This window comes from Lactuca sativa, chromosome 5 (assembly GCF_002870075.4).
Source record: "Lactuca sativa cultivar Salinas chromosome 5, Lsat_Salinas_v11, whole genome shotgun sequence".
Classification (NCBI taxonomy): domain Eukaryota; kingdom Viridiplantae; phylum Streptophyta; class Magnoliopsida; order Asterales; family Asteraceae; genus Lactuca; species Lactuca sativa.
In genome coordinates this window covers 134,698,927-134,771,015 of record NC_056627.2, presented here as the reverse complement: position 1 = coordinate 134,771,015, position 72,089 = coordinate 134,698,927, and the positions used below count along the sequence as shown (strand labels likewise).

The following is a 72,089-nucleotide window of genomic DNA, read 5'->3' as shown; positions in this document are numbered from 1 at the left end:
GGGAGCCGTGGTCTTCGCTCTGAAAATTTGGAGGCACTACCTGTACGGTACGAAGTGCACCATCTTCACGGACCACAAGAGTCTCCAGCACATCTTGAACCAGAAGGAGCTGAACATGAGACAACGAAGATGGGTTGAATTGCTAAACGACTACGAGTGTGATATCAAGTACCACCCAGGCAAGGCCAACGTGGTAGCTGATGCATTAAGTCGGAAGGAGTACTCTAATCGCCGTGCGAAAACTCTCTCGATAACCATTCAATCTCATCTGGTCACCCAAATTGCAACAGTCCAGTCAGAGGCCCTGAGGACGGAAAATAGAGCAAGTGAGGCATTACGCGGGATGGAGAAGAACCTAGAGACAAGGGAGAATGGAGCGTACTACTTCATGAACCGAATTTGGGTCCCAAAAATCAGAGGATTTAGGGAGGTTGTTATGAAGGAAGCCCACAAGACACGATACTCCATTCATCCCGGTTCAGACAAGATGTATTTGGACATTAAACAACACTATTGGCGGCCTAACATGAAGGCGGAAATTGCGACCTACATTAGTAAGTGACTTACGTGCGCCAAGGTGAAGGTGGAGTACCAGAAACCCTCAGGATTGTTACAGCAACCGGTAATCCCTGAGTGGAAATGGGAAGGGATTTCTATGGATTTCGTGACCAAGCTACCCAAGATGTCGGACGGACTGGACACCATATGGGTAATAGTCGACCGACTGACAAAGTCTGCCCATTTCCTGCCTATAAAAGAATCCTACAAGATGGAAAGATTGACACGTATGTACATTCGAGAGATCGTGAGACTCCACGGAATACCAGTATCTATCATCTCGGATAGGGACAGTAGATTCACTTCGCGTTTTTGGCAATCTCTCCATAAGGCACTAGGAACTCACCTCGACATGAGCACCGCGTATCATCCGCAAACGGACGGTCAAAGCGAACGAACCATTTAAACGCTTGAAGACATGCTTCGCGCATTTGTGATAGACTTTGGGAAGTCATGGGATACCCATTTGCCTTTAGTCGAGTTCTCGTATAACAACAGTTATCATTCAAGCATTAAGGTCGCTCCTTTCGAAGCATTGTATGGGCGTAAGTGTAGATCACCGTTATGTTGGGCTGAAGTAGGTGACACCCAGCTAGCAAAAACACATACGTCGGACAAAGCACTAACGGGATCGGAGATCATTCGCGAAACCACAGAAAAGATCGTTCAAATCAGAGCTCGATTGCAAGCATCGCGTGACCGACAAAAGAGCTACGCTGATAAACAGCGAAAGCCCTTAGAATTTCAGGTCGGTGATCGAGTACTGTTGAAAGTCTCACCCTGGAAAGGGGTTATACATTTCGGAAAACGGGGAAAACTGAACCCACGATACATTGGACCTTTCGAAATCGTCGCCCGAATAGGTCCGGTAGCATACACACTTCAACTACCCACAGAGCTGAACAGTGTACACCCCGTGTTCCATGTCTCTAATCTAAAGAAGTGTCTATCAGATGAAACACTTGTCATTCCCCTTGACGAGATCGAAATTAACGAGAATCTCCTATTCGTTGAAGAACCAATTAAAATCATGGACAGGGAGGTGAAGCGTACTAAGCAAAGTCGCATCCCGACCGTGAAAGTACGGTGGAACGCAAAGCGTGGGCCAGAATTCACGTGGGAACGCGAAAACCAAATGAAGCAAAAGTACCCTCACCTATTCTAGCATTCTCGAATCTAGCTTTCAAACAGAATTTCGGGACGAAATTCCCTCTAACGGGGGGATGATGTCACAACTAGAAATTTTGTGTCTTGTAATCACTATACTTAAGTAAAAATGTTGAACCAAAAACTTAAGAGCATGTGTGATGCTTATTATATGACATCAAAAACTTCAATCAAATACATAATACAAGTACTACAAATAGTCAACAAACAATTGGAAACCCTAGAAGTTCTTGTTTAGGTCCATTTTGGACTAGGACTTCCTTATTGGACCCAAATGGACCAATAAGCTTCCAATTTGACTATCATGGGCTTAGAACCCTTAATTGGGCTCTAATTGGACCCACATTACTTTATTTCAACATTATGGGCCATATGGGGCCTAGAATGAAATAAATTAAAAGTTTTGAACCAGGATTAACCTAAACTAGCCCAACAAAGTGTGAAAATCATATTATATTTTTTTAGGTTAAAACTCATCCAACTTAACTTCTACATGGGCTTAAGGGAATTGAAGCCCAAATTTTCCTTTTCTTTTCACATTCTCGGCCCAAGGCCCAAATCCAAGAAGAAATGAAGAAGAGTTGACTTAATGCATGCCACCTCACTTATATCCAACATATCTCCATGCAACATCTCATACTTCTAGGAACACATCACCTCAAAGTTCATTTCTTCTCTCCCTCTCTCACTCTCGGCCGAAATACACACACACACACACACAAATCTCTCACAAACTCTCTTTAGATTACTCAAGAAACCATCCTCCCTCTCCATCTAAAATCTCGAAAGTTGGCTTGTGTTTCAAGAGGATTTTACAAGATAATCATCATCCTTTGGTAAGTTTTTCCATGTCTAAGCTACAAAACTACCCTCTCATATAAGATCATTTATTCTAAACAAGTTTCTTTGGTGATCATACTCCTAGAAAACTCCATAAACTCAAGATCTTCATCAAGGGGTGCTAGGGCCAAAAATCACCAAACTTTCTTCCATCTCTTCTTCAAAAACCGAAACCACACCCTAAGGTGAGCTTCATACTCCCTATTTTTCTGTTTTATAAGTTTTATGGGGGGGGGGAATACAAGTGAAAGTCTATATCTATATGTGTTTTGTATGCCTTGTATCATTTCTATGCTTATATGTGTGCTTTTGTGTGTTTATGATGTTGGATCTAGTCATAAGTCCCTAAAAATCGAGATATACCTTATGTTAAATGATACTAGTACAACATATATTTCTACATACAAAGTGTTCCAAGAAAAATAGCTAAGTGGCTTAATAACATTTTCTTTGGGCTAAAAACTCAATTTTTGGACATAAAATGTTAAAAATACAAAGTTAAAGGGCCCAAAAATGACATATTACGAATTCTGATGGATGAGAAGAGTCAAAACAGTTTCAATAAAGTATTTTCTGGAAATATACCCTTTTGGAAGGTTAAAAATATAAATTTAAAGCTTAATGGGCTAAAAATGACATTTTTGGCCCAATAGGGCCCAAAATGCGAAATTTTCTATTTTGAAGGACCAAAACTGCATTTTTCTGCAAAACAGTGGACTACTAGTTGCCCAAGTCCTTTACTAAGGTTTAAAATGCTTTTCAAATTTTAAAAGGACCAAAGTTGCAAAAAATTTTCAATTTGGGCCAAAATTGTAAAAATGTGAAAAATAGGGGTTATAACCGAGAAAATTGTATTTTCAGGGACTCAAACTGTTTTCAACTAAAAATATGCTGAAAAATATCAAATTCAATAAGTTTTGGTGTTAAAATGTCAAGAAAAATGGTTTAAGGACCAAACCGGAAATTTATTTAATTAAAGGGTTGAAAAAGTAAATTCACAACAAAAAGAGGGGCTGTAACAGGAAAGTTGAAATGTTAATTCAATACATCCGTTGTGATCAAACACTGGCACTACGACTATCAACGAATTATATTACACAACAACACCAAAAATCGTTATCAAACGAATTGATTCGGTCTCGAATCAATGACAAACCCGAAACTACTAACACGACTATAACTCGACTCATACACGCAAACATTTGGGAATTCAATACACACGTGAGAGTGCACAGACGTCTACGCACCACCTTTGGGCCTAGCTAGCCCAATGACCTGATCTTTAGGCCCGAAGACTCCAACCTTACGAGTTGTTAGGTCTTACATGATCCAACACAGCGTAAAAGGACTTTCAATGGCTTTTTACTATTGGTCCCCAAGGGTCCTTTGGTACTGCTAGTAAAGTCGGTTATTCACATGCGAGTGGGCCAAGGGCTCTTCGTACATTTTTTTTATCCCCAACCGGCTAATGGAGTTATCGAGGTCTTCGTGCCCTCTTTCTCTTCGGATGCGGGACTACAAGAAGTCAGGGTGGTTGGATTATGTGGATAGTACGGACGACGCCCATGGGATCGTTTGTATAATTGTAAACTGGTCGTTTGCGTAACGCGTGTTTATAATAATTCACAATGCGCAATAATCCGACGTCGCCTGGAATCAATGACTTCACATGCCACGATGGTACAATAACTACATGGAATTCAAAGTGTTAGGAAAACATCGGGTTTTCCTAGGGTTTTTCAATACATACAGTTTCGAAATGTATACAAGTTCAACGAATACTTTTTACAACTATAGAAATAAACAAGCATACTTATGGATCTTCACAAACTTTTCAGAAACTCTTTTCAGAAAATATCGGATTTTCTGGTGGTTTTCAAAATGATACAAAACGTTGCTTTTCAAATACCGCTTATGAACTCACCAACATTTCATATGTTGACGTTTTTCAAAATACTTGTATTCTCAGGTAACAAGTGAACCAAAGGAAAAATGTACTCAGTGATGGCTTGCAGTTTGTTTATCTATGAACCGAACAATTTGTTTTTGGGAATGTAATATTAACACAATGTACTCAGTGTAAACACTATCAGTTGTACTATATTAATGCATGGTGACGAATGATGTTATGTTTCATATATATTTAATGTTATGGTATTCAATTAAGTCACAATAGCCCTCAGACGTTTCCTTCATCTGGTTCGCGGGTGTGACAGGTTGGTATCAGAGCCTTGTTTATAGTGAACTAGCATGTCTAGCCACACATTGATATGCAACTATAAACCAAAAGGAGGGACTAACATAACTCTGAACAAAACGAGTTGACTTAATGCATGCCACCTCACTTATATCTAACATATCTCCATGCAACATCTCATACTTCTAGGAACACATCACCTCAAAGTTCATTTCTTCTCTCCCTCTCTCACTCTCGGCCGAAATACACACACACACACAAATCTCTCACAAACTCTCTTTAGATTACTCAAGAAACCATCCTCCCTCTCCATCTAAAATCTCGAAATTTGGCTTGTGTTTCAAGAGGATTTTACAAGATAATCATCATCCTTTGGTAAGTTTTTCCATGTCTAAGATACAAAACTACCCTCTCATATAAGATCATTTATTCTAAACAAGTTTCTTTGGTGATCATACTCCTAGAAAACTCCATAAACTCAAGATCTTCATCAAGGGGTGCTAGGGCCAAAAATCACCAAACTTTCTTCCATCTCTTCTTCAAAAACCGAAACCGCACCCTAAGGTGAGCTTCATACTCCCTATTTTTCTGTTTTATAAGTTTTATGGGGGGGGGGGGGGAATACAAGTGAAAGTGTAGATCTATATGTGTTTTGTATGCCTTGTATGATTTCTATGCTTATATGTGTGCTTTTGTGTGTTTATGATGTTGGATCTAGTCATAAGTCCCTAAAAATCGAGATATACCTTATGTTAAATGATACTAGTACAAAATATATTTCTAAATACAAAGTGTTCCAAGAAAAATAGCTAAGTGGCTTAATAACATTTTCTTTGGGCTAAAAACTCAATTTTTGGACATAAAATGTTAAAAATACAAAGTTAAAGGGACCAAAAATGACATATTACGAATTCTGATGGATGAGAAGAGTCAAAACATTTTCAATAAAGTATTTTCTGGAAATATACCCTTTTGGAAGGTTAAAAATATAAATTTCAAGCTTAATGGGCTAAAAATGACATTTTTGGCCCAATAGGGCCCAAAATGCGAAATTTTCTGTTTTGAAGGACCAAAACTGCATTTTTCTGCAAAACAGTGGACTACTAGTTGCCCAAGTCCTTTTCTAAGGTTTAAAATGCTTTTCAAATTTTAAAAGGACCAAAGTTGCAAAAAAATTTCAATTTGGGCCAAAATTGTAAAAATGCGAAAAATAGGGGTTATAACCGAGAAAATTGTATTTTCAGGGACTCAAACTGTTTTCAACTAAAAATATGCTGAAAAATATCAAATTCAATAAGTTTTGGTGTTAAAATGTCAAGAAAAATGGTTTAAGGACCAAACCGGAAATTTATTTAATTAAAGGGTTGAAAAAGTAAATTCACAACAAAAGAGGGGCTGTAACGGGAAAGTTGAAATGTTAATTCAATACATCCGTTGGGATTAAACACTGGCACTACGACTATCAACGAATTATATTACACAACAACACCAAAAATCGTTATCAAACGAATTGATTCGGTCTCGAATCAATGACAAACCCGAAACTACTAACACGACTGTAACTCGACTCATACACGCAAACATTTGGGAATTCAATACACACGTGAGAGTGCACAGACGTCTACGCACCACCTTTGGGCCCAAAAGTGTAAAATCTTGTTTGTTGGGCCTAGCTAGCCCAATGACCTGATCTTTAGGCCCGAAGACTCCAACCTTACGAGTTGTTGGGTCTTACATGATCCAACACAGCGTAAAAGGACTTTCAATGGCTTTTTACTATTGGTCCCCAAGGGTCCTTTGGTACTGCTAGTAAATTCGGTTATTCACATGCGAGTGGGCCAAGGGCTCTTCGTACATTTTTTTTTATCCCCAACCGGCTAATGGAGTTATCGAGGTCTTCGTGCCCTCTTTCTCTTCGGATGCGGGACTACAAGAAGTCAGGGTGGTTGGATTATGTGGATAGTACGGACGACGCCCATGGGATCGTTTGTATAATTGTAAACTGGTCGTTTGCGTAACGCGTGTTTATAATAATTCACAATGCGCAATAATCCGACGTCGCCTGGAATCAATGACTTCACATGCCACGATGGTACAATAACTACATGGAATTCAAAGTGTTAGGAAAACATCGGGTTTTCCTAGGGTTTTTCAATACATACAGTTTCGAAATGTATACAAGTTCAACGAATACTTTTTACAACTATAGAAATAAACAAGCATACTTATGGATCTTCACAAACTTTTCAGAAACTCTTTTCAGAAAATATCGGATTTTCTGGTGGTTTTCAAAATGATACAAAACGTTGCTTTTCAAATACCGCTTATGAACTCACCAACATTTCATATGTTGACGTTTTTCAAAATACTTGTATTCTCAGGTAACAAGTGAACCAAAGGAAAAATGTACTCAGTGATGGCTTGCAGTTTGTTTATCTATGAACCGAACAATTTGTTTTTGGGAATGTAATATTAACACAATGTACTCAGTGTAAACACTATCAGTTGTACTATATTAATGCATGGTGACGAATGATGTTATGTTTCATATATATTTAATGTTATGGTATTCAATTAAGTCACAATAGCCCTCAGACGTTTCCGTCATCTGGTTCGCGGGTGTGACAGGTTGGTATCAGAGCCTTGTTTATAGTGAACTAGCATGTCTAGCCACACATTGATATGCAACTATAAACCAAAAGGAGGGACTAACATAACTCTGAACAAAACGAGTTGACTTAATGCATGCCACCTCACTTATATCTAACATATCTCCATGCAACATCTCATACTTCTAGGAACACATCACCTCAAAGTTCATTTCTTCTCTCCCTCTCTCACTCTCGGCCGAAATACACACACACACACAAATCTCTCACAAACTCTCTTTAGATTACTCAAGAAACCATCCTCCCTCTCCATCTAAAATCTCGAAATTTGGCTTGTGTTTCAAGAGGATTTTACAAGATAATCATCATCCTTTGGTAAGTTTTTCCATGTCTAAGATACAAAACTACCCTCTCATATAAGATCATTTATTCTAAACAAGTTTCTTTGGTGATCATACTCCTAGAAAACTCCATAAACTCAAGATCTTCATCAAGGGGTGCTAGGGCCAAAAATCACCAAACTTTCTTCCATCTCTTCTTCAAAAACCGAAACCGCACCCTAAGGTGAGCTTCATACTCCCTATTTTTCTGTTTTATAAGTTTTATGGGGGGGGGGGGGGAATACAAGTGAAAGTGTAGATCTATATGTGTTTTGTATGCCTTGTATGATTTCTATGCTTATATGTGTGCTTTTGTGTGTTTATGATGTTGGATCTAGTCATAAGTCCCTAAAAATCGAGATATACCTTATGTTAAATGATACTAGTACAAAATATATTTCTAAATACAAAGTGTTCCAAGAAAAATAGCTAAGTGGCTTAATAACATTTTCTTTGGGCTAAAAACTCAATTTTTGGACATAAAATGTTAAAAATACAAAGTTAAAGGGCCCAAAAATGACATATTACGAATTCTGATGGATGAGAAGAGTCAAAACATTTTCAATAAAGTATTTTCTGGAAATATACCCTTTTGGAAGGTTAAAAATATAAATTTCAAGCTTAATGGGCTAAAAATGACATTTTTGGCCCAATAGGGCCCAAAATGCGAAATTTTCTGTTTTGAAGGACCAAAACTGCATTTTTCTGCAAAACAGTGGACTACTAGTTGCCCAAGTCCTTTTCTAAGGTTTAAAATGCTTTTCAAATTTTAAAAGGACCAAAGTTGCAAAAAAATTTCAATTTGGGCCAAAATTGTAAAAATGCGAAAAATAGGGGTTATAACCGAGAAAATTGTATTTTCAGGGACTCAAACTGTTTTCAACTAAAAATATGCTGAAAAATATCAAATTCAATAAGTTTTGGTGTTAAAATGTCAAGAAAAATGGTTTAAGGACCAAACCGGAAATTTATTTAATTAAAGGGTTGAAAAAGTAAATTCACAACAAAAGAGGGGCTGTAACGGGAAAGTTGAAATGTTAATTCAATACATCCGTTGTGATTAAACACTGGCACTACGACTATCAACGAATTATATTACACAACAACACCAAAAATCGTTATCAAACGAATTGATTCGGTCTCGAATCAATGACAAACCCGAAACTACTAACACGACTATAACTCGACTCATACACGCAAACATTTGGGAATTCAATACACACGTGAGAGTGCACAGACGTCTACGCACCACCTTTGGGCCCAAAAGTGTAAAATCTTGTTTGTTGGGCCTAGCTAGCCCAATGACCTGATCTTTAGGCCCGAAGACTCCAACCTTACGAGTTGTTGGGTCTTACATGATCCAACACAGCGTAAAAGGACTTTCAATGGCTTTTTACTATTGGTCCCCAAGGGTCCTTTGGTACTGCTAGTAAATTCGGTTATTCACATGCGAGTGGGCCAAGGGCTCTTCGTACATTTTTTTTATCCCCAACCGGCTAATGGAGTTATCGAGGTCTTCGTGCCCTCTTTCTCTTCGGATGCGGGACTACAAGAAGTCAGGGTGGTTGGATTATGTGGATAGTACGGACGACGCCCATGGGATCGTTTGTATAATTGTAAACTGGTCGTTTGCGTAACGTGTGTTTATAATAATTCACAATGCGCAATAATCCGACGTCGCCTGGAATCAATGACTTCACATGCCACGATGGTACAATAACTACATGGAATTCAAAGTGTTAGGAAAACATCGGGTTTTCCTAGGGTTTTTCAATACATACAGTTTCGAAATGTATACAAGTTCAACGAATACTTTTTACAACTATAGAAATAAACAAGCATACTTATGGATCTTCACAAACTTTTCAGAAACTCTTTTCAGAAAATATCGGATTTTCTGGTGGTTTTCAAAATGATACAAAACGTTGCTTTTCAAATACCGCTTATGAACTCACCAACATTTCATATGTTGACGTTTTTCAAAATACTTGTATTCTCAGGTAACAAGTGAACCAAAGGAAAAATGTACTCAGTGATGGCTTGCAGTTTGTTTATCTATGAACCGAACAATTTGTTTTTGGGAATGTAATATTAACACAATGTACTCAGTGTAAACACTATCAGTTGTACTATATTAATGCATGGTGACGAATGATGTTATGTTTCATATATATTCAATGTTATGGTATTCAATTAAGTCACAATAGCCCTCGGACGTTTCCGCCGTCTGGTTCGGGGGTATGACAGTCTGACCTGTTGTATCTGCTCTGTCGTCTGAAGCACGATCTCGGTACTACCCTTCACACGTTGCCCTACCTCTCCCCAGCAAATGGGGTCTGATACCTCCTCCCATACAACAGCTCAAAGGGTGGCATACCGATGCACTAATGATGGCTGTTGTTGTAGGAAAACTCTGCCAAGGGCAATTTCGTGACACAACTCCCTCCGAAATCTAATACACATGCCCGAAGCAGGTCCTCGAGCGCCTGAATCGTTCGCTCGCTCTGAAGTGTCCTCAGACATCACCATGGTAAACTCTAGCTCATTTCTCATATCCCTCATCGATACTGAGCATCAGGTCAGCTTTTGGCTCCACAACTGAACCTTCAAAGGTCACACATAACATGACCCAAAATATCTCACTAACTTCCTCCCTGTGACCACTATCCCGGCCTAGTGACGCGCAAGTCACGAAATTCTCTTCTCCTCATACGAAAAATACAATCCAATCGAAGATCGACTCAACTCTGACTTCTGGTGTCTGCTGCGCATATCTCCTGCGCATCTCGCTGGCTCTCCTGACAGAGACGGAGACCCTAGCCTCGCCCCGGTTTAACCACTAGGCTCCATAAACTCAATACCAGGCTACTCAAGCCTAAAACTCTTCTGCATCATACACTGATCGGAGAACACTCCATCATCACAATCTCTTGCCATCTAGTGAGTGTTATGGCTTCCTGCAACGTCACGACAGCCTCTAACTAGTGAGTACTACGACTCCCCGTAGCACCACAACACCAACTGACTAGTGAGTACTACGGCTCCCCGCAGTACCACGACTCCCTCTCTCTAACTTGTGAGTACTACAGCTCCCCATTGCATCACAACACCCTCTGACTGGTGAATACTACGGCTCCCCGTAGCATCACGACTCTCTCTCTCTCTGACTTGTGAGTACTACGGCTCTCCGTAGCATCACAACACCCTCTGACTAGTGAATACTATGGCTCCCTGTAGCATCACCCTATACTTTCATTCTCATTACAACACCACACTACACCGAAGACTATCATAGATAGTTACACACACTTGCCCCAATATGCATCACAGAATCTGGCGGCAACCGCTATAACACAGAACCTACCTCTGCGGAGATCCACTTCCTTAAATAATCCCTCGTGATGTCAATACGCGAAGAGCTCCCACTGGAACCGTAAATACATGATACATCACTAGTGTTCTCATACTCAAGACTCTAAATAACTCCGAAATCGGGGCGCTATACGCGGAAACCACGGAACACCATTACAGAGCATCACAATGTCCTGCCTCTACCACTGATTCTCCTACTCCCAGCATCATACATATATAACAATACATTTCCTCGAAACCCCATAAATAATTTCTCATTTCACTCAATGCACAACTTCAGTGCATCCAAACACTCAATTGGAATACAAGGAAGGCGTTAACGCTTCAGAACACACTGATGATCCTCCGAAACCCTTTCCTCTACTGCTCAAAATCCAAGCAAGAATACACATACCAGCCCGGGAGTTGGCTACTCGACAATCTTCTACCCATACTTCGACCCAGAAGTTCTCAACTGCCCATACCATCATTACGAGCCTACCACTTGAAACGACCCTGACCATCACCAGATTCATGACCATTGACCACCTGTCGTGGAGACACCCACTCCTCTCTCATACATACATCACTTGCCATAACTCGCCCTGCACCTATCCTTGCTCACCAATGACTCTGATCTCATGAACTCATGCCACAGGTTCCTGTATCCAACCCCTAACCGCTCTTGCACAAATCTCTGGTCCCCTCAATAAAATACCCGGTTCTCCCCCACTTAGAATTCGAACCGTCACCAACTAACGCATCAACAATCTACCCTACAGACGGTTTACACCAGAAACATCGCAATTACGCTTGGAAGGTGCCAGACAACGCCCAATGTCCTCCCCACGAAGAGATCAAGAACCCTTAATTTCCCTAAATCTCTGAAGAGATCCTCAGGAACTCCTCATTACGACTGCCATTAGCCATTTGGAGTCTCATACCATCCCAATACTGAACACCCCTACTGTCCAGTACTATCACTAACTCTTAGAGTGAAACAATAAATCATCCTACTCTCCATCCTCGACTTCTCAGCCTCCGTTCCAACACATGAATCATCACAAGAATAGGGACTCCACTACCATAGTCAATACTCATCATAGACAGAAGAGCCACCGCTCTAATATACTCGACTGGATTACCCACAGATACCTCCTCATATGGTACTCGAACCACAACATCACTCCTCAATCTGCTCCGATGTATGGTACATGAACCATAACATCACTCCTCAATCTGCTCCGATGCATGGTACACGAACCATAACATCACTCTTCAATCTGCTCCGATGTATGGTACACGAACCATAACATCACTCCTCAATCTGCTCCAATGTATGGTACACGAACCATAACATCACTCCTCAATCTGATCCGATGTATGGTACACGAACCATAACATTACTCCTTAATCTGCTACTTAGAACCTTCATAATACTCCCTGTATCGAGTATGGGTCCTCTGCTTTCAATAGTACGGGCCCATACTACCTGCCACATCTACGCATACTTTCCACACGGACCATCCTAGAGCTCCTAAGTAGCTGCTCAACCTTCTCGTTCACTAATTCCACCACGCATGCTCGCTCCTCAGTAAAATGCTCTACTCCGTCAGCGTACTCATCTGACTAAGGTTACTCTCTAAGCTTTTCCTTGGTCCTCCCACTTCTCTGTCATCAGCTGTTGAAGAGCTCCTAATGATGCCCGCCGTCTACCTCCTGAATATCGTCATATTCACTTGGTAACTGACTCCCATCATTGAGAGTTCCACAAAGCACAAAGCAAGTGATGGGTTTTAACCATAAGAACATCCTATGTGCTCATGCAAACCCTAATGCTTGGATGTAGGTTTCGCTATTGTACATGCAATTCATCCAAGACTTTAAACCCTAGATCTAGCATATGATAATCAATATTAACATAAGAATGGGTTTAAGATATTACCTTGATTGTTATGTAGCAATAAGAATCTCAAATCCTCTTTGTAATGACTTTAGAAAGCTTATAGCCACAAATGTCACTCCTCTAATGGTTCACAAACACAAAGAGCAAGAGGATGAAGAAGAGAAGAGAAGGAGACACCCAAAAAACGTGTAGAAACCCTAAGGATTTAGTTGCCCACATTTTAGGTGCCCAAGGGGTCCTTAAATAGTGAGGCTATTAGGGTTATCTAACAAGGAAACCCTAATTTGGATGCTTAAGCCCTAAGCAACCCATGGACTCCTTCCTTAACAAGCCTTGGACGATTTCTAATGGGTTTCCCCATAGAATTCTTCCACCCTTATATTATAAGGTAATCCATAGCCTAATTGCAATTATCTTATAATTACAATTCCAATCCCTTAAGTTTAATTAATCTCTTTTAGCCACAAAATTAATTATCAATTAATTCTTCACTCATATTAATTAAACAATATGATTTCTCCTTTAATATATTATTCTCATAATATTAATAAATCATAATTAATCCTTTCTCTCCATAATTCATCCTATTAAGTTGCTTTGGTGAAGGCAACCCAAAAGGACCATGCACCATCGGGTCAAGTACATACCAAAATAGTTATGGATTTAGACACTAATCCAACAGTCTCCCACTTGGATAAGTCTAACAACTATTCTGCGTATGACTTTAGATCCAGATCTGCAATCGTAGCTTTCTAAAGCCGCTGTCAACTCTGATCTTATCAGATACACATGTCCTTTAGATAAGGGATCATATATTCCTCTATTCTAGATATCCTATAGACTGAGACATGGATTTAACTCATTCTCTCTGTCTATGTGTTGTTTCCCGATTTCCGATTTATGATGACTGACAACAAACTACAATTGAACACATCAATTTAGTCCCGGCCTGGCCAAACGCTTAGGTGCCATCACTAAATCATCGAGGGGCCCACATATATCACTTTTACCCTACTTTGGATAAAAGGAACGGATAAACTTTAATTCAATGCTTGCTTGCACTCACTTACCGAATCACACACAACAATATGTTTTATAACACCAAGTTACTAGTGCGTTAACATATTATCAATGTGCAACCGATTCGCAAGATACAACTCACACATCTCGGTTTCAAGAATATAAGATGTTATCGTCTCACCAACCACTCGTGATGAAATCCACGAAGTGATCCAAGTGAGTGTGGGTTTAATCCAATGCTCAAATCATATTCATAAGCACTCATGAAGGTTGCAACAAACATTTTGTTATGTCTAATACCCTTTAGACAATCCATACATCAATTCATGACAGTCTTCGTTCATACCTACTTCCAACATATGAACGACTGTGGTCCGTTTGAATAATTTGACTGTTCTAAACCAATTAAATTATTCAGGAAGTCAAAACATGCAAAGTGAAACACAAGAATAATACTAATCCCATATGGCCTCAAACCTTTGAGTATAAATAAAAACACCTTTTACTTATCACCATATTGATTACTCATTATTTGTTGTTTCGGGTAATCAACTTCTTACTTGAATTATTACAACACTTGTCTCATGCTCTTAGCATGCACACAATGTTTACCTATGGTTCTTACTTTGTGAAATAGATCAAATGAACACATTTCCAGTCATACTCATTTCACAACTCCTAATCCTTTTCACAAGTGAAAGAATATCAAATTCTTGCCACTTATAGAATATGCTAGATTCTAACATTTTATGCAATGATCCTTTCGTAATGTTACTGCACTAAAGTCACAATGACTATTGCCAATGAAATTACAAAATCCTCTATCGGAGATTGTTACAATACAATTCCCTAGATGTGATGTCTCTCACTCAAAGTACATTCCTTTAAACATCCTTTTGCATAAAAGTTTCTAATCTAGACATTAATTCTCAATATCCAACTCCCAATATAGAAACATTTCCATATTTGCCATATGACAACTCATTCTTAATAGAATCTTATCTATTCATAATAATGTCGATATGCTCCATCCAATATCATACTTCCAACTACTCACAAGCGACCAATCCTTAGCAAGCTTTGGATCGTCCTTTGATAGTTATTTAATTATCTTAGTCAAACTGATTCTTGTCCTTTTTCCCTCTTAATGCGCTAGACATTTGGAAAATTTTAGAATGGTCAAATATTATAGAATTTTCAATCGATCCTATACCCGAAGCGTATGGGACACGATGCATAATGTCTTACATAAAGATTTGATACTTTATCAATCTTTTGCCATAATATTTTATGTGCCATGTTCTCACAATTCGAACTATAAAGAGGGATGCCATAATCATAATCAAAATTTGAGAACACGCTATGTATCCTTGACTAAATTTATTAACATTCCACAACCTAAGCCTTTAGATTTGAAATGAAGCATAATATTCTCTCCCTTAATTATAGCAAAAAAACCATTCAACCCTTACAACTTTGCAAAGTATGAGTCTTGTTTTCTATAATTAATATTGCTAACTTGCAATACTTGCCTTAATAATCATACAAGCACAACATTTTATGCTCCCACTATCACGATGATTATTATCATATAAGCATAACACTTATGCTCCCACTATCTTTGACATGTATTCAGAAAACAACTTAACTTTCAGAAAAACAATATGTATCGAATTTCTTAAGTTCATATTTCTAATACCTAATGCTTTGATAATCTTTTATCTAAGCTTCTTAGTCTTATACACCTTTTCCTTAGATAGCTCATATGTGTGTCTAAACAATTCAGACTAATTGCCAAATCTCACAATTCAAATTATTGAAAGGGATACCGTAACCATAATCGAATTTAAGAATGCAATTTTTACAATCACTATTTTCTTAAAATCTCTCAAGCATTTCCTCACAATCATTTTCATGAAGGAGGGAATCTTATGACACTTAGATTTTAATGGTTTATGTGTTCCTATCCATGCAAATTTGTCAAAACCAAAGTTTGTGACAAATCCAAACTCATATGGACCGAACTCTAAATCTTGATTTCTTGCCTTATGGTAACACAGCTGCCCACCATGTCTTCCAAGTAGTTAAACAGCTTACCCTTTCCTATCAATTTACCTTTCATTGATCAAGGTCCTTGCCTTTTATGCATTCAAATGAGAACTCATAGGGCTCACATGCATAATTAACTCAATTGGAACGGCACAGAAACAATATAGTGTCAACACGATAGGTAGTAAACCTCAACTCGTGTGCTAGTGATGATCGATAAGGTTTATTCTTGATTTGATCTTGAAACCTTTCAAGACCATTAAGACTCCCACTGACTCCTTGAGATATAAGATTCTTTTGTCAATAAACATTTCTTGATAAACAAATATTCAAGAGTTAGTGTAGCTTTTATCAAGACAAAACATTTCTTAAATTGGTCCATGTTGGTCTTTGTATAATCCAAGACATCACAACTTACCAATTTCAAATGTGCGAGAATAAGAAAACCTTTTTCCAAATTCTTCATTTGATGAATGTTATAAACCTTCTTAAGACTTGTCACTCAATGTCACAATCTTAACTCTAAGACTTGTTTTGGAACGAAGTATGATTGACTTCTTGATTTATCCATTTCTTCAATTCTTGATTCCTCTTCTCAGACATACAATTGCACTAAGACTCACTTAGAGGATCAATTCAGATATGGTTCTTAATCATTAAGACCTATCATAAAGCATAAAAGGTACTCTCCCTTCTTCTTAGAATAGAGAAACTTTTATCTTTCTACCTACTTGATTCTTCTTATTTGTTCTGCTATTGACTTAAACCTTTTCAATCAATTCAGAATTACACTTAATCTTGTAAGTATAATCACATTTACTAAATTTTTAGTAAATCATGACGAATATCTTTGTTACTCTTGTGGTGGACTTAATCAACACACAACTTTGTGTACTCGATCTCCTAGTCCTTCACTTGACACTTTGTCAACGAATTATCTAATTTCCAAATATGAAATTTCTCATTCATCGTGCAACCAAGTTGCATGATTCCAAGTTTCTATCCAATTGAAATTTGGGCGATGAGAAACTCTCCCTATTTGGTAAATTCTCGACATTTCCACAAACAACATAATTAAGAATCACATCCCCTCGTTGTAGAAATATACGAACATCAATTTTTCATAACGATTTCATTGCAAAGAAATAAATAAATAAATAAATAAGTCAAACAAAATTTATTTTATTCATAAAAGCAGCGGAAAACATTTGTCCTTACAATGCAAAATCAATTGAAAAACTATGTAATCAAATACTCCTAACAACTCTATCATAATTTTTCTAAGCTCAAAATCTAATCTTCGAATCCATGTGATCGAGATCCATTTCTTCGTGATTAGTCTCATCTTGCTCTTTCATCAAGCTTCCTCTCTTTTCACTGATCCTGCAAAACATTCAAATGCAATCTTATCACATTATGTATTAAGAATCAACGAATAGGAACTTAATGGAGTTAGATAGTGGATTTTACCTGAAGCACAGCCATACTCTTTGACTCTCCCATCTTCTGGACCCTTCAGGCTCTTAGGGCAGACATGTATCCAACGCCCTTTCACTTGGCAACAAACACAGGTCGGTTCTCCTAGAACGTCCTCTGAAGCATGGTTGGTTGACTTTCTCAACAAATATGCTTCATTGCCTTGCCAAATCATTTCTGATTCAGCAGCAATGAGCATGTAAGTTAAGTCAATGAGGCTTGCGTTATGATCCATCATATGATACTTTCTTTTAAACTCATTATATGATTCAGGGAGTGAATACAGAACCCAGTCCATAGCCAACTTATCAGGGAATGACGCACCCAGCATTATCAACCTATCGATGTGTGATTTCATTCCTAGAACGTGGGCACACACGGGTTTACCATCTTCATGTTTCATTTCCAATAGGGCTTTAGTGACATTGAACCTTTCAATTCTTCGATCTTGTGGGTTAGGGAGAATAATTGGAGGAGGTGGAGGAAGTGAAACATGATTTCTTGTTCCTCGATCGAATCGTGGAATATCATCTTCATGTGGAATGCTTGTTCCACGGGACTTGGGAAGACCATAGTTGTCGTACTTTGACATCTACAAAACGGGAGAAAATAAATTCAAGTTAGTTGATTGATTGAGTCCTTAGTAAATCACCCAAATGAGATACTAAGGCTAGGACCCAGCACAATATTCCACAACTCGGGAGAGGGATGTCGTAACCCAAATTGTAGAACATTTGAAGGTAAGTGAATGATGATTCACTAATTTTCCACCATGAAAAACGAAAAACCGATTAAGTTTTAAATGCTTTGAAAACTCCTAGATCCTTTGAGATTCATTGAACCTTTCAATGGCATGTTTAAATCTCGATATGCCCCTCTAGTTTGTGACTGGGATACCGAGGATCACAAGAATAACCATGCAAATCTACATGGTGCCCTCACATGTTACAGTCACCTATTCGATGTGCCGGTTAACCACACACGCTCCACCGAACTATGACAAACATTGAGTCACCCTTTTCTACCTTTGCTTAGAACCATTTAGTGTGCCGATTAACCACACACTCTCCACTAACGTCTTCGCAAGGGTACAAACTGTAATTTCATGGAACTGCATCAATTCACTTTTGCCTAAAGGAACTAAGATTTGGGAATTCGTAAAAGCATTTAGTTACTTTTGTACTTCATTATACTTATAATGAAAGGTTTATGTCTTATCCTACCCGTTCGGCTAATGACCCTCCACTAGTCAAGAGTGTGGTGGGTAAGAGTGGATACCCATTCAATCGCCATTTTATAGGCAATTTCCTTAAACACCCCTTATAGACCAGCTTCGTGAATGAGGCCTACTAACGGTAAGACTGACTTTTACTCATACATATATATAATGTTAGACTTTTAATGTTATATATAGTATAGGGTGTATTTTACACTTTTAAAATACTAGGTGGTCCAAATTAACAATTATACTTTTAATTCAATTAAATTCTGAACTAAAACTTTATGGATTTATTAAATCTCTTTTAATTATACACCTTAATTAATTAATAAAACCATAAGGGTGTGATATGAACTTTTCAAAACAATACTAGGGTTTTAGAATTTAACATTCCTAAATTAAACCTTTAATCAACTTCTAAATTCCAAAACATGAGGGCAAGTTTTGAAACATTTCAAAACATTAGGGTTTCAACTATTTAAATTCCAAAACAAAAACTTTTGAGTTCAAATTTAAACTATAAAACCTAAAGGGGAAAATAGAAACTTTTTCACAACACAAGGATCAAATAACAAATAATATAAATTAAACAATTAATTTTGTCATTATCCATATTTGACCTAATTTCAATTTCTTGCAAGATAAGTTACCCAATTAATACAAATAATCAAACTTTAATCAAATAAGGAAGTTATTACTAATCAATTGGTAATTATCTTTTGTTTAATCAAGGATACACTCAAAATATGATTAAGATTCGAATTTTAATGACCCATAATAGTTAAGGCAAGTATCTTTGAGTAAAACAACAAGAAATCCCGAAACTACCTCCTTCTGACGCTTGAACTCGCCGAGTAGGAGCCAACTCGTTGAGTCCACATTGGAACTCGCCGAGTTCAGGAAGCAGGGGGGTCAAAAATCGATTTTACATCTTGAACAAACATAAAAGGCATCAATACAATAGAATCCAATCAAGGCTCTGATATCACTGATGGGTTTTAACCATAAGAACATCCTATGTGCTCATGCAAACCCTAATGCTTGGATCTTGGTTTCTCTATTGTACATGCAATTCATCCAAGACTTTAAACCCTAGATCTAGCATATGATAATCAATATTAACATAAGAATGGGTTTAAGATATTACCTTGATTGTTATGTAGCAATATCAATCTCAAATCCTCTTTGTAATGACTTTAGAAAGCTTACAGTCACAAATGCCACTCCTCTAATGGTTCACAAACACCAAGAGCAAGAGGATGAAGAAGAGAAGAGAAGGAGACACCCAAAAAACGTGTAGAAACCCTAAGGATTCAGTTGCCCACGTTTTTGGTGACCAAGGGGTCCTTAAATAGTGAGGCTATTAGGGTTATCTAACAAGGAAACCCTAATTTGGATGCTTAAGCCCTAAGCAACCCATGGACTCCTTCCTTAACAAGCCTTGGACGATTTCTAATGGGTTTCTCCATAGAATTCGTCCACCCTTATATTATAAGGTAATCCATAGCCCAATTGCAATTATCTTATAATTACAATTCCAATCCCCTAAGTTTAATTAATCTCTTTTAGCCACAAAATTAATTATCAATTAATTCTTGACTAATATTAATTAAACAATATGATTTCTCCTTTAATATATTATTCTCATAATATATTAATAAATCATAATTAATCCTTTCTCTCCATAATTCATCCTATCAAGTTGCTTTGGTGAAGGCAACCTAAAAGGACCATGCACCATCGGGTCAAGTACATACCAAAATAGTTATGGACTTAGACACAAATCCAACAACAAGCAGCATTCGGGCATCGAAGAATACATAGGACTCACTCTGGGTGATAACTCTGCTTGCTCTGCTCATCCTCGAAAGTACCACCGAACTCTGCAACTCTACCCCTCGCGGGTTCTAACTATTCTTTCGCTAAGCACCACGGTACTCATCTAGGCATCTCCCTTAGATTACTCCTCTACTCAAATCCCCTAAAGGATTCCAACTAAATATTCTCACTCATCACATACTCAAAAGCACATCACATATAACAGCAACTCCTAGGCTAAGGCATCACAAATCAGGCCACTCTAATCCTAAGATATGAAGTACCTAGCCTGTCTCTAGCATGCATAATATCTCATAAAGTGCATCATAAATATCTCATAACACAAAAGTAAGGGTATTTTGGGAAATCACCGTTCGGGCTCTGGCTGATTGTACACACTGCTCTTTCTCGCTTTCTCTTTGAACTCTTATTCGCTTTAGAAAATCATTTATTTGAAAACTTTTCTTGCTTCCTCAGTTTGAGTCCAGATTTACCTGAAGGTGCATCCGAATCCCTCAAACCATGGCTCTGATACCAACTTGTAACACCGAAATTTTCAAAACAAATTTTTCATTTAAAATCGTTTATCTCATTAACACTTTTCACAAAAATCTCCATTTTGTTTAATTTACAATACATGAATATTTTGTTCAATCAATTAATAAACCAGGATCCTCAAAATAAACGCTTCCTCTAGTGTGTACAATCGAGCCGGTGCCGTCCCGTGATCGTGTGATAACGTGAAACACATAACACAAAACACTGTAAGCACGAAGCTTAGTGAGTTCCCCAAAATACCACTCTAACACATATTAGCCACTCGAGGCTATAATCTTTGTTGACCCTCCGGTCAGTGTGTCTCAGTGGGACCCTCCAATCCCAGCTCTCTGTGGGCCCTTTGGCCCTAACTCTATGGACACAAGGGTCCTAACTCTGAATCATGCATGTCACATATCACAATAAATTTCAACATATAATTAGCATACAAATATACTGGCACATAATACTAAAAACACCACACATAGCACATATTAGCCACTCGAGGCTATAACTATGTGGGCCCTTGGGCCCTAACTCTGCGGACCCTTTGGTCCTAGCTCTGTGGACCTTCTGGTCCTATCTCTGATATACACACAGCATAAATCACATAGAAATAATGTGGTGCTACGCATTACATAGATAGCATACAATAACTCTGTCACATAACTCTGTTACCACACTAGGTAAAGTATAGTGAGAAGACTCACCTGGCAAGCAGAAAGTAGATATCCTCACACTTGCATCTCGAACTCGCCACCGTCTATCACATAAGGAAAATACTCTCATGAACATAACTCTCGAGACTAGACTCAACCCTCTCTTGGCACCCTCATAAGGGTAAAAGACCATTTTACCCCCCTCTTGGCCCAAAGGCCACATTACTGACCAAACCCTAAAAGTCAACAAAAGTCAACGGTCAAACTTTAACCCGACTCGTCGAGTGCACTTGGGCGACTCGGCGAGTATACACGTGTCCACTAACTCTTTTAGTCCCGTTTGGTACGTCGAGTCCCTCCCCATGCTCGACGAGTCACACCTGACATGAATCGCGGGGCCACCCCGACTCAACTCGCCGAGTCTCAAGAACAACTCGGCGAGTACCGCCTCGAATCCCAGTCCTCTAATCCCCTTCTGACTCACAGAGTTATTCCCTAACTCGGCAAGTCTACTCCCTGAGTGATTTTCGTGAAACCCTGACCCTACTCGCCGAGTCTCAAGAACAACTCCGCGAGTTCATGCCATGCACAAACTCTATTGACCTCCTGAGGTCAGATCTGTGCCCCTAATCCATAGATCTGGCCTTCCCAAGCATGAAAGTCACGTAAAGCTCGAATCTTGATGCTCATATATCAATTAGATGGCATCAATTGGTGATTTAGCCCCAAAAATGACAACCTAAGTCCAATAACCCCAAAATGACTCATAAAGCTCCAAGGGTTAAGGTCTCTGGACCTCTTTGAGTCCAGATCCAAAGCACAAACTCAAGAAGGGACCAAATGCTCTACATAACCATCTTCCAAAGGGTTAGAAAACCCTAACTCTATGAATCAACATCCAATACTGGAGAAGGTCCGAAGGAATACCTCAATATGAAGCCTTTGAACTCTTAAGTCACTAGATTCGCACCTCCTTCAGTCACCTCTTGCCTTGGTCACCTTCTTCTTCAAATCACACAATGTCAATCCCGTATAGGCCTATACACACAATGTCCGCTCTCCCTACAGGAGACTCTGGTTACCAACTAGACGACGGAGAAGGCCGCGTCCCGAAGATGCATCCCAAATAGAGAATAGTGTGTTTCTTGAGAGGAGTGGGTTTCTAACACAAGTGATATTCTAGCGGTAGAGACTTCCAAGCAGTGGGTAGTGTGTTTCTAAAGTGAGTGTAGAATAGAAGAAGAGACTCTTAATTGACTTGACTAGAGGATTCCCTATATGTCCATACTCATATACATAGTATTTAACTAATGGACCAAACGACCTTCGGACGGCTACCCGATCCCACCAGACCACATCTCAACGAAGAAAAGGAAATAGGGCCGATGAGCCTTCCTAAGTCTTTCAGTCATTACTTATATATACCTATATAAGTACGGACATGCATCTAACTATGACTAAGTGGGTATCAAGTGAAAGTGATTCTCGTAAAGTAGGAGTGTCTAATAAGTGAAGCAAGAGCGGTCGCAAGTGAAGTATAAGTGTCGAATAAGTATAGGCGCATCGCGAAGTAGATATGACCACAAGTGAAGTAAGAGCGTATCAAGTATAAGTGAAGTAAAGTCGATCTCAAATACAAGCGAAGTAGAATCGTATCACTAAGTAAGAGGGTAAATAAGTATAAGAGTTATCAGGTATAAGTGACTTCAGGTACAAGCAAAAACATTACAGAGTAGGAGCATAAAATAAGTATAAGCGAAGCAGTGGTATCTAACAATTATAAGTATTCATGAAAACCCTTAAAGATCTTGTTACTCAAGAAAATCGCATTTGTATTCTTTGATAAAATAGGTGTGAAAATCTTTAGAAATCTTTGAGAATCTTTTATAAATCAGTTGAAATGAGTCTTTGATAAGCTATGAAAGTAAGAACTTGAACAATTTAAAAACCCTTTTTGAAAGCCATTTATAGTGTCCTACTCGGTAAAACAGTGTACAGTGGTAAAATCTTGTGCATGCGGGTTATCAATCATATGTGATTGATATGATAACTGGCATGTTTAACTTGTAATCCCCCCCTATGAAAACATTTAAAAGCATTATAAAGGTTCATTCAGGGGTATGAACTCACCTGGTGTAAGTAGGTCCGACGGAAGTGCCGTTTGGGCGTTCGGGGTCACGCAAGGACTTGAACACACACAAGGACCTATTTTAACATATGATAACATATGTTCACATACAATTAGCATATAATATACTAATTAAACAATGATACACACTCAAAGGAGTGGAAAACACTTTTGGTTGAGTGTTTGGGGTCCCGGGTAGCGTTTAAGGGTGCTAAGGGTCTCCTATCAGCTGTGGGACTTTGCTATGCTCAAGTATCAAGGGTGTAAAGGGGTTTAAAGCATCAATATGGACCAAACAAGGAGTTTACGGCCCAACCTAAGGGAGTTTACGGCCGTAAACTCCCAAGGTCAATTTCTTGGGGTTTTGATGCTTCTAGCTTGTTCCTTGATTTATTCTAAGCACTTTTCATCAAAGGCATGATTGGATTTGAGGCTTCTAAAGGTATTTTATAGGAGTTTACGGCCTAAGAACTCTCCCAAGGGAGTTTACGGCCGTAAACTCTCAATCTTTGAGTTTAGTGAAGTTTCAAGCCTTTAATGCCTTTCTAGTGATTTCAAATGAAGTGTGATGCTATTTTGGAGGATTAAAACTAACATTTGAGGGGGTTTTTGGGGAGTTTACGGCCTAGATAATGCTTGGGCCGTAAACTCCAAGAAATGTCTCATTTTTCTTGTGTTTAAGCCTTTAATTCCATTCTAGCATTTTATGGTAAATGTCTAAGGCCATTAGGGGGGCAGAAATCACACTTTTGGGCATGATTTAGGGAGTTTACGGCCTTGACTATTCATGGGCCGTAAAATCCTTTCTTTAATTCATTTTGGAGTGTTCTAGTGTCCTAAACTCAAAGGAATAAGTCCCTAAAATATGTAATAAGCCCTAGGATGAGTTTGGTGCACATTTGGGACCCTAACTTGTGGAGTTTACGGCCTAAGCATGTGCTTGGGCCGTAAACTCTTCTTTGAGTCCTAAATCCATGCATTTTAGTGTTTAAACACCCCTAGGCTATATCCCCTAATAGTTTCTAAGCTCATGGTCAAGTTTAAAGGCATTTTTAACACCTTTTTAGGGGTTTACGGCCCTAGAATGTTCCTGGGCCGTAAACTCCTTATCTTATGCCTTCTTGGATGATTTTTGGGCTATAAACATAAATCAATACGCTTAGAATAAGTTAGGGTAAGCGGACTTACAATTTGGAAGCGTTTGGTTGCGAATTCGGGGCGAAAACGGGTCTAGAGAGAGAGTATAGAGAGAGAGTGTAAAAAGTCTCCAATGGACTCCACTCACCCATATATAGGTTTCACAGTCGGGGCTCAGTGGAATTTTACCCGATACTGCCGCTAAACGGGGCTTTTGGTCGCACCCGATTTAGTGGTCGCAATAATAAAACTTGGCATTTTCTAAATGAATGAAAATGTGTGTCTTGTGTTTTTATTCCCTTTTATCACGACTTAACGGCATGTTAAAGGTAACCAAATGGAATGCTTATTAAATTGATGCCCTCTATTTAACGGAACTTTTATACAGTGGAATATTCCGTTAACGGTAACGGGGAAATGTAACGGGACAACTTGGGTTGTCACAGTGGACCTTCTGGTCCTATCTCTGATATACACACATCATAAATCACATAGAAATAATGTGGTGCTACGCATTACATAGATAGCATACAATAACTCTGTCACATAACTCTGTTACCACACTAGGTAAAGTGTAGTGAGAAGACTCACCTGGCGAGCAGAAAGTAAATATCCTCACACTTGCATCTCGAACTCGCCACCGTCTATCACATAAGGCAAATACTCTCATGAACATAACTCTCGAGACTAGACTCAACCCTCTCTTAGCACCCTCTTAAGGGTAAAAGACCATTTTACCCCCCTCTTGGCCCAAAGGCCACATTGCTGACCAAACCCTAAAAGTCAACAAAAGTCAACGGTCAAACTTTGACCCGACTCGTCGATTGCACTAGGGCGACTCGCCGAGTATACACGTGTCCACTAACTCTTTTATTCCCATTTGGTACGTCGAGTCCCTCCCCATGCTCGACGAGTCACACCTGGCATGAATCGCGGGGCCACCCCGACTCAACTCGCCGAGTCTCAAGAACAACTCGGCGAGTACCGCCTCGAATCCCAGTCCTCTAATCCCCTTCTGACTCACAGAGTTATTCCCTAACTCGGCAAGTCTACTCCCTGAGTGATTTTCGTGAAACCCTGACCCTACTCGCCGAGTCTCAAGAACAACTCCGCGAGTTCATGCCATGCACAAACTCTATTGACCTCCTGAGGCCAGATCTGTGCCCCTAATCCATAGATCTGGCCTTCCCAAGCATGAAAGTCACGTAAAGTTCGAATCTTGATGCTCATATATCAATTAGATGGCATCAATTGGTGATTTAGCCCCAAAAATGACAACCTAAGTCCAATAACCCCAAAATGACTCATAAAGCTCTTAGGGTTAAGGTCTCTGGACCTCTTTGAGTCCAGATCCAAAGCACAAACTCAAGAAGGGACCAAATGCTCTACATAACCATCTTCCAAAGGGTTAGAAAACCCTAACTCTGTGAATCAATATCCAACACTGGAGAAGATCCGAAGGAATACCTCAATATGAAGCCTCTGAACTCTAAAGTCACTAGATTCGCACCTCCTTCAGTCACCTCTTGCCTTGGTCACCTTCTTCTTCAAATCACACCAACAAAATGATCAAAAATGGCCTCTCTTTTCTCTCAATCAATCCAGATCTCTTAGGGTCTCGCTCTGGGGTGTGGTAGCCGCTAATGATGGACATAAGGGCTTTTAAATAGGTCCCAAACCCTGGAAATTAGGGTTTCATTAAACAGCATGGACTCGCCGAGTCCACTCATGGACTCGCCGAGTCCAGTCGTGACCTGGATGAGATCCGCGGCCCTACTCGGCGAGTCTAAGCTCCAACTCGCCGAGTTCTTCCACAAACTCCAAAAATAATATACCTGGGAATCCGGATGTTACATTTAGCTACCGCAGTCATCAGTGCACCCACAGTCAAGATCTCTTCCTAGCCACCGCAGCCGAAGTCTGGACGAACCGCAATCTCTCTCTATTATTCAATTTGTTTTGTCTTACTACAATCTTCTCTATTGTCCAGTATGCCTTGCATGGCTACTCTTAGAGAGTGAATCTGATGTAACTCATGAGTCTCTATAAATAGAGCTCATTCTCTTTGTAATTCATACACATCTACCATTTTCTAATACACATCTCTGGATTTATCATTTCTATCTCTCTCTTACTTACTCATATTACTTACTCTTTCATAGCTGATTACAATCTCTCTTTGGAGCAAGTCCTTTGTGACTTAATCACTAAGTTTGATCTCACTTATTAACTTGACTTGAATGCATTCCTCGTTATGAATCAACTTATGTGTATACTTGATATAACAATTGTTGTCATTTTTATTTCTTTATTTTCCGCAACTAACTCTCTAACCATCTAACTTAAATATTACTGTTGAGCTCTTAGATCCTTCGAGATTAACTATTCTGCAATATACTTGTTCTAACTTTTGTTCAAGTGTGTCTCAAAGTTTTTCTCTCATCATTTGGGTTTCATTAATTCTTAATACTGGGAAAGAATAGGAAGAGCAATAAACGTGAATGGTGAAGATTGCATATCATAATGGGTAGTACATGTAATTGGGTTCTTATTAAAAATCATTTTGATAACCATTCTAAAAACCGGATTAAGCCAAAATTGTTTGAAACTAGGGATGAACAAAGTATAAATTGAAACATGGGTTTGGAGGATGGAAACAGATCGATTTCTTTAATCTATTTTTTGAAAAAAGAGAAATGGGAAAGGGGATGTTGTTGACGGAGGTATTGGATTGAAGTTCATATGTGTCATCAACTTGTTTTGAATCAAAATTGTTTGAAGGTATATTTGTAGATAGAAAATTATTTGGGATTAAATACAAAAAGAGTAATGCTTATTATTGGAATTGCAAGTAGATGGTGATTGGAGGAGTTGCATTGGCCGCCTGACAAGAGAAAAGGAGGAGGGTTGTGGGAAAGATTATGGTGGAAGTGGGGAGGGGTTGGTTTCTATTATATTTCTTTTCTTAATAATAAAATGTTAAAAATGATTAAAAACCGGTGGGCGAGGGGGGTTTATTTTTTTAAAAATAATAATGACAAATGAAAAAAAAAAAAAAAAAAAAAAAAAAAAGGCTAAAATAGACATTTGAACTTCTATGACCAATTCTATAGAAAAACCTATTCAAAAGGATTATGCATCCAAAATTGTCAGGGTTTAGATTAAAACCCGAAAAAAATATAAACCACATGGATTATTTTTGCAGTTTTATCTACTAAATTTGACAATTACGAAGGAAAGCTTATTTAATATAACAATCAACAAAAAGAGATATGTATTAAGAGTCAAATACTAGAAAAATTAGAGGCTTGTAAAAAATAAGTTAAATGGTGCCTGTCGCTCAACATGTGAAGGATTTGCTTGACGTGCTTCACCATGCATGACCATCTAGTAAGAAAAGCTCCATGATCATGGAAAATCAGCATGGTTAGAAAGATAAAAGAAGCATGGTGCAAATTTTTTTATTAACTAAGAAGTCATGAACCAAATTTTAACAAACTATAAAAATGACGAACGCTTTTTATGTTACATATGTATCTCGAACTCATGCGAATAACAAAGGATCATATGGTAGTTAAAAGGAAACACCTAACAAAATCACTCAAATTACCCACGAGGTACTCTTGACGACAAACAAAGAAGTAAAAGCATATAAGCATAGACGACTCGACACAACTCAGTGAAGACGACAATAACAATGTTTTGAAAAAAGCATGGTCATGCTGATTCTCCAACAACCGGGACTAGTCTATATATTACAAGCACCATACAAACTTAGCGTGGTATGTTTTCTTGATCAACAATTCCTGTCGAACCCGAGTAAGATTCCCGCTCGTTAGTACTATGTGGGATTAACGGGACAGCATAAAGATCAGATTGCTCTACTTCTAGAATTAGGCTTTTGGTTTCATCACGTGTTTCTTGACGTTGAACCCATGGATGAGTTGAAAACTTTCTTAAACCCTCTAACTCCATTGCCACCTCTGTCATGGTAGGTCTATTTTCTCCTAATAAGTTAAGGCATTTCTTTGCGATCTCAGCTACTGCTTGTAACTGCTCAATAGTCCCTTCATGTAGCAACCGTGGTTCAACAATTTGGAATAAACGATTTTCGTTCATTGACTTGACAAAGTATGTTGCCAAATTCTTTTCCTCATTGGTTCTACCTGCACAAATGGGTTTTCTCCCGGTTAAGAGTTCTGCAACGACCACACCGAAGCTATAAACATCACTCTTATCGGTTAACTGACTTGTATGGTAGTATTCAGGATCCAAGTACCCAAGTGTGCCCTGAATAAGAGTAGTTACTTGATCGTGATCTAAAGGGACCAACCTCGAAGCACCAAAATCTGATACTTTTGTGGTGTAGTTTTCATCTAATAATATATTTGCAGACTTGACATCTCTGTGTATGATAGGCATAGCAGCTTGTGAGTGAAGGTATGCAAATGCAGTTGCAGCTTCAGTAGCAACTCTTAGCCGATTCTCCCATGATAACCAACTCATTCCGCCCAATCTATTATGAATGTGATAGAAAAGCGTGTTATTCGAGATGAATTCATAGACTAGTACTGGTACCTCCTCTTCCAAACAACAACCTAATAGCTTAACCACATTGCGGTGGATGATTTGTGTAAGGATCAAGACTTCATTGATGAATTGCTCTGCTTGGGTCCCATCAACTAGTTTAGACTTTTTTATTGCAACAACACGTTTATCCAACAAGATTCCTTTGTACACTATACCAGAACCACCTCGGCCAATAATTTGCTCCTCGGAATAGTTATCAGTAGCTTTTCGGAGCTGTTCACTACTAAACATAGTCACGGCATCACTAGCCCCTGGTGCCTTGAGCTTTTGTTTCAGAAACTCACCCCCGTTTTTCTCAAAAAACTTTTCTCGTAGCTTGTTCAGTTTCCTCTTCCTTATGCCAAAGCAAATGCCAGTTATGCCAGATAATATGGCTAGAAAGCCAAACACCAGAACTACATGCGAAAGGAAAACAAATAAAGCTCTACAATAAATATTTGTTTTTTGTATAAATTAAAATATAAAAGCATGTGTTAAAAAAGATCCATTAGGTAACAATGCACGGAATGTTTGTTTGTTTGAGAGTTTGTTTTTTGTATACATTAAAATATAAAAGCATTGTGACCAAGCTAGATTAAAAGACAGAAGCAATGCATAAACTAATTGAGCAAGATGCAGCGACGACTGTTGCAATGCACATCTTAACTGGTACTAGATCTTACGACTATTGTTGAACCTGTTGTCAATTGGCTAAAAATGAATATTGTTTGATGCCAGCAGTCGCTCTTGACTTGATGCATGGACTTAATGCTTAAAGTTCAAAACCCTGGCATGCTCATTGATCGTTGGGAATCTGAGTACGATTAATCTATTTTTGCCTTTGTCCAGGTAATAAGAGAACAAAAGATGTTATCTGACAACTATTGCGCAGGAGTAGTTGATGCAGATATCGTATGCGCAGGTGATTTTAAAAGAACCAAAGGGAAGAAATATGGAGGCTGAGAGAAGAGAAGAAGTTTGGTAAGGAATTGCAAAATTAATGAATACGGCCTCATAGAAGAAAAAATGAACTAAAAATATTAACATGGTCTTCTTAGCATATATCTTGTTAGCCTACATGTTTACGAGCATTTTAGCCTTTAGCTCATTAGGTTTGATCTTAACTAATATTTATTCTCTCTTTTCTTGTTTGTAGCTTTTATGTTTTTCATCAAGAACCTTGTAATTTCTCTCTTTCAATAATCAGATAGTAATATTATCATATGATATCAGAACGGATGTTTGATACGTTGTTAGAAGGTTTTGTAGCAGTCATCTGTGGTCTTAGCTAAGGTTGTTGTAGTCGTTTCGTTTCCAATCTGTTTGATGCTTCTTCATTGCTAGTGTTCGTTTGCTTGTTGGTATTTGATTGTTGTTGTTGTTAGTTTGTTGTTGTTGTTCGATCTCTTATTGTTCGATTAGTTGCTTCCGTTGGTTTGTTACTGTTCTCATTCTATGTACTTGTTTAGCAAAAGTCGTTGTTAGCTGGAAGCGAGTAGCGGGTGGCGGGTAGCTGGTAGCGGGAAGTTGTGGCTTTTACTTTGTTATATGAAAGTTAGGCAAAAATAGTTGGAAGCTTTTAAAATATATAAAATTACATAAAAGGACAATTAATATATATATATATATATATATATATATATATATATATATATATATATATATATATATATATATATATATAAGGGTAATTATGGAAATTGATTTCAAAAGCTCAATAGCATTTTGTTAAACACTACGTGAAGTAGCTTTTAGATTTGGAGTGTTTTGTTTAAACTAAAAATTAAATGCCCGTACCGCCAAATGAAGATTTTTATATAAACTAGAGCGTTTTATCAAAAGCTAAAAGCTAGAAGCTCCCAGACGCTTCCAAAAGCTTCGTGTCAAACACACACTATGATTGGTTATATGTTGTTGTGGTTATTAATATATTGCCAACATGACTGGAAATGATGATTCCCTTCAGGCAATTGGTATTTGATTAGATGGAAAGTATTATACTTATTGGAGTTATGTTATGAAGAACTTCCTTTGAGGGAAGAATATGTGGGGATATGTCACTAGGACTAAAGACAAACCTTCAATGCCTCAAGCTGAGAATTTCGATTTGTTGGTTGATGTTTGGGAGTAGACCTGACAATTCGTGTATTCATGTCATGAAAACATGTTAGCCACGAATTTGATACGATACAAATACACGAAGAGAAATAAGCGTTTTCTCAATTTTAAAGATGTATTCATGTCGTGTATTCATGTCGTGTCATGTCTCTCACAAAGTCGTGTATTTGTGTTTCAAATTGCTAAGTCTACTTGGGAGACTGATAACTCCAAGGTCATTACTTGGATTAACAATTCTCTTACATAATCTAGTGGTATGCATTTGACTAAATATGACAAAATAAAGGAAGTTTTGAATCATTTAGAGAAACTGTATACTTAGTCTAACTTTGCTAAATAATATCAATTAAGATATGATATCCGTGTTCTTCAATAAAATAATATGAGTATTCAAGATTTATATGTTACTATGTCTAATTTGTGGGATCAATTGGCTCTTACTGAATCTAAAGAGTTAAACGATTTTAAGTCTTATATTTCTAGGAGGGAAGAACAACGTTTGGACCAGTTTTTAATGTCGTTGTGTTCTGATTTTGAAGGCCTACGTGGAATGATTCTTCATCGATCCCCCCTTCCCTCGGTGGATTCTATTTTTCATGAGTTGATTGCTGAAGAGACTCGTATCAAGTCTTACGCGGATAAATTATTTAAAGCAACCTCCATTCCAACTTCCAGTCCTGCTTTGCTTGCTGTTTCCTCTAATCAATCTCGACAAACTCCAAGGGTTACTTATGATGAGTATGCATTCTGAAAACAGAAAAATCATTGGAAAGCTCAGTGTCCATTGTTAGTCAACAAGTGTAAATCTGGTCAGCCTCAGTCGGGACAACAGAATAGGTCTGGTCAGCAGATGTTTCAGCCACGTTCCTCTAGTACTCGTCCATGGACACCTCGTCCTCCATAGTTTGATGTTGCTGCTACACCACCAGTTGACACAGAATCTGTTGGAAACGTGTCACAATCTACATTGAATCAAAAGGTTTTTGAGAGTTTCAAACAGTATTTGGCCTCTAATCCCACTACCATGTCTGCATCTATGTCTCACTCTGGTCCTACTTCATCCGGTACCTCAGGTATTCCCTCATCTTTGTGGATTTTAAATTCGGGTGCAACCCATCACATGACTCCTCATTTGTCATCATTTACTTCTTTGTCATATGTGTCATCTATCTCTGTTATGTCTGCTAGTGATACATTTATGCCATTCGAGGGTATTAGGTATGTTTCTATTTCTCATATCACTATCCTTGATGTTTATTACATTCCAAAACTTACTTTGAATCTTGCTTCAGTCAGTCAGTTGTGTAAGTCTAGTAATTGGGTATTCTTTTATGATTCTGTTATATAGGATCAACACACCCAAAATGTGATTGGGATCAGCCGCAGGGTGGGGTAACTGTATGTCTTGGAGGTTCTCAAAGTGTCTGATGTTTCTGCCTCCAACATTGATTTGTCTTCTTTTCATTTGAGTCCTTTGGCGTCTAAGTTTTATCTTTGGATTTCTCGTTTGGGACATGTGTATGTATCGCATTTGAGTTTTCTAGCATCTAGTGGTGTTTTGGGTCATTTGAACACTGGTGAGATTTTTAATTGTAGTGGTTGTAAACTGGAAAAATTCTCTGCTTTACCTTTTATTAAAAGTATGTTTTATTCTACTGTTCCTTTTGATATTATTCATTCTGATGTATGGGGTCCTACACTAGTATCCACAAAAGGTGGGTCGACCTATTATACATCTTTTACAGATGATTATACTTGATATACTTAGGTTTATCTTATGAAATGTAGATCTGATTTCCTTGGCATTTACAGTAGTTTTAGAGCTCTTGTTAAAAATCAAAATCCGGCTATGATCAAGTGATTCAGGTGCGACTTAGGGGGTGAATATACCTCTAACAATTTTACTTGGTTTCTTGCTTCGGATGGTACCATACACCAGCCATCGTGTATTGACACTCCTCAGCAAAACAATGTGGCAGAACGAAAACACTGTCATATTGTTGAGACAGACCGCTCATTGCTCCTGTCTACACAGGTTCCTAGTGCGTTTTAGGGAGAAACAGTACTAACTATTTTTTATGTGATTAATTGTATCCCTACTTCATTGAATTCAAGAATGTCTCCTTTTAAGAAGCTATATGATCACCTACCAGACTACTTTGCCTTATAAGTTTTGGATGTACTTGTTTTTTTCTTCGGCCTCGTGTTGAGGGGAACAAGTTGGGGCTGGAATCTGCTATTTGTGTATTTTGGGGTATGTTGTTGGAAAGAAAGGATATTGTTGCTATGATCCTGGGAGTCTACAGTTATATGTTTCTCGACATGCCACTTTGTTGGAACATATTCTTTTCTACTCGATTATTGATACAACCCACAATATAACGAAGTTAAATCTTCTACATATTGATCCTTTCGGTGAGGAGATAGAGACTCGATATCCATCTATGTCGTCTAATCCTTCAGCTCATGACACTCCCACTTCTTCAGAGATTTCATCGACTTCTCCTCCTCCTGAGTATGCCCCTTCGACTGTTGAGATTGAAGATCCACTTCCACCACCACCCTTCAGGAGGTCTACTCGTCCTATCAAGTCCACCAAGCTTCTAAATTTTACTTATTCTTCGTACTCATGATCATTTGCTTCCTTTATAGATAGCATCCACCATTTTGTATAAACCTGAAGCGTATAAAGAGGTTGTATTAGATTCTCTTTGATAGAATGCTATAGCTAAGGAACTCACTTCTCTTCCTTGAATTCATACATGGGATTTGGTTTCCCTTCCTCCTAGTAAATATAGGATTGGTTGTCGCTGGAGTACAAGATAAAAACAAAATCTGAAGGGTCTGTTGAGCGGTACAAGGATAGAATTGTAGAAAACGGGTATTCCCAACAGTATGGTTTGGAATATGAGGAGACCTTTGCCCTAGTGGCAAAGATGACGACAATTCTTACTATGACTGCAGTTTCATTTGTTCGATAGTGGAAGATCTTTTAAATGGATGTCAAGAATGCCTTTTTGAATGGTGGCCTCCATGAGGAGGTTTATATGTCTCCTCCCCCAGGAATTCAGCATTATTCGGGTGAGGCTTGTCGGCTTCGCAAAAGCTTTGTATGGTCTCAAGCAAGCACCTCGTGTTTGGTTTGAGAAATTCTCCACAATGATTACCTCTCTTGGATTTTTTCAGAGTGATCATGATTCGACTTTGTTTATTATATGCTCGAGTACAGGACAGATTCTTTTGTCCTTATATCTGGATGACACAATCGTTACTTGTGATGACCATAGTGGTATTGACTCTTTGAAGGATTTGGGTTTGCTGCATGGCACTCAGTTTCTGAGATATCTTCATGGCACTCAGTTTCAAAACCTCTTGTTTCCCTCAACGTAGTCTCTTGCGTTACGTGCCTTTAGTGATGTTGATTGGGATGGTGATCGTCATGATCGTACATCCACCATCGGATTCTGCATGTTTCTTGGAGAGTCTCTCATTTCATGGAATAGCAAGAAAAAAGACATCGTCTCTAGATCGTCCATGGAGGCTGAGTATTGTGCTATGGATGTGACAACCCGTGAGATTATTTGGTTACGATGGCTTCTTGCAGATATGGGGATTCACATTTCTTCACCTACTCTCCTGAATTGTAATAACAAAAGTGTGATACAAATTGCGAAGAATTCTATTTTCCATTGGCGGACAAATCACATATAGATTGATTGCCACTTCACACGTCATCACTTACAACTCGGAAGAGAGAGGCTCTCGTTTGTTTCATCAACCTTGCAGCATGCGGATATTTTTACGAAGGCTCTATTAGTGTCTCGGTTTTGTTTTTTGTGTGACCAACTCTCAATGCTTATTGTTGCGGCATTATGAGTTTGAGGGGGTGTTAGCCTATATGTTGTTAGCCCATGTGTTTATGGGCCTTTTTGCCTTTAGCCCATTAGGGTTTGGTCTTAGCAAATATTTATTCACCTTATTCTTGTTTGTATCTTTTATGCTTTTCATCAAGAACCTTGTCATTTCTATCTTTCAATAATCATATGGCAATATTATCAAGTCTTAGTATTTTACTTAGATTCCATATTGATAAGATTTTTATAATTTAATAATTATCCTTATTTTAGGAAACTTTTTTGTTTTAACGTTTTTGCATTGGAGGACTCCATCAAGTCTAGTATAAATAAGGTGTTATGTATTATGATTAAATTTCCAGTTTTTACTTTTGATTCAATAAGATACATAGAGATCAAGTAATATTTCTAGAAAAGTTTTTCTCTCCTATTTTTTTTCTTCCGCCCTTGTTCCTACTAATGTCCCCTTTTAAGTTTTCTTCTTTGTTTTTCCTTTCATAAAAGAATCAAATGAATTGATTCTTATATAACCTTATTCTTAAAGAATAGAGTGAATTGATTTTCAATTTAGTATCAGACTGAATCTAGTATAGCAACTATGAAGTGTTGCAATGCCAAACAAAAAAGAGTAACCCTCGTTTCAGTATCCAATGTTGTCACGATCACATTATGTTGCATCGGCCATCAGGATGAGTATATATATATATATATATATATATATATATATATATATATATATATATATATATATATATATATATATATATATATATATATATATATATATATCAAGAACACCAAAAAGGTTGAGAATACTTGAATAAATCTGGACCTTTCAATTATTAAGACCGATGGCTATTATACATGGGCCATTAATGTAAATATAAAAAGTTATATGATGAAATTGAAAATTGATAATAGACGATAAGGGTATTTTGGGGATATCAATTTATTTGTTACCTTAACACCCATTTCCCGAGTTCAACCTAACGAAAGAAAAGAAAGGAAATGGGTGGAAATGAGAAGAAAGTAAAACAAATTGGTGTTCTCGAGTTTCATTAAAGGAATGAAGTGGAAGGAAGTAGAGAGAAATGGAAGTATCATTTTCGCTCCTAACTTTTCTTCCAATTTGGAAGTATTTGGAAAGATATAACAAAATGATTAATTTTTCTCCAACTCCGAAACACAAAAGAAAACTTTATTTACCTTTCCTTTCTCTTATTTTCTCTCCTGGATTTTTTTCTCTTCTTTTCTTTTATTTTCTTGAACTTAGGAACTAGGCGTAAAACTAGCCATCTTCTTTTCTCTACGTTACCTATCATATCTTAAGAAGCAACCCCCAAACAAATTTGTATAGTGTTCTACTAGTGTTATCAGTGCCTTACAACAACTGTTAATTCTCATCTGGATAATATCGTGGCCACCACCGCTCCTCTCTTTCTTTCTCGGGGACAATTGATGACCCCTTCCCACCTGTTCCTTCGTATCGACTAACATTGGACCACCGGTGAATCACCCTACTAATTGAATATAATCATCTCTCTCTCTCTCTCCCTCTCTCTCTCTCTCTTTAAAATAGGGTTCGACATGGATGGTTCTAGAAACACCATCATCGTCCACCTTAACCTACCGATTACGCCTCATATCAAGATAATCTTCTACACTTTTTTTCTGACTGGATGTAAACCCTCACGCACATTCATTGCCAACATCAGTTCAAACGACCATCTGAACGAGGCCTTCATCTTTTGTGATCCTTTACTGCACAATAACAACTGATTGATGGGATTTACGCACTCTCTCTCTCTCTCTCCCTCTCTCTTACTTTCTGTTCTAGAACTATAGGTGCTTTTGGCTATCCCCGCCGAACTGTTTCTTTCATCTCCTGCGGTGGTTCTTCCCTCCGCCTTCATCTCCCCTCCTCGAACGAACTTCACGTCTCTTTGGAAACAAGTTGTGTTGATTTTTAGGAACATTTTGACTGAATATCATATACTCCAGGACCATTATTTTTTATAACTTATGACTCTTGTGTTTCTTCATGTTATATACATTGTATGAGTGTAAGAAAGTAGACGGAACCTGAACGATTTATCATTTTCAATTCAATACAAGGCTTGTGAAGCCGACACTTATGCATTTTTAATTATACAACTTCCTTGTTGGCTTAAATTTACACCTATTTAATTGTCTATCTATTGTACTATCTTTGTTGAAATCAAACAAGTCGGTGGCTTTTTTCATCAATAACACCCCCACGTTAATATCATCTTACTACAACGATACCTATTTTGTTTAATTGTTGTGCATGGGATATGCGTGTCATAGTGGTAACATGCTTAATTTCAAGATTTTTTTTGGATTCCTCTTTTATTTTATGAGATAATGACAACTTGACAATTCTTTTCGTAATGAAATTAAAAGAGGATCTTCTTATGTTACTGAGTATTGTTGAAGTTCTTTTTAATGGTATTCCCATTGATCCCATGGTAAAATCTCATTCATACATATGTTAAACAAAAACATCAAAAGGTAAGTAGGTTTAGAGGTAAGTCAAGAATGGGAAGAGGCGATTAAATGCTTCAACAAACTCTCTTGTCGAGTTTTTCAAAAGAAACTTATTTTAGCATAGTATATAACTTGGTTTGTAACAGTTTGGTGGTGATTTGGGTGTGATGTTGGGATATTATGGTGGTTGTTGGCGGCATGAACAAATGAAAACGATGGACTGATTGTAGTTTGAATGTGGTCGGGACAATCTTGATAAGATTAGGGTAGTAGCAGGTGGTGTTGGGTGATTGTGGAGTTGTTGTTCACTTATGATTTAATCCAAGGAAAATCATGATAAAAACATATACGGATTTATTCATTTATGATTAAATGGGTATTATTTTTTTGATTATAGAAGTGTATTCAAATTATTAGAGGTGTTTTCATTTGTGATTGAAGTGCATTCATTAGTGATTTGAGATGTTTGCTCTTTTGCTCAACAAATGAGAATGAAACATATACTCTTGTTCATTTTTTTTTAGATACAACTTACATTACGTATATTCAATTATAATTAAAGTTATATTAATTTGTGAAAATAATGCAATAATATTGCATTCTATATTATTATTGCATAGTATTTATTTATGATCATAGGAAAATAGTTAATTACTACATTGTATTTTTTAATTCCTTTTTTTTCTTTTGTTCATTTATGAATGAAACCGTATGAAACAATCCTCCCTAATAAATAAAAAACTTTTTGTCACTTTTCAATTTCTTATGCATTTGGACACATGTAATTTTATGGTTAATTCTTAAAAATTAATTTTCACTTGTCATTTTGTGGTAATTTTTTATTTTCTTAATTAACTATCTAATTTTTAGGTTATAGAAAGTAATTAATGTTTCATTAATTTGTTTCCTTATATTTTCAAATTTTAATATATTTCCTTCAATATATATAATTCAAAATTGACATGTTTCTTTTAAAGTTCATTGTCATTTTAGGCAAAATGGTCTATATAAAAAAATAATCAAACTTTGTTGCTTTTTATTGACAAACTAAAATAAAATGTTATATGGTCAAAATATAATTATTTTTATGTAGTTTGTTTTATTAATATAAATTGAATTATTTATTTATTCATCATTTTGTTTGTATATATATTTTGAAATTTTATTTTAAGAAATACTTAATGTTTACACTTTTATATTTAATATTTTCTTTTAAAAAATATTTAAAGTTTATATCTCCATATATAACTTTTTTAAATCAACCCCTGTAGTATATGGGTTTCACATCTAGTTCATATAACAAAGAAAAGGTGTACGCTTTGTCATTATTAATTTTCTTATATTTCTTTGTAAAAAAACTAACATTAAGTTTTATCCATATATCATAATTTATTATGAATGAATACATATTAATATAAAATGAATATTCCAATAAAAATGAAAGGAAAAAAAAAATTTTCAAGACTTCTTTGAAAATAAACAACATAAAGTTTTATCCTGGTTTGATATTATGGTAGTTATGAAAATCCTTATTTTTTTAGTAACTATGAAATTAAAACTTCATGATATATATATATATATATATATATATATATATATATATATATATATATATATATATATAGAGAGAGAGAGAGAGAGAGATGGCTAGGTTTAAATATAGATTGATATCTATTGTGCAGATATATGGACAATGCCATTCTGTAAAAATAACAAAGAAAATATGTTAGTTGATAATAGGAATACGTTCAATCTTACATAACTATTATCATTATCACAAATTCTCACTAATTAAATCGTCTATAAGGTTATTATAGACTTTTTATTATTATTCTCATTCAGTCAGAATGTTTATTGAGTCGTATTATGTAAGAGTAAAAGTGAGTGAAAAACGATGTGTGAGAACAAAAATGAATAAGAATTAGTGAGAATGCATAAAAATGATGATAGTTATGTGAGGTTGAACGTATTCATATTATTAAACAACTTATTCTCTTAGTAAATCTGATAGAATAGCATTGTTCACACGTCTGCACAATAGTTGTCCATCCACATTATATCCTAGCCCTATATATATATATATATATATATATATATATATATATATATATATATATATATATATATATATATATATATATAGGGCTAGGATATAATGTGGATGGACAACTATTGTGCAGACGTGTATATATATATATATATATATATATATATATATATATATATATATATATATATATATATATATATAAAGTCAGGATCTTTTGCGAACCAATACTTTCCCGCGAACTTTTTTCGTGTGATTTTTTTGAAAGTGACTTAAGACACTAAGTCGATCAGATAGAATTTCATTCACAAAAAAAAAAAAAAAAAAAAAAAATCTCGAAAAAAATGTGCTTATGGAAAATGCATATATTACATCATGTTGTATCATATTTACATTTGTAATTGTCCAAAGCTCATAAACTTCAACACATTACTTGATTTACTTCAAAAGATTTATGATGTTCATCTACATCTTCCTCCTACGTTATGTCTTTTTGTTTTCGAACAACTACTGGGCTATGTAAACTACAGTTGAAAATGAAAAATGATGTAAGAGATACATAAATGAAATAATTCCAAATTTTTTAGAAAGAAATCAATCTATGGGTTGAAAATTAAAAACCTTGAATGATTACAAATGAAAATATGATGTAAAATGATGTAGTATACTAGGATTGAGTACCTAAGCTTATATCATGCTCTAAGGTATATATATATATATATATATATATATATATATATATATATATATATATATATATATATATACACGTCTGCACAATAGTTGTCCATCCACATTATATCCTAGCCCTACACTTGAGGCATCCACTTGAGGCATCAACCACAAAAGAAAGGTATGTTATTCTACTTAAAGTTTTATATTACAAGTACCCCATAACATGCTAGTTTGTAAACTTTGGAAATCAATTTTGCATGTATTTTAGAGAAAACATAGATCCAAGGTTTCTAGGGTTGCATGTACACCATAGGAGTGTTAGAATGCTCAAAACCTAACAGTGGTATCAGAGCCTAGGCTTGTTTTCTTGATACTTGATGCAAACTTGTTGAAAAAGCTCAAAAATCTGTTATATGTAGCATGAAATCGCCGAGTCCATGGGGGGACTCGACGAGTCCATGTGATAATTCATCCTACTCGTCGAGTAGGTTCTTGTACTCGACAAGTAGGAGCCCCTGAATGTAGTTTTTCGAGTTTTGCTGCTGGAAATGGACTAGAAACATTACCCTAAACTGTTTTAGTGTTTTAAAACTTGTTTTAGATGGTGTAATGGTTATGCTAATCCATTTACAATGGCTAATATCAAAATTCCATGTTTTATATGTGTTAATATAATTCTTGAAATTTTGATATGAATGTTCATGTTCTTATGAGTTATTGTTAGATCATATGAATTATTTGCTGAATTGTTTAATGATTAATTCTTGATCAATTATGAGTTTTAATGGAATCCATAATTTGTCCTCAACTTATCGATTACCAAAAGTCACTCTTTTAAAGTCCGTATTAAAACACATAGGTTACATAAAATGAAAAGTCACTCATTTTAATAAACCATTAAGTCATAAGTTATGAAGCTGAAAAGTCTTGAATAGTTTTAAAACTTGCCCTCAAGTTTGGAATTTGTAAAGTCTCACACATTAATACTTTAATTCCAAATTGAACCTTAGAATTTTAAAAGTTTAAAATCCGTCCCTTATACTTCTATAATATTAAAATTTTAATTATTATTATTATTATTATTATTATTATTATTATATATATATATATATATATATATATATATATATATATATATATATATATATATATATATATATATGTATAAGAATAAGTCAGTATTACCGTTAGTAGGCCTCATTCACAAAGTCGGTCTATAAGGGGGTATAAGGTTACTGCCTATAAAATGGCGATTTAATGGGTGTCCACTCTCACCCACCGCTTCCTTGACTGGTGGAGGGTCGTTAGCAGAACGGGTAGGATAGGACCTTAATCCTCATTAAAAGTATAATGAAATTATAAAGTAACTAAACCTTTATAAATTCCCAACCTTAGTTACTTTAGAAAAATGTGAAATAGGTGCTAACCCATGAAATTACATTTTGCACCTTACCAAGTCGTTAGTGGAGCGCGTGTGGTTAACCGGCACACTAACAAGGACTAGTAAGAGTGGCAAAGGATGACTTAAGTTATATCATAGATCGGTGGAGCGTGTGTGGTTAACCGGAACATCGATTAGGTGATAAAATAAATGGTACCAACTCAATTTGCATGGTTATTCACACCTTGTTTGTGATCCTCGGAATCCCAGTCACAAACTTGAGAGGGCACAATCGAGATTTAAACATGCCATTGAAATTTCAATGAATCTCAAAAGATCTAGGAGTTTCAAATCCAATTAAAACTTAATAATTTATTTTGTTTTTCATGGTGGAAATTGGTAAATCATCATTTACCTACCTTCAAATATTTTATAGCTTGGATTACGGCATCCCTCTTCCAAGTTATGAAATAGTTTGTAGGGTCCTAGCCTTCATATTTCATTTGGGTGACTTATTAAGGACTCTTTATCTAATTAAAACTTGTCCTTCTTTTCTTTCAGATGTCTTCCAACACTATTGCTGGCTCAAACCTTACAGGCTCCTTTTCCCTCATGAACTTCTGTGGGAAAATCACTTTTGATGGTTCTAATTTCAATGAATGGATTAGGAACATCAGAATGATTACCCACTATGAGGACATGGAATATGTCCTTGACAAGGAGCTTAAGGTTATCAATGAGTCCACTGCTACTTCTGAGGAGATTGTGGAGTTCGCTGCACATGAGAGGGATGCTACTAAAGTATCTTGCATTATGTTGGCTACTATGACTCCCGAACTCCAGAAATCCTATGAAGATTTCTACCCCTATTAGATGCACCTGGATCTGATGGAAAGGCACCATCAGAGTGCACGTCAAAAGAGGTATGAAATTATCTCCTCCATGATAACAGCCAGGATGAAGGATGGTGAACCCATCACCGGTCACTTGCAGAAAATGCAAAGGTTCGTGGACCGGTTGCTAAATCTTAATGTGGACTTTCCTGAGGACATGGCGATTGATATCATTCTCCATTCCTTACCTCCAAGTTATGATCAGTTGCGTATGACTTATCATATGAACAAGGAGGAAGTCACACTTAGAAAACTTCAAGGACTTTTAAGGACCGCTGAAAGTGGCCTTGAAGGTAAATCGGTTGTTACTTCTACTCCTACTCCTACAACAGCCCCTATTCTGGTAATTGGTCGGGGAAAGGGGAAGAAGAGGAAGACCCCTTCGAAGGGTACCAAGGGAAAGTCTATTGATGGCTCCTCTTCAAGTGGGACCAAGAAAGGTCCCATTCCTCCTTCTTCAAACCCAAAGGAAGCACAATGCTTCTACTACCAGGAAAAGGGGCACTAGAAGCAAAGTTGCCCTAAATACTTGCAGGATGTAAAGGATGGGAAAGTTAAAACCAACCATGCAGGTACTTATACCATATTGTCTAATAAATTATTGCATACTAACTCTTGGGTGCATGATACAGGTTGTAGTATTCACATTTGTACTGATTTGCAGGGCCTAAGAAGTAGTGAAGAAGTGGAGCATGGGAAGATAAACATTATCATGGGCAATAGGAAAGCATCACCTGTGACCAAGATTGGAGTTTATTCTTTATTGCTTAATAATGAGTTAACTTTAGATTTGAATAAATGTTGTTACTCGTCAGAAATGGCGAGAAATATTATTTCCCTTCATAGTTTGTACAAGCAAGGATTCACATTTTCATTTGATAATAAAATTATTGGTGCTATTGATGCTTTTTATAATGATGTGTTTTATTTAAAAGCATTACCTTATGATGGTGTATATGAAACCGTGTCGATTGTAGACAGCTTAGGAAATAATGTATTTCATATTGATTCTTCAATTACCTTGGATAAAGCATCCTTGTGGCATTGTCGTTTTGGACATGTCAACAAGAAGCGCATAAGCCGACTCCAAAAGGCTGGAGTTTTGGAATCATTTGACCTAAAATCAGATGATAGTTGCGAGTCTTGTTTACTTGGAAAAATGACAAAGTCACCCTTCACTGGTACTTGTAAGAGGGGTGAAAGTTTGTTGGACCTCATACACACAGATGTGTGTGGACCCTTCAAAATTGCCACAAAGAGATGTTAATCGATACTATGTGACTTTTACTAATGATTACAGTAGATATGGATATATCTACTTAATCAAGCATAAGTCAGAAACCTTTGAGAAGTTCAAAGAGGTTAAGCAGGAAGTGGAGAATCAATTGGGCAAGAACATCAAGATGCTCCAATCCGATCGGGGAGGATAGTATCTTAGTATTGAGTTCCTTGATTATCTTAAGGAATGTGGGATTGTCTCACAATTGACACCTCCTAGGACACCATAGCTGAATGGTGTGGCTGAGAGGCGCAATCAAACCTTGTTGGACATGGTTCGTTCCATGATGAGTCGAGCTTTGTTACCAATCTCATTCTGGGGGTATGCCTTAAAGACTGCCGCCCATATCCTTAATCTAGTCCCTACCAAAAAGGTTGCCAAAACACCTCACGAGATGTGGACTGTGAAAGTTCCTAATTTAGACCACATCAATATTTGGGGTTTCGAGGCTTTCTTGTGGCGTGAGTCTCACGACAAGCTCGTACCTCGAAGTGAGAGGTGTATTTTCATCAGCTAGCCATAGAAATCCTTTGGTTACCTCTTCTACAGACCCAGTGAAAATATGGTCTTTGTGGCAAGGAGAGGAGTCTTTCGTGAGAGAGAATTTATAAGCCAAGGATGCAAATTGACCTTGAAGAACTCCAAGAGTCAAGTGGTGAAAGAACCTCAAACACTAGCGACCAACCTGAGGAGGAAACTCCTGTTGAGCCGATAGATGAGTTCGTACCTCCAAGGCATTCCACTATAGTTAGGAACACACCTGATTTTTATTATGGTTAACACATCACTACTGAAGGTGATACATTTATTAGTGACAGTACACTGATAGATTTGGATGAACCTAATAATTACAGAGAAGCCATGGTAGGCCACGAGTCTGCTAAATGGAAGGAGGCTATAGATAGCGAGATTCAGTCCATGTATGACAATCAAGTTTGGAACTTGGTTGACAATGTACCAGGTCGTAAGACAGTTGGATGCAAATGGATCTTCACGAAGAAGACCGACATGGATGGGAAGGTACACACTTACAAAGCGCGACTGGTGGCGAAGGGCTTTACTCAAACTCCGGGAGTTGACTATGATGAGACCTTCTCACCAGTAGCGAAGATTAAGTCTATTAGGGTTTTGCTAGCCATAACTGCATTTCAAGATTATGAAATATGGCAAATAGATGTCAAAACTGCTTTCCTTAATGGAAAGTTGGCTGAGGATGTTTACATGAATCAGCCGGAGGGCTTTGTCGATGCAAAGTACCCTAATAGAGTGTGTAAGCTTGAGAAATCCATTTATGGATTGAAACAAGCATCTTGCAGATGGAATCTTTGATTTGATGAAAAGTCAAAGAGTTTGGATTTTCGAGGAGCAAGGATGAGTCATGTGTATATGTTAGGACTAGTGGGAGTATAGTTAGTTTTTTGGTACTGTATGTGGATGACATACTACTCATAGGAAATGACATCCCAACATTGAGGGAGGTTAAGTCTTGGCCTGGGAAGTGTTTCGCTATGAAGGATAAGGATACTGAGAGACAGGAGTAAAAGACTAATTAGACTTAGTCAGAGTACCTACTTGGATAAAGTGTTGTAGAGGTTCAACATGGAGAATTCCAAGAAAGGGGACTTACCAATCCAGCACAATGCCAGACTGAGTAAGAGTCAGAGTCCGAGTATAGAGGCTGAGATAGCAGAGAAGAGTCGATTACAATATGCTTCCGCTGTTGGCTCGATCATGTATGCTATGACTTGTACTCGCCCCGATGTGGCCTTTGCTTTGAGCATGGTCATAAGATATCAGGGAAACCCTGGCAAGGCTCACTGGACTACGGTAAAGAATCTTTTCAAGTACCTACGGAGGACTAAGGATTGGGTTCTTACCCTCGGTGGGAGTGATGACTTGAGAGTAGTATGGTATAACGATGCTAGTTTTCAGACTGATAGGGATAATTTCTGCTCTCAGTCAGGCTGGGTCTTTACCCTAAATGGAGGAGCAATTACTTGGAAAAGTTCCAAGCAGGAGGCAGTAGCTGATTCTACTTGTGAATCAGAGTACATAGCAACAAGTGAAGTGGCAAAGGAGGCGATATGGCTAAAGAACTTCATTGGAGACCTTGGAGTTGTACTAGCTATACAGGAGCCTATGGAGATTTTCTATGATAGCAATAGTGTGGTTGCCTTAGCCAAGGAACCAAGAGATCATGATAGATCCAGACACATTGACAGAAAATATCACTTCATAAGACACAATATAGAAGAAGGACTCCTCGTGGCAAAGAGGGTATCTTAAAAAGAGAACCACGCAGATCCCCTCACGAAGGGACTGACTAGGGTTAGGCACTTGCAGCATGCGAGGAGCATCGGCCTGAGAGACGATATTAGTTTTAATAATTAGATAGTTATTTCTGAAACTTGTAAAATGTAATTGACATTTAATGATTGAATAAAAGTTGTTTATTTATAAGTAAGGTGTTACTATCTTATGTTAATCGTTTACTATTGTTTCAATTTTGCATGTTTTGACTTCCAGAATAATTATTTTATTCAAAATTCTCCGCAGTCGGTCATACGTTGGAAGTAGGTATTGAATTAAGACTGTCATGAATTTGACTTGTAAGATTTGTCTAAGGTGCATTAGACATGGCAATGGTTGCTACAACATTCATGAGTGCTCATAAGGTCTGAGTATTGGATTAAACCCATGCTCACTTGTATCACTTCATGGGATTTATCTCGAGTGATCGTGAGACGGTAATATCATATATATCTTCAAACCTAGAGATATGAGTTGTTAACTATGAGTTAGTTATCCATTGATTGTACAAAAATGCATTAGTAACTTGATGTCATAAAACGAGCTTTTGTGAATAATTCAACAAGTAGTTAGTACAAGCATATGGGTTGAAGTTTATCTGTTCCTTCTAGCAATAGAAGCGATATCTGGGCCCCTCGATGATTTGGTTTTGACTTATGTGTCGGGCCCGGTGAGAACCTAATTGATGTGTTCAATTTAGTTCTATGTCAAACAAATCATAGATCAAGAAACAACTGCTGGACAATAAGTACGACATTGTTCCATGTATTTGTCCGGCTGATATCTTGAGAACAGAGGATTATATGATCACTTATCTAAAATGGCGCTTCATAGTTCAACAGAGTTTTAAAGAGCTACGATTGTTGGTTGGTTCCTGAAGTTATACTTGCAACTACAGTTATCAAACTTATCCAAGTGTGAGACTGTTGGATAAGGTGTCTAAGTCCATAACTATATTTGGTATGAACTTGACCCGACCTGGCATGGTCCCTTTGGGTTGCACTTCACCTAACAATTTGTATGGATATATTTTTTAGAATAAGATGTTTATGATCTATTAATATATTATAAGTTATAATATATTAATATGAAATCATATTATTTAATTAGTGTTGATCAAAATTGATTTTGGAATTAATTTAGTGATCAAAAGAGGCTAATTAAATATGGACTCTTATATATATGGATTGGGCTAAGATTTATTTGGGATGGGCTAAGAGTATATGGAAGTCCATGGAGCTTTTAACCCATGGATCCTAGGTAAATGAAGAGTAATGGGTATTAGGGTTTAACTCTAATCCTCCATACTATATAAAGAGGCCCTTGGTTCTAGAATTGGCACTAGTGTGTGTGAGAAACAAAGAGTGGGTCGATTCTAGTGAGCATCATATTCTCTCAAGTATTTCCATGTTGTTTTGGGTGATTTGTGACACCACTTGAGGCATCCAGACTATTGGTGCTAGGCTCTAAAACTCCAAGAAATCAACCACAAAAGAAAGGTATGTTATTCTACTTAAAGTTTTATATTACAAGTACCCCATAACATGCTAGTTAGGTTGTAAACCTTGGAAATCAAATTTGCATGTATTTTAGAGAAAACATAGATCCAAGGTTTCTAGGGTTGCATGTACACCATAGGAGTGTTAGAATGCTCAAAACCCAACAGTTCCAAGGACACATGTATAGATACACCAATGATTAACGGAAAAATGTTGTGAACCTAAGTATGTTGAAACATACAAAATCATAGACTCTGATTCTCTCAATACAAAGGATTCAGTTGGAAGAATCTGTTTGATGATTGAGGCAAAGCTCTCTCATAAACCATCCTTCTGTAGAATACGCAGACATTGATAAAAAAAATGTGTTGGAAAGAAAGTGTTAGTGTTGCAAATGCAATTTTTCTTACAGCCAAGAAAAGAAGAGTTATTGAAGGAATTGATTATGGAGCAACACGTGAAGTAAAGAAAAATTAATGTCAATCGCGTTTGTGAGAGGTTGGATAATGGTTTCATTGTCATATTAAGTAACATTGGATAGTCAAGCTCTATTTATTCATCAAATTGCAACACATATAAAGTTGCTACAGCTTGTGCTTTAGCACTTGGAGTATAGAAGCTTATATACATCATAGATGGTCTAGTTTTGGATGAATGGGGTCATTTGATTAGGTTGATGACTCTTATATACAAAGTAAGATTGGTTCTAATTATGTAAATCCATTGGCGGGTAAGACTTTAATTCCATATTCAGTTTAAATTTTATTGATTATAACACCACCAATGGAATGGCATCGAATGACAGGTATACCATAACATTCCAGAATGATTTTGGTTTTGATACTAGAAATGGTATGTGATCAATTGAACAAGGGTTTGTCACTGGAGTGCAAGAAATAAAGAGTAGATCAAATGGGTATTATCAGAGTTGGTTGTGGAGGTGTTTAGAGAATTCAATTGTTAGATGGAACTAATGAGCAACGGGGTGTCATTCTGACAAAATCAACGGGAGCAGTCATGTTTGAAGAGATGAAAAGGTCGTTAGGAGTGAAGATAGCGAAAATTATTAATTAAGGAGAATATGTTGGCATAATTCAGAAACGAGGACAATTTTAGTCTCATGGGTATTTTAAGAAAGTTTCTTGTTTTGATGCTTTTGTATTGGATAAGGGCATCAACAATGGGGGTTTAATAAGAGTTAAATAGATGATGACTAGGATTGAATAAAAGTTTAATGGAGTGTGAGTGATGACATGGATGACAGTTGAATGAAAGAGTTGCATGATCATTGAGTGGTTCAATGGATTTAATCTTTTCTTTTTCAATTAAATTTAAAACCAAATATAGAAATCCATTAAACTTTGTAGGGTTTAATGAAGTGTGGATGTTAAAAGGTATATTTGAATAAAAAGTGAAAGTTTGATGTGACAATGATGTGCCAATCCATTGAACTCCCTAGAGTTCAATGGACTGTGGATGCCCTAAAGACTATGTTACGTCTAATATAAATAGGATGTTATATCTTAAGACTAAATTTTCATTTTTTAGTCTTATTAAAATAAAATATAAGATACTTGCAGATCAAGTCAAATTCCTAGAAAAAAATTTATTCCCCTGCTTTTCGTTCTTCCCATGTTCCTATTTTATCCCATCTTAAGTCTTCTTTTTTGTTTTTCCATTCATAAAAGAATCAAGTGAATTTATTCTTACATAGCCTCATTCTTAGAGGATACAGCGATCAAATTATGAGCGGATATAGTGTTTTGTGTTAATTGCTTATAAATGAATCCTATCTTAACACTGTGAACGACTCTTCTAGGAAGTTGCCTTCGATTATATCTTAAAATGTAAGATGGATTACTATAATCAAGACAAATGGAGTAGTGGTTTCTCAACACTCAAACTTGATCGGTAAAAAAGAGTTGATGGCCACATAAAGGGCTGTTTGATAACTTCTGATTTATGAAACCGGTATGAGGCATATCAAAGGCTATAAGATCAAATTAACTTCTAATTATGGCATCAAATATTCAGAATCTAAACTAGTCACAAGGAAAAGACATATTAAACAACCCTAGTTATGGTTATTATATAAAGTTTATTTGACCCAACAATATTTATGTGAAAGTGTATATACCTAACGAGATTACCACTTCTGAAAATTTTGAATCTTTAGCAACATGTCTACATCCATCTGCACTTTTTCCATCAGTCCCCTCGTATCCATGCAAACAAGTACAATTGTAACTTCCTGGAGTATTAGTGCAAAAGCCATAACAAGGGAAGTTGGTTTTGTCCTCGCACTCATTGATATCTGGGAAATAAAGATATTCACATGATATTATAACAAAGATGTACATAAAGTGATATATTCTATATTATTACCAATACCAACAACCGAGAAAACATATTGATCAACGTGATTGCTAATTAAGTACATAATATGGAGGGATTATCTTTGGCTTTTAATTTTGAAACTGACCTTGACAGCCTTGATCGAGATAAGGATTGCCCTCGTAACCTTCCTTACAGCTGCAGCGATACCCACCAGTATCTACGTCGTTGCAGGAGCTATTTCCCTTGCATGCCGTAGCCTGTGAGCAACTCCCTTCGCCTCCAACCACCCAATCGACAACAATTGGGACAATGGGATTTTTCCTAGTATTAAAATTTCTATCTTTCAAATCGTTTACACCACCAAAATCAAAGCTACCTTCCTCAGCAAGAAATGCAAAAGTGCAAGGATTGAGTGACATAACACTTGTATGGTTACCAAAGGTTTTGAATGAAGAATTGATATATCGAAGACCCTTAGGTATTGATGCTTGACAACACCCGATTCCTGAGCAGTTCCCATCGGGCACAACACTTTCTATGCTACAGAGTCCCAAACAACCACTAACGTAGTCGATTTCATTCAGCTTCCCATTCATCAAAACAAAGTCATCGCATCCGATGACAGTAAACTTGTTCTTCTGTGAAAAAGTTCGATAGCTTTTCTTTAACTGAATCCACCCGTCAGATATATCCGGTACACCAGCTTCGTCATAACATGCGTAAGCAATCGTATTGAAAATTCTCATCTCCGAATCTGAAATATTATGTATAGCGATGCTACTTGACCCAATAAAGAGCTTTGGGGGGTCATAATGAGTGGAATTGCATGTCAACTCAAATCCGTCATCTAAGTAACAGCCTTTGCCTATGCCGAAAGGGTATTTAACGGTCAAGTTCCCGCATTTTGTTTGGCACCCTGGCTTTGCTATGTTGCTAATGCCTGTAAGGTTGGCACTTACGAAGTTTCCCTCAGGCAACAAAGGCATCGATATTGTGAAATCGAAAGTAAATAGAACTAGTGTGAAAAGAAGAAGCATTGTTTTCTTGTTTTTTGTGTGATCAATTTCTTTGTTGTGTTTACTAAGATTTATCAGAGCATCTTATATAGGGCATGCAAAACTGCAAAGGAACATTAGTTTTGTCGAGTAATACGCATCAACTTCAAACAGTAATAAGGTACCCCACATTTTACGAAAATTTTGCATGAAATGCACCTGTGAAAACAAAATCTTCTTTCATTAATATGATAACTGAGTTGAATTTTCAACATATAAACTCTAAAGTATAAAACGGAATATACGTCATAATAATAATAATAATAAATAAATAAATTATAATAATATACCCTAAAAAATAAAATATTTTTGCCACATGTCATTTTGTGGTTATTTTCATTAAATGTTTTTCACGTGTCATTCTATGGTTTTTTCTATTTTATTAAATTTCATATAATATTTAGAATATAATGATTACAATAAATATAATAATAAATGCATATCAATTTCAAAAATTGACTTTCCTTCTAATTTCAACATATGTAAATTAAAACTTCATTAGTTTTCTTTGTTTATTTTTCTAAATTATTTGTTTCAATTTAAAAGATAAAAAACACTTTAATTTTAATAATTCAATATTTTTTTAAATTTTTCTTATAAATTCAAACTTTTTTAAATGTTTAGAATTTTTATATAAAAAAAATTTTAAATGAACCCATGTAATACATGGATTTTACTCCTAGTATATAAATAAATAAATAATAAATATTTTGTAAGTTATATTCAAACATTTAAGTACGATGTATTTTTAAACATGAATACTAATATTTGTCCATTGTGGTGATTAACCAAAAATCATATTATAATATAGAACTTTTCCTATTTTAGCGACTCCATTGACCGTGGACTTTGATTGTATGGTCTAGCTTTTAAACCCCGTTCCGGTTTACGATTGATGTCGAAAGAAGATTCTCACTGTCATAGGAATTAGGAAGCTAACAAATGATCATCTACATCAAACTCATGGCTAGCCACTCATGAATAAATTCTGAAGATAATCTATAAAAAATATCATTGGTTAAGAGAGTGTCGTAAATAAGATGCAACCATTGATTCTTCTAATATGCCAAATGGCTGCAAACAGACATATTAACGACCGAGACCATATTTAAATTTTATGGAAATAGAACAAGCTTCAAAAGAAGAATGATGATTTTTTTGCTTGTGGATGTCATTAAACGCATTTCTATAAAGATACTTCTTGAATTGACTTTGAAAAGTAAACGATGCATCTCTTAAATTTAAAGGAGAAAAACAAAAGCTATGAGGAATCTGAAAGTGCACTAAACATAAAAGAACTCGTCATGCCACCTTAAAGATACATAAATCAATGCTTAAACTTCACATGGAAATTTTATAAAATAGAAAATAACTTGATTTTAACAAGATATCCCATTTCTAGGATTCTATAATGGACTATCACCATAGGGATGAACATGGGTCGGTTCTGACCCAAAATTGAACCCAATCTGTTATAATTGGTTATAATCGGTTTTTAAATAATACAAACTGAACCCACTACCCAAGCTGATCGGTTTCATCTGTCAGGAACCCACTACCCAAGTTGATCGGTTTCATCTGTTAGTTTCTAGTTTTGTATCTGTTATGTTTCGGGTTTAAACCCAAACCCCTTCCCAACCAAAGTTTCTAAACCTTGAGAAATCAATATATATAGAGGCTTCGTATGATGGATGCTTCTTTTACAAAACTGATGTGGGATGAGAGTTTAAGGCAATCAAGAGATATGGAATTTAAAGCAATGAAGAGAGTTGACGTTTCTATCCAGCAGCCAATGTGGGACAATTACTTTTGTTCCTACCAAATAAAATATGGAAATCTCCCAAAAGAAAGATCCCTCAAGTTTGGTTCTATTAACACAAAAGTTATTCCTGATTTTTTTTTTTGCAATAAAGCCCAAAAAACTTGTAAATACTTGAAAAAAAAACTCTTGTTCCCGGCTAGTGCTGGTTTTTCGGGCTTTTCTAGAAATTTTAAGGATTTTTCTAAAAATAGACGATCAAATATGGCTTTTTCGTTCTCAAAATAAAGATACCATATACATTTTTTTCACTAAAAAACTCATTTTTTTTTATTAAAAAACACAATAATGATAATTTATATATCATTTTTGGGTTTTTTTTGTGATTTCTTCAATAAATATCATAAATAAAATCATAACTATATATCATTTTTAGCATTTATTTTTATAACTATTATAGCTCTTATAACGTTCTTTGGAGCTATTTAACCACGTTGGCAGTTAAGTTATGTGTTGTAGAACAACTTAAAGTTAATTTGGTCATTTCTAAAAACATAAAAACTCCCACCATTGACATTATTACACTTACGTTTCTTTTTTTATACCCAAAACCTAAAAAATTCAACAATAAAGGTTGCGTGTGGTTTAGAAGCGCGCTCCATAAAATAAATCAACAAAGTCCTCTTACATTATATATATATATATATATATATATATATATATATATATATATATATAATCATAATAATTGTAGTAATCGTATATATTTATTAGGATTTTAATAGATAATACCTTTAATTGTTTGAAATTAAAGTTGACAGATTTGAGAGAAAAATGGTGATTAAATGAATGAAAAAAAAAACTTAAAATCATCTATTTTTGAAGAACTACATCGGTTTTAGATAATCTGAGAGGAAAAAGCAAACAAGACATAAGATACTTCATAGAAACAAAAAACATCTTCGGATACATGATATTAATCAAATAATATTAAAGATTATTTAATGGATATCAAAAGTGAAATGAAACATTGAAGATCTTAGAAGTCGTATTGAGAAAAGCATGGAGACATGAGATCATCTGATATTGAAGGTACAATCCTTATATGAACTGAGAATTAGAGGAGATCATACCAGGTTAGATTAGAATTTTGTAACGCCCGCAGATTCGGGCTAGTCAACTTAGAGACGATAAGCGTCAAAAATAACTTTTTGATAGAGGATTATTTAGAATAAATAATCTTAACTAAGTTGTATTATATGTCACAAGGTTTTTGTACATATAAAGAACGCCGAACTCCGAGTTATAACGAATAAGTTATGACCTGTCGAGGTTTCGCGACAAAACCGGCACGACAACGGAAATCGTAAAAAGTGAGTTTACGATAAAGTACTTTTTAGCCTTAGGGTTCTAAATGAAAGTTTTAGAGTACGTCTCCATCTTCGCGTGGATATAAAGAACATCAAAAACGGAGCTCGTATGCAAAAGTTATGCAAAGTTACATCCCAAAAATATAAGGTTTATTATAGCGACAAGATGCAACAATTTCACATGTTCCCGATGCCCACCTGCTTAACGATTTCCTGATAATACAAGTTATTTTGAAAACGTCAACATATATATTGTTGGTGAGTTCATAAGCATGTTTGAATGAAAAGTTTTGTATCATTTAGTAAACACCAGAAAAACCGATATCTTCTGTAAAATGATTGGAAAGTTTTGTATCAAATCTTGTGTAAAGCATGTGTGTTTTTGTTTTGAACTTGTATAAAAAGAGTATTCCAGAAAATACTATATTTTCTGTTGTAAGTAGAAGGTATGGTATAAGTGTATGTTTTCCCCGAAAATCCGATATTTTCTGTGTATAAAAGTGTTGTGGTCTTAAAACCCTAAGACCGGATACCAGTGTATGTATGTATGCTTTTGTATCATCAAATTAGTATATGTATTCTGTAAATTTATAATGGAGTTATTCTGTATATGAGTCGTTATAACCATACATAATGATGACTGATCCGCCTGTCATGACGTTTTTCAGATGCCGACTTGTTTAAGGTAAGGTTTGTCACCCTAGACTGGCCTAGTCTAGTTGTAGCGATCAGCTCAGGTGTGGGGAGTCAACCCCATATACATCTATACACGAACTCTCGCTCTCCCTCCAGGCTGGTTATAACTACAGGCTTACGGTTGTACATTAGATAGGTACGAATGAATGAATGTCTCACAAGAGCCTTAACTGAATTTACGCGAATATTGTATTACACTATGTAACGCAGTGAATAATGTTTCGTGTATGTTTTAAGTCTACTAGGCCCAACAAGCATGTAGATGGGCCACAAAGGCCCAAATAACACGTATTGTATACCCTAGGCCCAATAAGCATGTAATTGGACAACAAAGGCCCAATAGACATGTAGTGTGTATTCCAAGCCCACTTAAACATGCAAATGGGCTACTAAGGCCTAATGAGCATGTAAGGTATATTTCGGCCCAATTAGAAGTGTAATAGACATACTTAGTCTGTTTGTTATTTTGTTGATTATTTAAACTCAGGTGTTTATGGAAATGACTTAAAAGGCCTACTTTTTGTAATAATGACATTTTTGGTCCATAAAACCGAAAATTTACAATTAAGGCACATTTTTGATAAAAATGACATTTTAAGTCCCTTAAGACCAAAAGTTTATATTTAAGGGCTTGTTTCAAAATAAGATGACATTTCCGGCTCAATTTTATGAAAATTGACATTTTCGGCCCAAATGTGTATAAATTACCTTTTCGACCCAAGTTTAATAAAATTGGCATTTCCAGCCCTTTTAACCAAAAATTTACATTTTTTGGCTCAAATTTGTTTAGAATGACAATTAAATCCACAAAGGTCAAATTTACAAATTTAGCCCATGAAACCGTGAAGGCCCAATTTGAAGCCCATTTTGTGAATATTTACACTTTTGCCCCTTTTAAAACTATGAACTTCATAAAAATCCATTTTTATTTAAAAATGTCCCATTTGGTCTCTTAAAGCCGTGAGTTACATAAGAAATCCTCACTTTTTGTTTACTTTGTAAATTTTGGCCCTTTGCACGATTTTACTTAATTTTAAATATCCTTAACTTGTTTTTAATCCTTTCATCTTCATAATAAGTTGCATAGAGTGTTTTAGTTTACCAATATCACCATATTTTAGTAGATCTAGCAAAATCTATGAAGTTCCAACACATAAGCACAACATATAACATACTAAAAACCGAAAATAGCGGGTATGAACTCACTTTGGGGTTGATGGATCGGTTTTGATGAAGAGATATGAGGAGATGATGTTGTTTTTGGCGTAGCTTACTTCCTTGATGAGATCTTCGAATCCTAGGAGATTTTAGGAGCATGAATCACGATTTAGAATGTCAATGAGTGAAACATTTTTCATATGATGAAGTTAAACACTATAATAGAAACTATCTTACCAAAATGATGAACCTTGATGTTGTATTCTTGAGTACACACACACAAGCATACACGAACTTTTTGGTAGAATGGATGGATTTTGCTTGGAGTTCTTGGAGGAGTGTAGTGACTTAGTAGTGAAAAATAAAGGTGGTGATGGGATGCACCTTGGCCGAGGGTTAATAAGAAGAGAGATGGAGGCTTAGTTAGGTTAATACATGGAGGGTTAAACATAGATGTATTGGAGATATTAATGAGGTGCCATCCTCAAATTATCCACATAATATCCCTTTTCTTTTTTCCTTTTTTTACAATGTATATATATATATATATATATATATATATATATATATATATATATATATATATAACCGAGAATGAGAGGAAGGAAAAAGGAAAAGAAAAGAAATGTTTGGGCTAGTTTTGGTTATACTCAAAATTATAAGGCCCAGTATGGAAGCCTTCGGCCCATGGGGCCCTCTTATAATTTCACGGCCCAAAAAGGGTAAATACAATGGGTTTTCGGCCCAATGAAATTCAAGAAGATTTTTATGGCCCATTAAGTCCCATGTAGACAAGGTGGGACATTTTAGGCCCAATAAGGCCCATAAAAGTCTTATGGCCCAAAATGCTATAGTTTAATGAATGTGGGTCCATTTAGGCCCCAAATGAGGATTATTAGCCCAAAATAATTCCATCGAGAGTTTATTGGGCCATTAGGCCCAACAAATGATTCATGGCCCAATAAATGTTTTGTGTAACATCCGGAATTTCAAGTATGTTATTGTTTAGTTGAATTCTTGGGGTTTATGGAGTGACTCGACGAGTCGGGAGGTAGACTCGCCGAGTTGGTGCTGGGCAGAGAAACCCTAATTTCCCAGGGCTAGGGCCTATTTAAGGGAACTTATGCCCCCATTTACGCCTCACTCGTCACCCTAAACCTATGAGATCATACCCTAACACCCATTTGAGCTAGAAAGTGAGAGAGAGAGAGAGAGAGAGAGGCTATCTTGGGATTCTTGGTGCATCATTTGAGAAGAAGAGAAGGAGATCAAGAAAGGAACGAGAAAAGGGGGTTATTGGATCCAGTGATAGATCGTCCAGAACTTCTGAGGAAGGTAAAAAGTTTGCACCTTTCCCATTATATTGGTTATATCTAATGTGTTTGGAGTTCTGGGGCTTTTACCACCTTTGATTTGGGACTTTGAGCAAAATGGATTAACTAGAAGCCTATGCAACATCCCCTTCTTGAACGTATCATAATATTGTCTGCTTTGGGCCACTCGGCATGAGAACTTCCCAGGGGGTCACCCATCCCGGTACTACTCCCGCCCGAGCATGCTTAACTACAGAGTTCTTATAAGATCACGGCTTTAAAACGCGTTGTGACAAGGAAGGTATCCACACCCCTTTATAAGAAAGTGTTTCGTTCTCCTTCCAAGCCGATGTAGGATCAGGTACAACCTACCTCCACCCCCCCCATTATTGGGTTCGACGTCCTTGTCGAACACATCAACCCGTGCCCTAGCTCTGATACCATTTGTAACATCCCCTTCTAGCACATATCATAATATTGTCCGCTTTGGGCCACTCGGCACGAGAACTTCCCAGGGGGTCACCCATCCCGGTACTACTCCCGCTCGAGCACGCTTAACTGCAGAGTTCTTATGGGATCTGCTGCCCTCACGACTTTAAAACGCGTTGTGACAAGGAAGGTATCCACACCCCTTATAAGGAGTGCTTAGTTCTCCTTCCAAGCCGATGTAGGATCAGGTACAACCTACCTTCACCCCCCCCCCCCTTTATAGGGTTTGATGTCCCCATCGAACACATCGACCCGTGTCCTAGCTCTGATACCATTTGTAACATCCCCCTCTGGCACGTATCACAATATTGTCCGTTTTGGGCCACTCGACATGAGGACTTCCCAGGGGATCACCCATCCCGTCACTACTCCCGCCCGAGCACGCTTAACTGTAGATTTCTTATGGGATATGCTTCCCTTACGGCTTTAAAACGCGTTGTGACAAGGAAGGTATCCACACCCCTTTATAAGAAAGTGTTTTGTTCTCCTTCCAAGCCGATGTAGGATCAGGTACATATCACAATACTTTCCGCTTTGGGCCACTCGGCAGGTACGTTAAACCGACAACATACAAAGAAAGAACGCACAAATCTGACTTCGTATAAGGAAGTTATGAATTTTCTAAGATTTGGCATAGCAGTGCACAACCCCAAACTCGAATTTTAGATCGAGCGGTTTTTGGCCTATGCGACCTAAATGAGAATTAAAGATCTCATTAATAGGAAGTCAACGATAAAAAGAAAGACGAAAACGGAGGCCGTATGTAGAAGTTTTGAATTTTACACAGACATTTAACAGTATAATCTTCTTGTACTGTTAAATTTAAGATCGGTAGAGAATTAGCCGAAGGAGTCAAAATGAAAGTTCTAGATCTTATTTTTACCTACGCGTGGATATAAAGAACGTCAAAAACAGAGCTCGTATGTGAAAGTTATGGATTTTAGAAGTCGGAAGTGTGTTGTGCGAAAATGGATGATGTGGCACAATCTTGGCCATTGCTTTCTCCCCAAGTCTTGCAACCAGATGGTGACATGTAACATCCAAAAATACGACCCAAAAATTTTAATTTAATAATACTAAAAATCATATACTGAAAGCCATTTTATAAAAACCATACGTCCATATCTGAAAATCATAACAATATCTCATGACACAACTGTATCAAACTGAATCAAAACAAGACATGATATCTAATCAAAACTCCCAGGACAAACTGAAGCTGTGGTGTGTGCAATGCCATCATCCCGAGCTCTTCCCTTTATTAGCGGAAGTGCCTGAAACCAAAACTGAAACTGTAAGCACGAAGCTTAGTGAGCTCCCCCAAACTACCACATACCATACAAACATATAACAACTACTAGGCCTTGCCCACTGCATCGGACCGAAGTCTGGAAACTGCATCGGACCGAAGTCCGGAACTAACCAGGGCCTTGCCCTCGGCATCGGACCGAAGTTCTGAACTAACCGAGGCCTTGCCTCCTGCATCGAACCGAAGTCTGGAAGCTGCATCGGACCGGAGTCCGGAACTAACTAGGACATTGTCCCCTGCATCGGACCAAAGTCCGGAAACTGACTAACTAAACATAGCATAACTTAACATAGCAAATAGCATAAACATTGATACTACATACTCATCGAACCGAAGTCCGGAACACCTAGCACAAAACCCTGCCTGAATCACAAAGACCTCAGGCAGACTACTACTGCATCGGACCGAAGTCCGGAATCTACTGCTAACTAAACGGGCCGGCATTGTGGCCTTAGACCCGTTCCTACTGGAAGGAAACTCACCTCGTAAACTGGCTGCTGAATGAACTGCTCTAGAAACTGTCTGTTGTTGCTCCAGTATCTCCCCGGCTACAATTTCCATAAATACACTCAATCAAATACTGATAATTGTACCGAGGGTAAAATGACTGTTTTACCCCTGGTCAAAGTCAACCTCCTAATCATAGTCAACTTCCAGTTGACCGGACTCGCCGAGTCAGGGCGCAGACTCGCCGATTCCCTCCTTTACTAACTCTGACCTTAACTCACCGAGTCCCTTTCCCACTCACTGATTCACCCTAAACTCTTAACTCGAAGGAATACGGGGACTCGCGACTCGACTCGCCGAGTCCGAAGAACTACTCGCCGAGTTCGAAGAACTACTCGCCGAGTTTTGTCATGCAGACTCCATACAACTGCATTCTAATCCATTCCAAGGTACCTAACTCGTAGATCTGAAACCTTGGAACCATCTGAACACGTAAAGTTGCTAACTTTACATGTAACTACGAAGGAATGGAGCTATTCCACTCAAACACTACTTTCCTCGGGAAAACTCATCCGACTCGCCGAGTTACTCATACAACTCGTCGAGTTCTAAGGAAAACCTCATCGGACTCGCCGAGTTGCTCATCCAACTCGTTGAGTCGACGGCCATCTACATATTGGCTCGCCGAGTCGCTCTCGGGACTCGCCGAGTTCATTCAGTCCTTTTTCCATACAGGCCTGATCTGAGCCACGCAGTGGTTCCAAATCATGGATCTAAGCTTCTAGGGCATGCTTTTCACGTAAAGTTGCTAACTTTACGTGCATGCATGGCTTAAAGGCTTCATATGTCCAAACTAAGCTCTTAATGGGGTTCTAAGCTCAATAGGGACTTCAATCACGACCACAACCAAAACTTTATACTTCTAGCATACCATGAGGGTCTAGATCTGAGGTATAACCCGACCATAAGGCCTAATCACAAAGGATTTGGGGTTTTTGGGCTTAGAAGCCACAAATTAGGGACAAACTAGATCTACATGATCAATAAGCAAGATGGAGAATTTAATACCAGAAAAGATGGCCACAAGAGAGTGTATTCTGGATCTACTTCCTCTTCCTTGAACTCTTCAACCTTCTCCTTCTCCTTCTTACTCCAAAGGTGCCTTCAAAAGCAATAAACACACACACTCTATCTAAGAAAATGGCTAGGGTTTAGTAAAAGATGCTCTAGGGGTGAAGGAGACGAGTTTGGGTGCATAAAAGGGTTTAAATAGGGTGCAAACCCTAAAATTAGGGTTTCCTCCCGACAGGCAAACTCGTCGAGTCCAGCGTATGGACTCGCCGAGTTTTCGGCTAAATACACGTGATCAACCCTTCTCTACTCAACGAGTCGGGCAACGGACTCGTCGAGTTCCTCTCAAAAATGGAATAAAAACTCATTTAAATAACATACCAGATGTAACAACCTAGATTCCCAGGTATTATTCATTCTTTTACTTTTAGCGATTTGTGAGGAGACTCGGCGAGTTGGAGCCCAAACTCGCCGAGTATGAACGCGGTTATGGGCGCAGGTTCACGTCTGGACTCGGCGAGTCCACGCTGTTTAATGAAGCCCTAATTTCCGGGGTTTGAGACCTATTTAAAGGGGCTTATTGCCGTCATTTGCGGCCACCAACCCCTAGAGAGAAACCCTAAAGAGATTTGAGCGTTTTAGGAAAGAGAAGAGGCCATTGTTGACATTTGAAGCTTTGTTTGGCAAGGCAAAGGAGATTCCAGCTAAGAGAAGGCAAGGGAGGTGGACATCCTGCAATTTCGGAGCCCAGAGCATCATCTAGGAGGTATATCTTGGCACCCTTTTCTGTTCTTATCAGGAACATGGGGGTTTAGGGTTTCTTGACCCCCTTTGTTGGTAGATTTGATGTCCATTTCGTCCCTATTTGTGATGAGGCTTGAAATGAGATCCATAGAGGTCCAGAGGAGCTTCATTCCTTAAGCTTTATAAGGTTTCATGAGAGTATTGGCCTAGAGTTATGAGATATGGGGCTAAAACATCATTTATAAGCAAATAGTTGTTGTTTGAGACCCAAGGTTTGGACTTTACGTGATTATCATGTTAGGGGAGTCCAGATCTATGATTGTATGGAACGGATCTAACCTCAGAAGCGAGTTTGAGTTTATGCATGGCATGGACTCGCCGAGTCTGAAGAACAGACTCGGCGAGTAGCATGAAGGTTGTCCGTAGCCATTCAGCGAGTGGTCTTGCCGAGTTGAGGGGTCGACTTAGCGAGTCAGGAAGAGTCAGGGAGAGTCAAGGGGTGGACTGAGTCAAACTGGAACTCATCGATTTGTTCTTGAGACTCGGCGAGTTGAGTCATGGTGGCCCCGCAACTCATGCCAGGTGGAACTCGTCGAGTTAGGAAAATACTCGACGTGTCAAGAGAGGATCCCGGGGATTCAGAGGAATCGAGTCCCCGTAGAGACTCGGCGAGTCCACGCCAGACTCGACGAGTCGAGTTGACCATTGACCGTTGACTGTTGACCAGAGTTGACCAGTGCTGACTTAATAGGGTTAGTCAACCTTAGTTGGGAAAGTGTTAATTAGAGATGTATCGTGTTGTAGGAGGACTATAGCTCGGGAGATCGAGCACTAGTGATTTCTGAGATTTACGAGTTACTGCGATACACGAGGTGAGTCTTCTCACTATACGTTACCTTGAGTGGTATTATGAGTTGACCAGAGGGTCTTATGAGCTGTGTATGAGATTATGTGCTATGAGATTATGTGCTATGTATGAGATTACGTGCTATGTGTTATATGTATGTTGTATGACTGTGTAGACCGGACCGGAGGGTCCAACGATATAAACTGAACTGGAGGGTCCAACGATATAGACCGGACCGGAGGGTCCAACGATTCAGACCGGGCCTGAGGGCCCAATGAGCTATGACTAGACCGGAGGGTCCGACGAGCTGCGGGACTGGAGGGTCCCGCTGAGACATCTTGACCGCAGGGTCGGGTTTAGCCTTGAGTGGCGTATTTGTGGCATGTGGTATTTTGGGGAACTCACTAAGCATTTATGCTTACAGTTGTTGTGTTTGATGTCTTAGGTACCAGCGAGGACCGTGGGAAGGAGACGGCTTGACTCGTACACACACACCGATGGAGTCTACTTTGGGAGATCTTGGGATTTTTTTTGAAAACATAGTTGTTATGGATTTGAGACTATGTAATGATATACATTTTGTGGTTTAAAAATGAAAAATTAAATTGAAAGTTTTACGTTGTTACAAGTTGGTATCAGAGCCTTGGTTTGAGGGATTCGGATGCACCTTCGGGCGTATTTGAACTCAAACCGAGGATTTGAGAAATTTTACAAACAAAACTAAAATTTTCTAAAAAGAAAAAGGAGTTTTGGGAACAAGCAGAGTGGAAGGTGTGTACGGTCAGCCAGCGCCCGAACGGTGAATCCCCAAAATACCCTTACATTATATGTTATGAGTTATGAGATATTATGTTATGCATGTTAGAGAGGCTAGGTACTCCTATTAGGACTAGAGTGGCCTGATTTGTGATGCCTTAGCCTAGGATATTACTGCTACTATGAGATACTTTGAGAGTGAGTGGGTAGCAGTGAGGAGCTCATGAGAGGTCTACTGAGAGTAGCCAATGCATAGCGAGAGTAGAGTATTTACGACTTGGGATCCTAGGAGGAGGACTTGGGTTGTTTATTGATTTGGTGTGGACGATAGTATTGGGCCCGTACTATTGGAGACACCGGATTGGTGCGCAGTCCAAGTAAGAATCCTTGGGGTATCAGAAGTGAAGAGGATTGAGTTATCGAGTGTGAGTATACTCGAGAGTGTCCCTAATATTTCTTATGTTGTATTTCAGAAGAGATCCGTCGGATCATCCATGAGGAGGTGGTTGCTGCCATCAGAGCCAAGATTCCGGGGATGTTTGGGTCTATCAAGACCACACTGATTGAGACGTTCGACGAGCGTTACACTGCTTTGACTGATGCTACTGTTGCTGTAGCCACTGCAGCTGTTGCTGCTGCGAGACCCCTGGGTGGCGATTCGTTGCTGTACCGAGAGTTCAGCAATACGAAACCACCAGAGTTCGATGGTACACAGGATCCGATCGCCGCTATGAGGTGGATCTCAGACATAGAAGGGTGTTTCTATACGTGCTCGTGTCCGAAGCACTTGAGGGTGCGGTTCGCACTCAACCAGCTTCGCTTGGGGGCGAAGGACTGGTGGAAGTTCGTGACCGTGGATTATTTGACAGCTGAGCTGACTGCAGTGACCTGGGAGAGGTTTACTGCGATGTTTTGTGCCGAGTATGTTCCCCAGGTGGAGAGGGAATGTTTAGCCCAGGAGTTTCTGACCCTCAAGCAGGAGACTGAGTCGGTGACAGTGATTACGAGAATGTTTCATGAGCGGGCGCTGTTTTGCCCGGAACAGGTGTCCACTGAGCAGGCTCGCATGAGCCATTATCTGAGTATACTAAGGAGAGACATCCGAGAGTTCGTGGCGAACTTGACTTACCGGACATTTGCCGAGCTCCAGGCAAATGCCCGGAAGAGGGAGATTGAGCTTGAGATACAGGCGAGGGAGGAGACTGAGTCCCAGAGGGGTGATAGGCGACCAGCGCAGTCGCAGCCGGCCGCCAAGCGGGCAAGGCCCGCTGATTCGAGATCGGGTAGTTCGAGGAGCCGCACTTGTGGGAAGTGCGGCAAGATCCATGATGGGTCATGCAGGACTGGGGATGCTAAAAGTGTGGGAAGGAAGGACATTTTGCGAGGGATTGTCCTAAGGGGTTCTCGGTTTGCTTTCATTGCAACCAGACCGTCCATCGGAAGGCCGAGTGCCCCCAGCTTCAGAGGTCAGCGCAGGGATCTACACCTGCGGTTTGAGCTACTGAGACCCAGCCAGCGAAGGCCGAAGCACCGAAGGCTAAGGGGAGAGCCTTCCAGTTGACTGCGGAGGAGGTCCACGCAGCGCCTGACGTCGTGGCGGGTATGTATTCTTTATCTATTTATGATGGGTTTATGCTATTATGTTGATATATGTTATGCGTAGGTACTTTTCTTGTGAGTTCTGTACCTACATTGGTGTTGTTTGACTCGGGTGCGAGTCGGTCTTTTGTATCTGTGGGTTTTAGTCGGCACATTAGTATTCCGAGAGAGGCGTTGAGTCGACCTCTGCGAGTTTCCATAGCAGATGAGCGAGAGGTGTGTGCTACCGAGGTGATACGTGGATGTGTGCTACCGAGGTGATACGTGGATGTGTGCTAGAGATCTTCGGGGTGGAGTTTCCGATTGATTTGATTCCGATTGCTATGGGGGATGTTTGTGTTATAGTGGGCATGGATTGGTTGAGCCGTTTCGGGGCTGTCATAGATTGTGAGCGTCAATTGGTGACGATCTGAGATCCTAGTGGGGGAGTGCTGACAGTTTATGGCGAGGGGACTCGTAGTGGTTCAGTATTCTGTTCGGTTGCCAGAGCGAGGCGTATGGCCGTCATTTGCGGCAAGCCGTCATTTGAGACCTATTTAAAGGGGCGTATGGCCGTCATTTGCGGCCACCAACCCCTAGAGAGAAACCCTAAAGAGATTTGAGCGTTTTGGGAAAGAGAAGAGGCCATTGTTGACATTTGAAGCTTTGTTTGGCAAGGCAAAGGAGATTCCAGCTAAGAGAAGGCAAGGGAGGTGGACATCCTGCAATTTCGGAGCCCAGAGCATCATCTAGGAGGTATATCTTGGCTCCCTTTTCTGTTCTTATGAGGAATATGGGGGTTGAGGGTTTCTTGACCCCCTTTGTTGGTAGATTTGATGTCCATTTCGACCCTATTTGTGATGAGGCTTGAAATGAGATCCATAGAGGTCCAGAGGAGCTTCATTCCTTAAGCTTTATAAGGGTTCATGAGAGTATTGGCCTAGAGTTATGAGATATGGGGCTAAAACATCATTTATGAGCAAATAGTCATTGTTTGAACCCCAAGGTTTGGACTTTACGTGACTATCATGTTGGGGGAGGCCAGATATATGATTGTATGGAACGGATCTAACCTCATAAGCGAGTTTGAGTTTATGCATGGCATGGACTCGCCGAGTCTGAAGAACAGACTCGGCGAGTAGCATGAAGGTTGTCCGTAGACACTCAGCGAGTGGTTTTGCCGAGTTGCAGGGTCGACTCAGCGAGTCAGGGAGAGTCAAGGGGTGGACTGAGTCAAACTGGAACTCGCGGAGTTGTTCTTGAGACTCGGCGAGTTGAGTCGTGGTGGCCCCGCAACTCCTTCCAGGTGGAAGTCGTCGAGTTAGGAAAATACTCGACGTGTCAAGAGAGGATCCCGGGGATTCAGAGGAATCGAGTCCCCGTAGAGACTCGGTGAGTCCACGTCGGACTCGGCGAGTCTAGTTGACCGTTGACCAGAGTTAACCAGTGTTGACTTAATAGGGTTAGTCAACCTTAGTTGGGAAAGTGTTAATTAGAGATGTATCGTGTTGTAGGAGGACTATAGCTCGGGAGATCGAGCACTAGTGATTTCTGAGATTTACAAGTTACTACGATACACGAGGTGAGTCTTCTCACTATACGTTACCTTGAGTGGTATTATGAGTTGACCAGAGGGTCTTATGAGCTGTGTATGAGATTATATGCTATGTATAAGATTACGTGCTATGTGTTATATGTATGTTGTATGACTGTGTAGACCGGACCGGAGGGTCCAACGATTTAGACCGAGCCTGAGGGCCTAATGAGCTATGACTGGACCGGAGGGTCCGACGAGCTGCGGGACTGGAGGGTCCCACCGAGACATCTTGACCGGAGGGTCGGGTTTAGCCTTGAGTGGCACATTTGTGGCATGTGGTATTTTGGGGAACTCACTAAGCATTTATGCTTACAGTTGTTGTGTTTGATGTCTCAGGTACCAGCAAGGACCGTGGGAAGGCGACGGCTTGACTCGTACACACACACACCGATGGAGTCTACTTTGGAAGATCTTGGGATTTGTTTTGAAAACACAGTTGTTATGGATTTGAGACTATGTAATGATATACATTTTGTGGTTTAAAAATGAAAAATTAAATTGAAAATTTTACGTTGTTACACCATAATTGGGGCGTTACATGACATGTGGCACCAAGTTCAACCATATTTCACCCTATAAATAGAACCTCTCCTACCCTCATTTTCTTCACATCTTTCCCATTCTTTCTTCTATTTACTCCCTCTCTCTAGAACCTCTCTCTAGCCCCGAAAGCCCCCGAAAAGCCTAGGGAACCTCCCTAGCACGAGAAGGAAGCCCCGGAGCGCCCGAAGGCTCTAAGGAGAAAAGCTTTCGGCTCAGAAACATTGCTCCAGCAAAGCCCGGTTTTTAATAAAAACTCTTTGTAAGTGAGTTACGCCTACACTATTTTTAATATAGCTTTTATTTAATTATAGTAACATTATTAGGAACTTATAATAAGTACTTAGGCTATTATTATGGTTTATATAAGTATTGTTCAACGCTTATATAATAGTAATAATAGCTAGACTATTAATTAGTCTCGGTGAATAATAGACTAAATTCTAGTGGTAATAAAACTAGGTATTGTGCTCGGGCGGGAGTAGTGAGCTACGCCTGATGGGTGACCCATCCTTGTCACAACGCGTTTTAAATTCGTGAGGGCAGCAGATCCCATAAGAACTCTGCAATTAAGCGTGCTCGGGCAGGAGTAATACCAGGATGGGTGACCCCTTGGGAAGTCCTCGTGTCGAGTGGCCCAAAGCGGACAGTGTTGTGATACGTGCCAGAGGGGGATGTTACAACCTAGACCTCAGATCTGGACCTTGTGAGGTCCCTAGAGTCCAAAGGTCCCAACTTTATCCATCCATATAAGGGTTGTTGTGCTTAACACCTTAATAAGGGCTTTGTATGGGCATTTTGAGGCATTTATGCCATGCATGATCAAAAAGGTCGAGACTTTATGTATCTCTTGTGTCTTAAAGGGCTAGATGTAGGGTTTGGAATGATAGATCTGACTTTGGACGTCTGAAACTCTGAATGAGGAATCAAACCGAGGGGACTCGCCGAGTCCATGGGTTGACTCGACAAGTTTGGGATCAACTCGATGAGCTGAGCTGGACCTTCACGAGACTTTTGAGGATGTGAGTGGACTCGACGATTTGCATGAGTGCACTCGACGAGTTGGGTTAAACATGGACTGTTGACTCGAGTTTAACCTCTGTTCACTCTGGGGTTTGGTCAACATGACTAATGGAGACCATGGAGGGGCAAAATGGTCTTTTACCCAATTCAAGAGTTAGAGAGAGAAAAGAATAGCCCTCAAATATTAGGTTCGTGTAAAAGAGTATTGATTAGAGATGTTCATCTTTTGTGCTAGGCGGAGACTAGTTCAAGATTCGGGTGCGAGGTTATTTACTTGCTGCTTGTCGAGTGAGTCTTCTCACTATACATTACCTAGGGTGGTATCTATGTGTGAACCGGAAGGTCATACGTGTTTGCTTGAGATTATGTGTATTTTGATTTATGTATGCTATGTGCTATTCTGACCGGACCGGAGGGTCCAACGATTTACGGGGCCAAAGGGTCCTCAACCAGACCGGACCAGAGGGTCCAACGAGCTAGACCGGACTAGAGGGTCCAATGACCTACTGGACTAGAGGGTCCTGCTGAGACACATTGACCAGAGGGCCTTACAGAGTATAGCCTCGAGTGGCGAATTTGTTGTGTGTGGTATTTTAGGGAACTCACTAAGCTTCGTGCTTACCGTGTTATGTGTTATGTGTTTCAGGTTTTCCTCAGGATCGTGGGACGGCACCGGCTTGATCGTACACACCAGAGAAAGAATTATGTTTAGAGGATCCTGGATTATTGATTCTTTAAACATGGAGTTATGTTTGGTAAATTAGATAAATGATGTTTTATGAAATGTGTTATGAAGATATTATGATTAAAAATGAAAATTTGTTTTGAAAATTTTACGGTGTTACAAGTTGGTATCAGAGCCTTGGTTTGAAGGATTCGGATGCACCTTCGGGTAAATCTGGACTTCTGAGGATTTGAGAAAAAAATTCTAAGAAATGATTTTTTCTAAAGCGAACAAGAGTTTCTAAGAGAAAACGAGAATGAGCAGTGTGTACAATCAGCCAAAGCCCGAACGATGATTTCCCAAAATACCCTTACTTTTGTATTATGAAATATTTATGAGATATTATGCATGCTGGAGATAGGCTAGGTATTTCATATTTAGGACTAGAGTGGCCTGATTTGTGATGCCTTAGCCTAAGAGTTGCTGTTATCCGTGATGTGCTTTCGAGTATGTGTTAAGTAAGAGTATCCAGCAGGAATGCTTCTTAGAGAAGGATTTGAGTAGAGGAGTAATCTAGGAGAGATACCTATATGATCATTTGTGGATTCTACTGAGAGGGTAGTCAGATGCCCGCGTTGGCTGAAGTTGCTTGAGTTCGGTGATATCCTACGAGTATGAGGAAAGCAAGTAGGATAATAGCCTAGAGGGGTTTTACGTGCTAGTAGAGATTATTCGATGCCCGAATGTTGCTTGCTTCGTGCTTTGTGGAACTCTCGATGATGGGAGTCAGCTACCAAGTGAATATGACGATATTCAGGAGGTAGATGGTTGGCATCATTAGGAGATCTTCAGCAGCTGATGGCGGAGAAGTGTGAGGACCTAGGAGGAGCCTAGGGGGTGACCATGGTCAGATGAGTGTGCTGACAGAGTAGAGAATTTCGATGGGGAGCGCGCACGTGTGATAGGATTGGTGATTGAGAAGGTTGAGCAGCTACTTAGGAGCTCTGGGATGATCCGCGTAGAAAGTATGGGTAAATGCGGCAGGTAGTATAGGCCCATACTACTGAAAGCAGAGGACCCATACTCGATGCAGGGATGTCATGGTTCGAGTACCATGCTAAGTAGCAGATTAACAGATGATGTCATGGTTCGAGTACCATGCTAAGTAGCAGATTGAGAGGTGATGTCATGGTTCGAGTACGATGATTCGTAGCGGATTGAGAAGAGAGAACATGGTTCGAGTACCATGGTTCGTAGCAAATCGAGAAGAGAGAACATGGTTCGAGCACCATGATCAGTAGCAGATCGAGAGGTGATTTCATGGTTCGAGTATCATGACTCGTAGCGGATTGAAGGAAGAGGACATGGTTCGAGTAGCATGACACGTGGAGTTAGTGCTTCTGGTTTTACCGGTTATTCTATGGTGATTGTCTAGACTGAGATAGGATGTGAAAGAGTATGGGGCCATAGGGCCATGATGAACGAGTTTCAATGGAGCATCCCTTGAGAGGGGAATTGAGTTAGCTCTAAGGGATTGTCGGTGAGATGCCAGTTGGAGTAGCAAGACTCAGGGATGAGTAGGGATGGTGCGTTATGGGAGAATACGGTCTGGGCTGAGCGACCGGCTGATAGTGGAGATGTCACTCTCTGTAACCTGAGTAGGTGCTATTTCATTTTTCTGCGGGAAGCAGGAGAGATATTGAGTTTCTGTTTCAGAAGTGACGGTAAACCCTGTGGGGTAGCAAGCGTGGTGACTTTTTCACCATAATATTTGGACAGTATGTTGGCTGCGAGGTATTCTTATACCAGGAAAGAGTCATTAGTGGGACTAAGATGGATGAGAACAAAGAGGTGCCTTGTTGGAGAAAATGTACTTTTATTGTAGTTTCTGGTGGTTAAAAAGGAGTATATCGGGGCAGTGGCCCTCGTGGTCTACACTGTGTATCAACAATGAGAATGAGGTCTGTGTTTTTATGATTATTCCTGATTGGGAGGCGGGTCGAGGAGTTAGAGTTGAAGTGTGTGTCAGGGCACTACTTCCGGATTAGAGACAGATTGGATTCGGAACAGAGGGGTTTCCGGCGGTGTGTCTGTCTGAGGCTTCAAGGTGACTAGATACAGTCATGTGGGGAGGATTCCAATATTTTGTCAGGAACGGGATATTTGGTGATTGTTCGAACCCTGTGTGGGGGAGAACTGGTTTTCCAGTTAGGGGATCAGTGATCCATTCATGAGCGGTCAGAGAAACGATTATGGGAATTGGTGGTGCGGACGCATGAGCCCGAGGATGAGACGAGGTGCCAGATGGGAAGATGTAAGAGTTTGTGTTTAAGAAAGGATGAATGGATCCACGGCAGGTGACCGTGGATTGGAAAATTCATTGTGGCATGTGATTTTCGGGGTTAGCATGTGTCGAGTTCGAGTGCGAACAGGTCGCTGAATTACGGATGCAATAGCTGAGATTTTAAGTGAAGGTATAGATTGTGATCTATACCCCTGGAAGGGCAGCAGTTAATATGTCGACCATTTTCAGGGACGATATGAGTAGTTCCGTATGGGTAGCGATCAGTAGAGGGGGAGCTTCGGGCCTTCGCCAACGTATTTTGAGCCATTGACGATGCCTCTGTGTTTCTAACTGGGAGTTGGAATACTCTGAGGTCACAAGTGGTATGAGAGAGGAAGATCGGTTGAGAGATTCTGAAAGGGAAATGCGGTACTTAAGTATGGTGACATGGTTATGAGATCAGTGGCTTGGGCAAAATATCATGAGATTCTATGTGGGTGTACCGAGGTATCCGGGTATGATGTCCTTATTTCAAGATTAATTTGAGTTTTGAGTTGAGAGCTGGCAGGTGGTGTAGCAAGTATCTATGGTTCCAGAGGGAGCACTTCGGCTAATTGATGCTAAACGAGATTATTTAAGAATAAGGATTACAGTAAGAAAAGGAGTTTGTCATGTCAATTGTTGTCAGGAGTAGTGATGCTTATTTTTGGATGGGTGTGTGTGCACCTATCTATGGTTGGTCTGCATGGCATGAGTTAATGATCATAGTGTGGCGTGTGGGATTTAATGAACGGACTCGACTAGTCGGGAGGCAGACTCGTCGAGTTGGTGCTGGGTAGAGAAACCCTAATTTCCCGGGGTTGGGGGC

At 38.5% G+C, this 72,089-nt stretch overlaps 1 protein-coding gene across 1 annotated transcript; it reads right to left on the bottom strand.

Annotated features, from left to right (window-relative positions):
* Positions 1-28,487: 28,487 nt before the first annotated feature.
* Positions 28,488-51,580, bottom strand: LOC128126432 (wall-associated receptor kinase 2-like). Its single transcript, XM_052764303.1, has 3 exons — positions 50,667-51,580; positions 50,322-50,498; positions 28,488-30,036 (listed from the first exon to the last, which is right to left on the bottom strand). The coding sequence occupies exons 1-3, from the start codon at positions 51,556-51,558 to the stop codon at positions 28,826-28,828; spliced, it is 2,280 nt and encodes a 759-aa protein (XP_052620263.1). The 5' UTR covers positions 51,559-51,580; the 3' UTR covers positions 28,488-28,825.
* Positions 51,581-72,089: the final 20,509 nt, after the last annotated feature.

Excerpts from the sequence above, each read along its gene's own strand:
- LOC128126432 (XM_052764303.1), bottom strand. The coding sequence starts at position 51,558 with ATGCTTCTTCTTTTCACACTAGTTCTATTTACTTTCGATTTCACAATA. Across the intron at positions 50,499-50,666 it reads TCTCGATCAAGGCTGTCAAG|ATATCAATGAGTGCGAGGAC; the intron begins GTCAGTTTCAAA and ends TTTATTTCCCAG. Across the intron at positions 30,037-50,321 it reads AGAAGTGGTAATCTCGTTAG|TTCTGGTGTTTGGCTTTCTA; the intron begins GTATATACACTT and ends TTTCGCATGTAG.